This window comes from Balaenoptera physalus (assembly GCF_965194825.1).
Source record: "Balaenoptera physalus genome assembly, chromosome: 3".
NCBI classification, from domain to species: domain Eukaryota; kingdom Metazoa; phylum Chordata; class Mammalia; order Artiodactyla; family Balaenopteridae; genus Balaenoptera; species Balaenoptera physalus.
Window position 1 is genome coordinate 81,544,860 of NC_138890.1, and position 72,089 is coordinate 81,616,948.

The following is a 72,089-nucleotide window of genomic DNA, read 5'->3' on the forward strand; positions in this document are numbered from 1 at the left end:
AAGGGACAACAAACTTAGGAGCAGAGTCATCAAGAAAAGCTTCATCAATCAGCACACGGCAAGGCTTCAAGAATGGGAGCCAAGATGAAGGGGCCCCAGGGACCAAATCTTGGACACTGAGCAAAAATAATAATGATGATAATAATGGATTTTAACCCCTAGAACAAAATGGGAATCCATGAGTTCATGATAATATAAATAATGTTTAAAAACTGTGTAAGAGAGCAAGGACAAATTTTTTATGGCAGACTATTTTTATATTATTTTATTTTATTTATTTATTTTTGGCTGCATTGGATCTTCACTGCTGCACGGGAGCTTTCTCTAGTTGCAGCGAGCGAGGGCTACACTTTCGTTGCAGTGCGCGGGCTTCTCATTGCAGTGGCTTCTCTTGTTGGGGAGCATGGGCTCTAGCCGCGCGGGCTTCGGTAGCTATGGCATGTGGGCTCCAGTAGTTGTGGCGCACGGGCTCAGTAGTTATGGTGCACAGGTTTAGTTGCTCTGCGGCATGTGGGATCTTCCTGGACCAGGGAATGAAACCGTGTCCCCTGCATTGGCAGGCAGATTCTTAACCACTGTTCCACCTGGGAAGTCCTTTATGGCAGACTTCTAATTGACAAATGCAGGAGAAATGGTGGAAATTGAATCTCATCATTTTGCTGCCCCACAGTAGTAATAGTGGCAGGTGAGAATCATTTTTGGATCCTAAAATTAGTGGGCAAAAGTGTAAGGACAAACAAGACATTTGCATAATCTCAAAGTAACTCCCCCCAAAGTAACAAAGATACAAAAAGAAAAACAGTAACTCCATTGAACTGGATAGTATCCCTCCCCAAAATCTATGTCCTTCCTGACCTCAGAAGGCAGCCTTATTTAGGGTCAGCGTAGATCCAGTTAGTGAAATCACAGTGAGGTTACCCTAGAGTAGGGTGGGCCCTTAATCCAATTTGACTGGTATTTTAGAAGAAGAGAAAGACACAGAGACAGACACAAGGATGCCACATGTCCATGGAGGCAGAGATTGGACTTATACTGCCAAAAGCCAAAAAATGCCTGTGGCTACCAGAATCTAGAAGAGGCAAGGAAGGATCCTCCCCAAGAGGCTTCCATGGGGCATGTCCCTAAGCAAAACTTGGTTTCAGACATCTAGCCTCTAGAACTGTGAGAGAATAAATATTTGCTGTTTTAAGCCACCCAGCCTATGGTATTTTGTTATGGCAGCCCTAAGAAAACAATAGTAACTTTAGAGTAGAAAAATCTGGCAGACACCACCTTAAGTGACTGAAAGGAACATCACTAGTAAAAAGACATGTCAACAGCATGTACCTCCTGACACAATGTACTGAGAAGGGCACAATTGCACTTTTGCAGTACTCTTGACAAAAATATATAACATCAATCTAGTAAGAAGAAAATCAGACAAATTGAAGTTGAGAAACATTCTATGAAATAATTGGCCAGTACCTTTTGAAGTGTCAAGGTTGTCAAAGACAAAAAATGACTAAAATGAGGGAACTGTCCCAGATTTGAGGAGACTAAAAAGATGTGACAACTGAATAGAATGTGGTACCCTGGACTCTGAACTGGTGGGAAAAGACATCAGTAAGGACGATTTGCAAAATTTAAAGAATGTCTTTAGATTAGTTTATGCCCTGGTTTGGATGGTTGTACTATAGCTACATAAGATGTTATCATTAGGGGAAGCTGGGGAAGGGTATTCAGGGATTCAGCGTACTATTTTTCCAATTTTTCAAGTCTAAAAGTATTTCAAAATAAAATAATTGTGATTAAAGTTCAAGGGCAAAAATGGTCGGGTCAGACAAGATGGATAAGGAAAGGGTTTCCTTGCCACATAAAGGACAGGTGTGAACAAAGGCGAGATGGAGGGAGCAGAACCCAGCTGACAGGTCTGTGTTGCAAGTAGCAGGAGGGCACACAGGAGCGTGTATACGTGCTGCTGGAATAGGGAAGCCAGCCAGGAATCTCACACCGATACAGAACGGAACCTGCATAGGGTTTTGAGCTGAAGAGTGATGTTATGAAAGCACTGTTGAATGACCATTTGTCTGGCAGGAAAATGCAGGATTGAATCCACTTATATAGACTCTTCCTGTCAAATGAATCTAATCCCCTTTAGGACAGTAGCCGACTGAGGAATTTGAAGGCAGCCCTTGTCAATATTTCTGTTGCTACTTCTGGGATGCTTTCTCTCTGGGGTCCTCCTTCCTCCTTCCTTAGAGGCAGAGTGGAGGTTTGTAATGAGGGGTGATATAGACACCAGAAATATTGTCAGAAAAGCACTAACAGGAGAATACAAGTGACAAAACAGTACTTAGGAAACAAAAATAAAAAATCCAAATACAAAAATATTTAGGAAATATTGTAATATTTAGTGTTTAGGAAACAAAAATAAATAATCCAGATACAAAAATAATAGAAATTGTGTGGGTTAAACCAAAGGAAGAACTTAAGACAAGAGCAACCACACTGTAGGTAGCAATAATGATCTATATTCTTGGAGAATTAGTGGAATAAGAAGAAGAAACTCAAACCACCCTCTTCCTGTGTTTAGGATTGGTGTGATTTTTTCTAGATTACATTTCAAGATCTAGGCCACAGAGTAAAGACAGATACAAAGAACCAAAAAAGGATTGAAAGAGGCAAGTGACCAAGAATTTAGAGGTTTCAGAAATAACTGTAAGTAACAAAAGGTCCTAAAATAATGAAGTTTGAAAAGATTAGGGGGAAAAGGGATTAAAAATGGACTCTATCATCATAAAAGCTCATTAATTTCAGCTCAAGTAGTGGAATTGGCGATCATTTACCATAGATTAGGTTGAAGTTTACCTTTACACTATCTCAAAGAAATATTTTGTTAAGCAGATTCATATAAACTAAATAAAGAACTATTTAAAAAGCTTTTTTGGAGACCAAGTATGACCCGAAAGGGAAGGTAATAATGTTACAGAGTAAGACTCAAACTTTGCTGCTGACCTATGAAAAGCTAAGCTTTCATTTATTTTTAAAGGTGTTTAAATCTCACTGATGAAGTTTAAATCTCACTGTTTAAAATCTCAGTTTTTTCTTTTATTGTCCCTATTGCCAGTCCTTAGAGAGCTCAAAGTCACAAAGCAATAAAATCTTTGTGAACCAACTGGAACTTCTTTCTCTTGCCCAGCTGCCTCTAAGGAGTCTACCTGCCCCAGGTTAAGCGTAGGCAACTCAACATGCAAATATCCATGGGGATTTGTGGGATGGTGGGAGGGTAGCCAACAGTGTGGGGATCTGTATGAGGAAAAGGTGGGCCCCGTCCTTTCTAAATAATAGGAGAAAATGTTTCTCATACACAAGTAATAACCGAGGTCTGAGGGAAGTTTTCTAGAAATGAGAGAGGGACACTGAAAAAAGAAAACCTTGAACAGTAAAGACAAATGGCCTCCATCCAAGATTATACACCAAACTAGAAAAGAAGTATCCCACTGGAAAAAAAAATTCAAAGTTACCTAAGGGTTGTTTTGTCTTTTCTTTCTCCAGTTTCCTAATTTAGCAAAACCACTCCCTCCTCTCTCCAAAAATGAGCCCTTGCCCACAGCCAGCTCTTTTAGGCGCCCAGACTCCCCTGAGCCTTCCCACTTCATATACATCCTTTGGGGGAGACAGTAAGTCGTTCCAGCTGGGCCCAGCCTTATGTTCCTGTGGCCCAGTTCCCTGGCAGTCCCCTAACAAGGGCTTGCAACTGTGGAGCTTGCACTGATGCGTGAGAGCCCCCGCAAATCCCAACAGCCCACCCCCTACACTATGCTCCCAAGGTTTCAGAACCACAGGCAAGTACAACACACAGAATCAAGATGCCTTAAAATAATTCCACTGTAGCCTCTAAGCCCACAGTTTGTCTCATTTTCCCAGTGATCCCTTATAGGAAAAACTCTGGAGCTTGTTCAAAAATATGCTCACGCTCTGTGTGAGTTCTGACTCAGTTCCTTTCTTTCTGTTCCCTCAGGTATACACGTTTGGAGTTCTTGGTGATAATGAAGGCTCAAGAGAAGGCTTAGGTTATTCTTGGCTTTCGCTGTTACAGGGCAACAGACTTGCTGACAAAGGGTCTTTGTAATTGGGTGTCCCTAGGAATTCCCTAAGTACCTAGTTTTATGAAGCACATGCTTTCCCTGCCTGAGTATGAATCTGAGGGGTTCTGCCTGGAAGAACTAGATACTATCAAAAAAAATACACACACACGTAATCATTGGCCTTTAAATAGTGGTGAAGCTAACATCACATCCTACTCTTCTCAAATTCCTAATTCAACAATCTCTAAAGCTCTCAGGAAAACTAGTAACTGATATTTTTAAGAGGTCAAAGGCAGCTAGATCCACTTGTAACCAATGATTAATTTTATCGCCTAATGCCTAAGTTGTATGAGACATATGACTTAAATAGTCTTGGAAAATTAATATTAATGCATGTATTTCCCAGAAACTTTTTAGTTGCAAATGATAGAAGTTCAACCCAAACTGGATGAGTTGCAAGAGAAGAAGAGCCCTGTGGAGAGGAGTGGGCTGGAAATGGGGAGAAACGTATGACCTCATGTAAATGATAGACCCACACTTTTGCTGTTATTAGACATTGCCCTGTCATATCAAATGGTGTTATCTAGAATCTTCTCTATCTCTTAGGCCCACCATGTCCTTTGTTGACTTTATTCTCACACAGATTTCCTCAAATAATAGGAAAATGTCCTCTCAAATTTCCAGATTTACATCCTCTTACCTGAGCAACCATGAAAGCAAAAGAGCATCTCTTCTCACATAGTTCCAACAAAAATTCCCAAGTTTAAATCTCAGGGGTGAACACACATGTGCTTGCACACACACACACAAACACACACGGGTAAACCACAATACCACCACCACCAACAATAACAACAGTCACCGTCCACACTTAAGTCATACGCCTGTCACTGTGCCAAGGGTGGCATGCTCTAATTGGCTTATCTGGTTCATGTGCCAACATCTAGAACTTGAAGTAGAAGAGAGAGAAGGCCACTTGCACCACATGACCATAGAATGGGGGTGGAGTCACTTCCCAAAGGAAAATCAAGGTGCAATTACCTGAAGAAAGGAGAATGGATATTGGGGATGCAAAAACTAAGATTTCTTGCAACTCAGATTTCAAGCTTCTGATCATCACAGCATACTTCAGGGATGTTCCCCCCAATACCATTAAAAAATCCTATCTATAATGAAACACCTTACTCCATTTTTAAAAGTTTCTTCTGTGAGATGTTTGTATGAACCACTATGATAAAATAACACCAATTTTTACAACCAGAAGTTGTAATAACATATCTGTAGATGAATAAATGAATAGCCATTGGGGTCTAATAACCATTTACTGAGGACTCTTTTATGTCAATGTGGGTTTGCATGACTCTGAGGTTTTATAAAATTATAGAATTCCAGTTCCCCAAATGTAACAGAGAACATAAACTGAAAACTCATCTGCTAAAAACATCTTGATGTACTAGATTAAGAAGATGTATTGATGTGCTTCTGTAATGGCAGTGGGAGGAGATCTGCAGACCTATTCCTCAGAAACAATTGAAATAAAAATTATTAGTGTAAAAATTACTAAAAGTATAAAACCATCCAAAGTCTCTGGAAGCTGTCCTAAGACCATACAGCATGTGGTAGGCTGGATAATGGCTACCAAAAGAGATCAGGTCCTAAATCCTGGAACCTGTAACTGTTACCTTATAAGGAAAAAGTGTCCTTCCAGATGTGACTGTGTTAAAATGGGGAGTTTAACTGGATTATCCAGGTGGGCCCTAAATTCAATCACAAGTGTCCTTATAATAGTGACTCAGAAGGATATTTAATGACAAAGGCAGAGAAGATAATATGACCATTGGCACAGAGATTAAAGTGATGTGGCCACAAACCAAGGAAAGCTGGTAACCACCTGAAGCTGGAAAATCCAATGAATGGATTCTTCCCTAGAGAACTCAGAAAGACCAAAACTGCCGATGCCTCGATTTCAGTCCAATGACACTAGTTTAAGACTTTTGGCCTCCATAACCGTAACAAAATTAATTTCTGTTGCTTTAAGCCACCAGGTTTGTGGTAATTTGTTCCATTTGCAACGGGAAACAAATACACAGCAAATAAGAAAATTTACTTAATCTTAGAACAGGCAGCATCTGTGATACTTGAGCCAAGATCCAGTGTTATTTTGATATTCAAACCAGACAAAGTCAGCACGAGGAAAGAAAGTTTTAGAAAGGTTAATTTACTGTTTGAACTGACCGTTTTTTGTGAAGAAACTGAATTTTGTGGGAAGATGTGGGTCAGAGAGGGTGGTCATAAAAAAAAAAAAAAAAAAAAAAAAGAAGGTGCTGTGTAATAAAAGTAGATCAAAAAAGAACAATGATTTTTATCCAAGCAAGAAGGAAATGCATCCAGGAAAAAAGAAGAAGAAAGAAAGAGAAAGCAACAGCAGCAGCCTGGAGTAGGAGTTTTCTTAAAGCAATGCTAGGTGCAGTTCACAAATGACCAACACTTGCTTAGAGTCTGGCGTCTGCAAGAGAACAAAGTTTTCATCTGATATCACAAGGTTACACCTGGAAGACAGAGAGAAAAGGATAAGATTCCACAGATATGGAAGATAACACAGATGATGAATGTAGGGAACCAGACTGATACGTAAGATTTATCAAATCAGAGTCAATGGAAAATTTCTGAACTTCTACATTATCTACCTGGACATATTTCAACACCCATTCTTCCCACATTTAAAAACAGTGCTTTTGCTCCCTAACTCGGTAACTACGAGTGAAATGTGTCCAGGATCTGTGACAAAGAAGGCAAACACTCTTAGAAAGGGGAAAAGACTTCAATGTTATATCTAAATTCTGATTTAAAAATGAAAGAAGAGGAAAAATCTGCCATACCACTGCTATGAATTTCAAAATGCTTATATTTGTACATCACCCTGCAATATAAAAGTTTCATTAACAGGATGAGCCTCACAAAATCTCTTGAATAGAGAGGGCGAATACCCACAGATTTTTATCTGTTTGTTTGCTTTCAACAAAGGAAGAAGGCACATGAGTTGACTAATGACTGTGTTATTGAGGACTCCAGACTAGATTATCTGACACTAAATAAGGAAATCAAGTTCCTGATCACATGTGTCATGGCTACCGAAACATACTGGAGATAAACCCTTAACCCCTCCTGTTTGTTGCTCTTACCATCTTAATATTTATGACAGCTACTCTATTGAACATTGACAATCTGAAAATTACTATAACAAGACCTTCATTTAGCCTCACATAATTCAATGAGTCAACTATCAGTGTTCTCCCTTTACTTAAGAGAAAACTCACAGAGTGTCTTGTTCAAGTTCTCACTACTAATAAGCATCAAATCTAAAATTTGAGTCTAGGTAGCTTTGGTTTCAAAGCTGGTATCCTTAACTACTATGTTATACTGTGGTTAACCAGTTCATTTCACTTTCAACCCAATATGGCTCGTACCCTGTACTGTCATTCATGACAATATAGGTCATTGTACTTTACAACTGAAGAGGTTTTACTATCGTACTATGACTGTTAAAATTGTGATATTTTGATCAATCTCCAAGTTATACTCAACTAAGACCAAAAACAGCACAGTCATAAAGCCACAGCAGAACACAGAGTCAATCCAGAAAAAATACTGAGACAATGCTCCACCCACATCACCTGTGCATTCATCATTATTCATTATTTTCACTGCAATCACTTGGTACTCCTTGTGCCGAGTCAAAAGGCAGGCCAAAAGAACTCCCAGGGTGGTTCATGCCCCTCGGAGCAGCCCTTAGCAAATGAGACAGGACTTCGTGTCTAAATACCCAGCTTCCTCATCGCTGGTGCAAGAGAATTCTGGGGCATATTCTAAGCTGTGCCCCCAGGGTCCCAGTGGGAACAAGCTCCAGCTGCCCACAGCAGAACCTGCCCATCAGTGCTCCTTGAATTGGCTGCTTCCTCTTCTTCACTTCCTTACTGACATTTCTGGGGATCACCTTTCTCCCAAAAAATACTTAGGTTTAGCTGCTCCACAAGATGAAGTCATCTATTTGGGAATCAGACATAGTTTTACACATCAAGAAGAGGCAGCAACTGCATTTTCATATTCCACAAAAATATATTCTTTGCCTCTCCTCCCTTAGAGTACATATATCCCCCAAAGATAATGAAGTAAACTAGACTGTTACTTATTATTGTAAGCCAACATTATGGGCTGAATTGTGTCCCCCCTGCTTTCCTCCCAGCACCAAAATTCCTATGTTGAAGTCCTAAGCCCCAGTACCTCTGAATGTGACCATATTTGAAGACAGGATCTTTAAAGAGGTCATTAAGTTGAAATGAAGTCATTAAGGTGGGTCCTAACACTATATGACTGATGTCCTTCTAAGAAGAAAGTTGGATACAAACGTGTGGAGGCAAGGTCATATGAAGACAGAGGGAGAAGATGGCCATTCACAAGCCAAGGAGCAGAAGTCCTGAGCCAACACCTTGATCTCGAATTTCTAGCCTCCAGAATTGTGAGAAAGTAAGCGTCTGTTGAAAACACTAAGTCTGTGATACTTTGTCATGGCAGCCCTAAGCAAACTAATATAGTCAGAAACTGATTATATTCAGATATTATCATTGTATTAGAAGCACCAGTTAAATATACACAATAATAATAACAATAAAGAAACTATCATATATAAAGTAACTATTGTGTGTCAGCAGTGAGGCTGGGCAAGTTACATGTATTATTTATAGTCATGGTAGCAAATTTATATTTCAGAGAGGTGTGATTGTCCCCATTTTACTAATGAGAAAACAAGAACTTTAGGAGGACAGATAACTTGCCAGAGTCCCACTGCTTCTATAAAAGAGCAAGGCAATGAGATTGCAACTTAGACTGCAATCCTTATACTATTACTGATGTATAATCAAAGGTTAATAGCTTCATTTCTCCATGATGTAGTCTCTTCTTTTGTAAAAATAAAAAACTCATATCTATCAGGACAGGAATAAACCATAGGAATAAAAGAGGGTAAATTTCAGAACACATTTAAAAGACACTTGGATGAAACGGAAAAAAAAAAAAATTAGGTGAACTGAAAAGACTATTCAAGCCACTGTTATAATTTCACAGCAATGACAAAGCAGCCTTTCCATGTTCAGTTGTGTCAGTGTTCTCGGCATTACATTCTCCTCTTTCACTCTGAGCAATAAGTCATCTGCGTTCAATCTCTTCAAGCAAAGTCAGCCTAATCAGCCAACAACAGGGAGTTCACAAGTGTACAGGGGCTCATTATTCATCACTTCTGAGGAGCAGCTACTGTAGTCCTAGTTCGTGATTAAATATTTCGTGTCAGTAATATAGGCAGCAGAGAAAAGAAAATACTGCACTTCTTAAATGCCTTGGAAAGCATTTTGAAGGCAGCCAGTCAATCACATGAGTGACAGACTCTGACTACCTCATTAAAGGTGCTAAAACACAAAATACGCTCCAGATCCCTCCCACTTGCTCTCTCCCCATTAGGCACTATTTGGGACACTCTTGTTTGGATTTTATAACTAGTGTGAAGTGAAACTCACCACCAAGGACAAAGTAGAGGTATTATAAGTGATTTTCTTTGCCACCAACTCTAGGTGAACTTGATATATTGCCTGAGGTATCACAATGCTGGGGAAACTGAGAGCCGTCCCCCTTTCAGAGCAAAAGACAGCAGACTCAAGGCAAGACAAAGTAGAATAACCTGCCTCCACTCCACTGCCCTCCTCCCAAAATAACCTAACATATTAATGCGCTGGCCTCTAGCTGTTTCTAAACCAGACACATGCATAACTGCAACAAGATATAGGGGAAATATTTGCATCTTTATTCCTTGAAGCCAGTGCAGGCCATGTCAAGCTTGGGTATGAAATCATGGGTTCACATATCCAAATTAGACCTCTTCAGATTCCAGAAAGGGCAGAAATGATCCAGACACCCAGAAACTCAGGACATGTTGGATCTGTAGATTTTAAATCAGGCGCATGTGCTCAAGTTGGATTACTAGACATCGGTCAGGTCCTTCATATTTGGGGTTTAGGCCCCATTAGGTGGGCTTACTTTGTAGTTGTGAGGGTCCACTGATTGTGCCACAGGCTAGAACTCTCTTCTATGTGTACTCAGGCTATACAAGGAATTTAGCTTTAACTGCTGTGTCCATCTGCTACGCTGTCTCAAACCTTCGTATTTGAACTCTGGGCCATTTCCCTCTGCTTCACTAGGGAAGCAGTGGTCTGTGCTCCTCTCTTGGCTATCACAGTTATTCTTTGCCTTGTACTGCTTGTCCCTACAAGTCTCAGGCATCCTGGTCCAACAAGGAGACCCCACAGAAGAGCATGATCACATGAGCATGTGACTTGAGGTCAAGGACCCACCGCTGACTATTCCTGGAACACATTCCCCTTGAGCAGCCATGCTCAGTCGGGGCCCATTACCAGCACTGGCTTATACTCAACTATCCCATTTGCCACACCTTTCTGTTCACAGGGCTTAATGTTTCCTCCGGATTTCATTTATTATCTACTCCCGCCGAAGGGATTCTTTCTTTTTCCCTGACCTCAACAATCATTCCCCTATTTTTAGAGGCAAAGGAACAGCTTTAGGTCACCTAAGACGATGGTACTCTTAAAAATTAATGGATGCTCCTTCTACAACCTTTCCCAAGACTTTGAACCACTGTTCCATCATTTCCCTGAAGGTCACGTTGGGAGTGGTCCTGAGTTCACACACTGTCCTCTGGGTCTGAAGGTCTTTGTTCCTGCTACACAAAGTCCCAGTGGAGGAGGCAGCGATTTGAAATATGGTTCCACTAACTACGTAGTCACATGTTTTTATCACATATACAGTTCATTCTGAAACAAAAATTCTAGCCCTGCACATTGACCGTGATAAACAATCAGTATCAAGCAAACAATTTTATAATTTTTGTGTACATGAAAAGAACAGTTGAATGAATCAGTTTATGGCCACATCATTAAATGTGCTTTTGTTAAATACTGCCTAGAAATCCACCTTTTAAAAAAAAATGAAGACTACAGGGAAAGATGCTTTTTTACTGAAGGATCATTAACACATTTACATTTTAAAATTACATCCCTGAGGGAGCCTGGAGAAACTAGTTATTTTTTATTTTGAGTGTCATTTGGTATTCCCTTTATTGCTATCCCTTTGTAGGTCAGGACACCATAAAGAACTTGAGATGCAAACCACCTGATGACAAAGATATAAAAGTCAAAAAGTTCCAGGAAGGACAGAGATATTTAACTTGGGTGAGAAGTAAATTACCCACAAGCAATCTTCAGATTCTCTTTTCTGTGCTGTGAAACAAAGGTGTTTAAGTATAAATAATACACTATACTCAAAAGGAAAATCCCTCACCCCTTCAAGGAAGAAGTTTCTCTAATGGTTTTTTTTAATTGCGCTGAGTTGCTTTTGCAAATGGAGCCTGCTATGTCCCACTGAAACAGAAGCCCTGTTTCAGAAACAGACAGTAAAAAAAAAAAAAAAAAAAAGTATTTAATATGACCACAGCTTGGGTTGACTTGCTTTAGCCCCAGGGTCCAACTCTGGACTTGAATAGAGTCTGTGTGGCTGGTTTCCATGGTCTGCTGCATCATCATATAGCAAAACTTAATTGTTTTGACGAGAGTTGGTGAATAGGCTATGTTTGGACAGACTGGGTCTGTTTTTAGCCATTAAAAAGGGCTATTAAAACTGCTGAGCTGTCATTAGAGCACATTGTGAGGTGCCCAAGACAAAGCAGCAAGAAGTAAATTGGCTTCCTGCATCCAGAGGCCCTAAGTCTGGGAGGACATTGCACTGTCAGGCGACTTCTACTTAACGCAGAGCAGAAACCAACACTTACACCAGGTGTGAGTGAAAGGAGCTCAGCTTGAATTATCTCTGGAAAAGTGCTTTGGGTTAAAATAAAGAAAGAAAAAGAAAAAACACAGCTTAAAGTTTCAAGTCCTGGTCAGCAAATTGGGCAATGTTCTCTGGGTTCACTCTCTGCATTACAGCAAAACCTCATTCATTTGGAATAATTGGGAGAAGGAAAGTATTAGGCTCTCCAAGTTAAAATAAGGAATTATATAATATTTTTGGACCACTGCCATTGTATTATTTGATAGAGTCAGGCTAACAATTGTTACTAACCAAAGAGCCTATTTAATATCCATAGTCCAAAAGAGCAAGTTGTAATTAGCACATCACTGCTAGTATTCAAATAGAATGCTTTTCTTTTATCTTTTAAGACGTCTTCAGTGGGATAAACATCCCTCTCTAATTCTCTTTACACTATTGATTTCATTGGGAAAACCAATTAAAATATAATAATAAAACCTGTCAAAGATAAACTTTAGCTCTGTCCCTATTTGAATAATCCCAAATTCTGATGTAGTCTAATTATAAATTAGTAAATCCAAATAAGCAAAATCTTATTGCATATTGAAACAGATGAGACTTTTGACTCTGCTGAAAAATCAGAAAAGCAATATATCCCTCTTCCTGGGTCCTGAGCATATAGCATTGTTTTCCTGGCTTTTTCTTGTCCATATTTGAACATATTTTAGTCTTTCCGACCTTAATGTTTAAATCTCCGTAAACTCCATACCCATCTCAAGGCAGGCCCTTCTTTCTTCATCAAAGCCAGATTTCTTGAAAGAGTCATCTACATTCTTGACTTTCCACTCTGACACTCCACACCCTTAGGCCACTGAAATTTCACTTCCTTCCCCATCATTCTGCTGAAACCACCCCATCTCACAGGAATTCCTGACATTTACTCCTTATCTCATTTGACTTTTCTTCCTGTGCTAGAGAGGACCTATAAGACAATGTTGAATAGGAATTGGAAGAGCAGGCATTCTTAGAGTGTTTCCAACTGAAAAGAGAATACTTCTATTTTTTTTTTTTTTTTACCATTCAAATGATGTTAACTAGACATTGTTGGTAGATATCTTACCTCAGACTAAAGAAGTTCTATTCTGTTTTTAGTTAGTCAAGACTTTTTTTTGAATAATGGATAAAGAGGAGGAGATGAAGATGCTGAACTAGGAGGATGCTGGGCTCACCTCCCCTTGTGAACACATCAAACCACAGCTACATATAGAATAACTCTCACTCAAATTGACCGGGAACTAGCACAACAACTCCTCTACAACCAAGGCTGTAAAAATGATCCACATGGAGTCTGGTAGGAAGGGATGGAAAGCAATCTGGTTGGAACCCACATCTTTAGCAGGGGACACAGAAGAGAAGGGGGATAGCACAGGCTCAGAGATCCTCCCTGAGGAGTCAGGGGTTCAAGCTACATATTAGTTACCCCAGCCCTGGGGTCTGACACCAGGAAGATGAGCCCCTTTAGCTGGTTTGAAAACAAGTGGAGCTTACCTGAGGGCCATAAGAAACTGAGACTCTGCTTTCAAAGAGCAAGCACCCAGAATTGCTTACTCCTGGTCACAGCAGAGACATCAGATTTAAAAGTGCCTGAGGCTCTGGGCGACTTGCCAGGACCACCGTAGCACAGCCCCCAGCCCACACCATGTTTCTGCTCCAACCCCTCTTGCTCTGTCACTGCTCCCCACAAAGGCAGAGTCTGTCATTGCCAATAAGAGTGTGCACACATGGAGGGAGTGGAGCAGGCTCAGACCCCAGCCTCTGGCCAGTGTGTAGGCACACACTTAGAAGGGAGTGAGGCTAGATCCAGGGTGGAGATGACCACTGCCTGAGCATGCATCCTGGTGCACACTTGGGAGGGAATGAGGCCAGCTCAGTGGTATGTCACCAACACTTCAGCCCTGAAGCAACCTTTAATCAAGGTACACACATCGGGGGAAAAGTGAAATCACCACAGAAATGTAGCCCCAAGCCCTCAGGACCTGGCCACGTCCCAAACCAGTCTCCAAGGTGGAGACTGCCATCACACCCAGGAAAACCCAATTCCCTCAGGGCTTCTGCTGTAGCCCCTTGGCCCCCCACCACTTGCAGTTGGGCAGTGATGGACATTAAACATAGGAGAAACCCTATGCACCTAGTTCTGGTTCTAGCCCCTCCAACTCTAGTCCTACTTCCCACCAAGGCAGTTAATGCCAGCACTCCCTGGAGGAAGAAACAGCCCATGCTCACTTCAGATCCAGCTCTCCTACCAAAGGCACTGGGCACACACAGACTGCATAGGGATGCTCCCACACAAGGACATGCCTTCAAGACAAAGATAGGTAACTTTTTCACCTAATTTCATAGAGAGAAAGAAGGATAAAATAAGAAGACAGAGATATGTCGGGGGAATGGAATAAAAAATGTAGAGCTTTAAGACTGAGTCAGAAGTAAAATGAATACAGTTTAAAATAAGTAGATATAGTTATAAATCAACATGTATGAACTCAATGGTAACCAGAAATCAAAAACCTACAATAGATATACAAAAACTAGAGAGTAAGGAACACAAACATAACACCAAGGAAAATCATCAAACTACACAGGAAAAAACTAAAACATGAAGAACAGAGACAAACTACAAAACAACCAGAAAACCAACAATAAAATGGCAATACCTATCAATAATCACTTCAAATGTCAATGGAATAATGTTCCAATCAAAATTCATAGGTAGCTGATTGGATAAGAAAAGAAGACCCATCTGTATGCTGCCTGCAAGATATTCACTTCAGAGCTAAATATACAGACAGACTGAAAGTAAAGGGATAGCAAAAGATATTCCACACAAAAGGAAATGAAAAGAAAGCAGGGGTAGAAATACTCATATCAGACACAGTGGGCTTTAAAACAGAGTATATAATAAAAGACAAAGAAGGACATCATATAATGATAAAGGGATCAATAGAAGAAGAGGATATAACATTTGTAAACATATATGCACCTAATATATGATTGCCTAAATATATAAAGCAAATACTAACAGACATAAAGGGAACAATTGACAAAATTACAATAATAGTACAGGATAGTAGTACAATAATAATAGTACATCCCACTTACATCAACAGACAGATCATCTAGACAGAAAATCAGTATGGAAACAGTAATCTTAAATGACACATTAGATCAGTTCGACTTATTAGATATCTACAGGACTTTCCATCCCAAAAGAGTAGAATGAACAATCTTTTCAAGTGCACATGGAACATTCTCCAGTATAGATCACGTGCAAGGACACAAAACAAGTCTCAGCATATTCAAGAGGACAGGAATTATATCAAGAATCTTTTCTGACCAGGACAGTACAAAACTAGACATCAATTACAGGAAGAAAAATGAGAAAAACCCAAACAAGGGGAGATTAAACAACATGCTACTAAAAAACCAATGGGTCAACAAAGAAATCAAAGAAGAAATCAGAAAATAACTCAAGACAAATGAAAATAAAAACACACCTTTCCAAAATGTATGGGATGAAGCAAAAGCAGTTCTAAGAGGGACGTTAATAGCAATACAGGCCTACCTCAAGAAATAAGAAAAATCTCAAACAGCCTAACTTACATCTATAGGAAGCAGAAAAAGAAGAAAAAAAGGAGTCCAAAATTAGGAAAAGGAAGGCAATAATAAAGATCAGAGAGGAAAAAATAAAACAGAGTCAAAAAAAAAAAAAACAACTATAGAAAAGATCAACAAAACCAAGAGCTGGTTTTTTGAAAAGATACACAAAATTTCTAAGCCTTTAGCCAACCTCATCAAGAAAATAAGAGAGAGGACCCAAATAAACCAACTAAGAAATGAAAAAGGAAAATTACAATCAATATCACAAAAGTACAAACAATGATAAGAGAATACTATGAACAGTTATATGAAAACAAATTGAACAAGCTAGAAAAAAATGGATAAATTCCTAGAAAGATACCATCTTCCAAAATGGAATCAGGAAGAAATAAATTGAACAGACTGATTATTACTATTGAAATTGAATCAGTAATCAAGGAACTTCCAATAAACCAAAGTTCACTACCAGATGGCTTCATGGGGGAATTCTACCAAATATATAAAGAAGAGTTACTACCTATGCTTCTCAAACTATTCCAAAAAATTTAAGAGGAGGGAACATTGCCATATTCATGGTATGAGGTCACCATTAGTCTGATAACAAAACCAGACAAAGACACTACACAAAAAACCAAATCTAATGAATACAGACACAAAGTCCTGATAAAATATTATCAAACTGAATTCAATAATACATCTAAAGGATCAGACACCATGATAAAGTGGGATTTATTCCAGGGTGCAAAGATGGTTCAGTATATGCAAATCAATCAATGTGATATACCATATTAATAAAATGAAGGATAAAAATCACATGATCATTTCAATAGACACAAGAAAAAGCATTTGACAAAATTCAACACCCATTCATGTTAATAACTCTCAACAATGTGGTATAGCACAACATAACAAAGGCCATTTATGACAAACCAACAGCCAACATAATATTCAGTGGTGAAAAACTTAGTTTGTCCTCTAAAATCAAGAACAAGACAAGGAGGCACTCTCGTCATTTCTATTTAACATAGTATTCAAAGTCCTAGCCACAGCAATCTGACAAGAAATAGAAATAAAAGACATCCAAATTAGAAGGGAAGAAGTAAAACTGTCACTGTTTGCAGGTGATATATTCTATATAGTAAACCCCAAAGTCTCCATAAAAAAATTATTAGAATAACTTAATTCAGTAAAGTTGCAGTGAACAAGAATAATATATAGAAATCTGTTGCTTTTCTATATATTAATAATGAACTATCACAAAGGGAAAGAAAAAAATCCCATTTACAATCATATCAGAAAGTATAAAATATCTAGGAATAAGCTTAACCAAGGAAGTAAAAGACCTATACTCTGAAAACTATAGACATTGATGAAGGAAACTGAAAATAATACAAAGAAATGGAAAGATATCTCATGTTCATGAATTGGAAGAATTAAAACTGTTAAAATGGCCATACTTCCCAAAGCAATGTACAGATTTAATGGAAGCCCTATCAACTACCCATGACATTTTCCAGGAACTAGAACAAGTAATCCTAAAATCTGTATGAACCAAAAAAGATTCTGAATCGCCAAAGAAATACTAAGAAAAAAAGAAGAAAGCTGGAGGCATTATGCTCCCTGACATCAGACTATACTACAGTCATCAAAACACTAGTGTACTGGCACAAAAATAGACACATAGATCAACAGAACAGAATGGAGAACCCAGAAATAAACCTAGGCACAAATGGTCAAGTAATCTAAGATAACAGGGCAAAAAAATACAATGGGGAAAAGACAGTCTCCTCAATAAGTAGTGCTGAGAAAAGTGGACAGCTACATGTAAGGGAATAAAATTAGAACATTTTTTACACCATATTTTAAAAAAAGTCAAATTGGATTACAGACTTACATATAAGACCTGAAACCACAAAATTTCTAGATGAAAACATAAGCAGTACACTCTTTGACTTAAATCTTAGCAATATATTTTTTTTCTCTATCTCCTCAGGCAATGAAAACAAAAGGAAAAATAAACAAATGGGACTTAATTAAACTTAAAAGCTTTTACACAGCAAAGGAAAACACAGACAAAACGAAAAGTCAACCTACTGAATGGAAGAAGACATTTGAAAATGATAAAGCATTAATATCCAAAATATATACAGAGCTGATACAAGTCAATATAGGAAAAAAACCAACAACATGATTAAAAAATGGAGAAAAAATCTGAATAGACGTTTTTCCAAAGAAGACATACAGATGACCAACAGGCCTAAGAAAAATGCTATCCATCACTAATCATCAGGGAAATGCAAATCAAAACTGCAATGAGATAGCCATTCTGACAGGTGTAAGGTGCTATCATCAAAAGACAACAAATAATAAATGGTGGCCAGGATGTGGAGAAATGAAAATCCTAGTATACTGTTCTTATGAATATAAATTTTTATAGCCTACTATGGAAAACAATATGGAGGTTTCTCAAAAACGTTAAAATAAAACTACCATATGATCCAGCAAGTCTACCACTGGGTACATATCTAAAAAAAATGAAAACAGTAATTTGAAAAGATATATGCATTCCAATGTGCATAGCAGCATGATTTACAATAGTCAAGGTATGGAAGCAACCTAAGTCCCCATGAATAGATGAATGAATAAAGAAGCTGTGGTAAGATGGCAAAAGAGTAAGACGTGGAGATCACCTTCCTCTCCACAAATACATCAGAAATACATCTACATGTGGAACAACCCCTACAGAACACCTACTGAATGCTAGCAGAAGAACTCAGACCACCCAAAAGGCAAGAAACTCCCCACATACCTGAGTAGGGCAAAAGAAAATAGAAAAAACAGGGACAAAAGAATAGGGACAGGACCTGCACCACTGGGAGGGAGCTGTGAAGGAGGAAAGGTTTCCACACATTAGGAGCCCCTTCGCAGGCGGAGACTGTGGGTGGCGGAGGGGGGAAGCTTCAGAGCCACAGAGGAGAGCATAGCAACAGGGGTGCAGAGGGCAAAGCAGAGAGATTCCCACATGGAGGATCTGTGCCGAACAGCACTCACCAGCCCGAGAGGCTTGTCTGCTCACCCGCCAGGGCAGGTGGGGGCTTGGAGCTGAGGCTTGGGCTTCAGAGGTCAGAACCCAGGGAGAGGACTGGGGTTGGCTGCGTGAACACAGCCTGAAGGGGGCTAGTGCACCACAGCTAGCCGGGAGGGAGTCCGGGAAAAGGTCTGGGGCTGCCGAAGAGGGAACAGACTATTTCTTGCCTCTTTGTTTCACGGTACGTGAGGAGAGGGGATTTAGAGCGCTGCCTAAATAAGCTCCAGAGATGGGCATGAGCTGTGGCTATCAGTGTGGACCCCAGAGATGGGCATGAGATGCTAAGGCTGCTGCTGCCACCACCAAGAAGCCTGTGTGCAACCACAGGTCACTAGCCACACCTCCCCTCCTGGGAGCCTGTGCAGCCCACCACTGCCAGGGTCCCGTGATCCAGGGACAACTTCCCCAGGAGAACACAGCACACCTCAGGCTGGTGCAACGTCACACCAGCCTCTACAGGCTCACCCCTCATTCTGTACCCCTCCCTCTCCATGGCCTGAGTGAGCCAGAGCCCCTGAATCAGCTGCTACTTTAACCCCGTCCTGTCTGGGCGAAGAATAGATGCCCTCAGGCAACCTACATGCAGAGGTGGGGCCAAATCCAAAGCTGAACCCCAGGAGCTGTGCGAACAAAGAAGATAAAGGGAAATCTCTCCCAGAAGCCTCAAGAGCAGCAGATTAAATCTCCACAATCAACTTGATGTACACTGCATCTGTGGAATACCTGAATAGACAACGAATCATCCCAAACTGAGGCAGTGGACTTTGGGAGCAACAATATATATATATTTTTCTCCTTTTTCTCTTTTTGTGAGTGTGTATGTATATGCTTCTGTGTGTGATTTTGTCTGTATAGCTTTGCTTTTACCATTTGTCCTAGGGTCCTCTCCTTCCGGTTTTGTTTTGTTTTCTTTTGTTTTTAGTATACTTTTTGGTTCTTGTTATCATTGGTGGATTTGTTTTTTGGTTTGGTTGCTCTCTTCTTTCTTTCTTTCGCTGTTTTTTTAATACTTTTTAAATTTTTTAAATTTTAGTAGTTATTTTTTATTTTTTATTTTAATAACTTTATTCTATTTTATTTTTTTCTTTCTTTTTTTCTCCCTTTCATTCTGAGCCATGTGGATGAAAGGGTCTTGGTGCTCCACCCAGGTGTCAGGCCTGTACCTCTGAGGTGGGAGAGCCAAGTTCAGGACATTGGTCCACCAGAGACCTCCCAGGTCCACATAATATCAAATGGTGAAAATCTCCCAGAGATCTCCATCCCAATACCAAGACCCAGCTCCACTCAACTACCAGCAAGCTACAGTGCTGAACACCCTATGCCAAACAACTAGCAAGACAGGAACACAACCCCACCCATTAGTAAAGAGGCTGCCTAAAATCATAATAAGGTCACAGACACCCCAAAATACACCACCAGACGTGGACGTGCCCACCAGAAAGACAAGATCCAGCCTCATCCACCAGAGCTCAGGCACTAGTCCCCACCACCAGGAAGCCTACACAACCCACTGAGCCAACCTTAGCCACTGGGGGAAGTCACCAAAAACAATGGGAAGTACAAACCTGCAGCCTGTGAAAAGCAGACCCCAAACACAGTAAGTTAAGCAAAATAAGAGGACAGAGAAACACACAGCAGATGAAGGAGCAAAGTAAAAACCCACCAGACCAAAGAAATGAAGAGGAAACAGGAAGTCGACCTGAAAAAGAATTCAGAATAATGTTAGTAAAGATGATCCAAAACCTTGGCGACAGAATGGAGAAAACACAAGAAACGTCTAACAAGGACCTAGAAGAACTAAAGAGCAAACAAACAATGATGAACAACACAATAAATGAAATTAAAAATTCTCTACGAGGAATCAATAGCAGAATAACTGAGGCAGAAGAACGGATAAGTGACCCAGAAGATAAAAGAGTGGAAATAAATACCATAGAGCAGAATAAAGGAAAAAGAATTTAAAGAATTGAGGACAGTCTCAGAGACCTCTGGGACAACATTAAACACACCAACACTTGAAATATATGGGTCCCCGAAGAAGAAGAGAAAAAGAAAGGGACTGAGAAAATATTTGAAGAGATTATGGTTGAAAACTTCCCTAATATGGGAAAGGATATAGGTAATCAAGTCCAGGAAGTGCAGCGAGTCCCATACAGGATAAATCAAAGGAGAAACATGCCAAGACACATATTAATCAAAATATCAAAAATTAAATACAAACAAAATATATTAAAAGCAGCAAGAGAAAAACAACAAATAATATACAAGGGAATCCCCATAAGGTTAACAGCTGATCTTTCAGCAGAAACTCTGCAAGCCAGAAGGGAGGGACATGACATATTTAGTGAAGAAAGGGAAACACCTACAACCAAGATTACTTTACCCAGCAAGGATCTCATTCAGATTCGACAGAGAAATTAAAACTTTTACAGACAAGCAAAAGCTAAGAGAATTCAGCACCACCAAACCAGCTTTACAACAAATGCTAAAGGAATTTCTCTAGGCAGGAAACACAAGACCTACAATAGGTAGGAAAAGTAGGTCAGGAAAAGACCTACAATAACCAAAAACAATTAAGAAAATGGTCATAGGAACATACATATCAATAATTACCTTAAATGTAAATGGATTCAATGCTTCAACCAAAAGACATAGACTGGCTGAATGGATACAAAAACAAGAGCTGTATATATGCTGTCTAAAAGAGACCCACTTCAGACCTAGGGACACAAACAGACTGAAAGTGAGGGGATGGAAAAGATATTCCATGCAAATGGAAATCAAAAGAAAGCTGGAGTAGCAATTCTCATAACAGACAAAATAGACTTTAAAACAAAGACTATTACAAGAGACAAAGAAGGACACTACATAATGATCACGGGATCAATCCAAGAAAAAGATATAACAACTGTAAATATTTATGCACCCAACATAGGAGTACCTCACTACATAAGGCAAATATTAACAGCCATCAAAGGGGAAATCGACAGTAACACAATCATTGCAGGGGACTTTAACACCCCACTTTCACCAATGGACAGGTCATCCAGAATGAAAATAAATAAGGAAACAGAAGCTTTAAATGATACATTAAACCAGATGGATTTAATTGATATTTATAGGACGTGCCATCCAAAAACAACAGAATATACTTTCTTCTCAAGTGCTCATGGAACATTCTCCAGGATTGATCATATCTTGGGCCACAAATCAAGCCTTAGTAAATTTAAGAAAACTGAAATCATATCGAGCATCTCTTCTGACCACAATGCTATGAGACTAGGTATCAATTACAGGAAAAAATATGTAAAAAATACAAACACATGGAGGCTAAACAATACACTACTTAATAACCAAGAGATCACTGAAGAAATCAAAGAGGAAATGAAAAAATATCTAGAAACAAATGACAATGAAAACATGACACCCCAAAACCTATGGGATGCAGCAAAAGCAGTTCTAAGAGGGAAGTTTATAGCAATACAATCCTACCTCATGAAACAAGAAACATCTCAAATAAACAATGTAACCTTACACCTAAAGCAATTAGAGAAAGAAGAACAAAGAAACCCCAAAGTTAGCAAAAGAAATCATAAAGATCAGATCAGAAATAAATGAAAAAGAAACGAAGGAAATGATAGCAAAGATCAATAAAACTAAAAGCTGGTTCTTTGAGAAGAGAAACAAAATTGATAAACCATTAGCCAGACTCATCAAGAAAAAGAGAGAAGACTCAAATCAACAGAATTAGAAATGAAAAAGAAGTAACAACTGACACCGCAGAAATACAAAGGATCATGAGACATTATTACAAGCAACTCTACGCCAATAAAATGGATAACCTGGAAGAAATGGACAAATTAATAGAAAAGCACAACCTTCCAAGATTGAACCAGGAAGAAATAGAAAATATAAACAGAACAATCACAAGCACTGAAATTGACACTGATTAAAAATCTTCCAACAAACAAAAGCCCAGGACCAGATGGCTTCTCAGCCAAATTCTGTCAAACATTTAGAGAAGAGTTAACACGTATCCTTTTCAAACTCTTCCAAAATATAGCAGAGGGAGGAAGACTCCCAAATTCATTTTACGAGGCCACCATCACCCTGATACCAAAACCAGATGAAGATGTCACAAAGAAAGAAAACTACAGGCAATATCACTGATGAACATAGGCGCAAAAATCCTCAACAAAATACTAGCAAACAGAATCCAACAGCACATTAAAAGGATCATACACCACGATTAAGTGGGGTTTATCCCAAGAATGCAAGGATTCTTCAATATACACAAATCAATCAATGTGATACACCATAATAACAAACTGAAGCATAAAAACCATATGATCATCTCAACAGATGCAGAAAATCTTTCGACAAAATTCAACAACCATTTATGATAAATACCCTCCAGAAAGTAGGCATAGAGGGAACTTACCTCAACATAACAAAGGCCATATGACAAACCCACAGCCAGCATCACCCTCAATTGTGAAACACTGAAACCATTCCCACTAAGATCAGGAACAAGACAAGGTTGCCCATTCTCACGATTATTATTCAACATAGTTTTGGAAGTTTTAGCCACAGCAATCAGAGAAGAAAAAGAAATAAAAGGAATCCTAATTGGAAAAGAAGAAGTAAAGCTGTCACTGTTTGCAGATGACACGATACTATACATAGACAATCCTAAACATGCTACCAGAAAACTACGAGAGCTAATCAGTGGATTTGGTAAAGTAGCAAGATACAAAATTAATGCACAGAAATCTCTTGCATTCCTATACACTAATGATGAAAAATCTGAAAGAGAAATTAAGGAAACACTCCCATTTACCACAGCAACAAAAAGAATATAATACCTAAGAATAAACCTACCTAAGGAGACAAAAGACCTGCATGCAGAAAACTATAAGACACTGATGAAAGAAATTAAAGATGATATATATAGATGGAGAGATATACCATGTTCTTGGATTGGAAGAATCAACACTGAAAATGACTCTACTACCCAAAGCAATCTACAGATTCAATGCAATCCCTATCAAACTACCACAGGCATTTTTCACAGAACTAGAAAAAAAAAATTCACAATTTGTACGGAAACACAAAAGACCCCGAATAGCCAAAGCAATCTTGAGAAAGAAAAACGGAGCTGGAGGAATCAGGCTCCCTGACTTCAGACTATACTACAAAGCTACAGTAAACAAGAAAGTATGGTAGTGGCACAAAAACAGAAATATAGATCAATGGAACAGGAATCAAATCCCAGAGATAAACCCCCGCACATATGGTCACCTTATTTTTGATAAAGGAAGCAAGAATATACAGTGGAGAAAAGACAGCCTCTTCAGTAAGTGGTGCTGGGAAAACTGGACAGCTACATGGAAAAGAATGAAATTAGAACACTCCCTAACACCATACACAAAAATAAACCCAAAATGGATTAAAGACCTAAATGTAAGGCCAGACACTATCAAACTCTAAGAGGAAAACATAGGCAGAACCCTCTATGACATAAATCACAGCAAGCTCCTTTTTGACCCACCTCCTAGAGTAATGGAAATAAAAACAAAAATAAATAGGACCTAATGAAACTTAAAAGCTTTTGCACAGCAAAGGAAACCATAAAGAAGATGAAAAGACGACTCTCAGAATGGGAGAAAATATTTGCAAATGAAGCAGCTGACAAAGAATTAATCTCCAAAATTTACAAGCAGCTCATGCAGCTCAATATCAAAAAAACAAACCCAATCCAAAAATGGGCAGAAGACCTAAATAGACATTTTTCCAAAGAAGGTATACAGATTGCCAATAAACACAAGAAGGATGCTCAACATCATTAATCATTAGAGAAATGCAAATCAAAACTACAATGAAATATCCTCTCACACTAGTCAGAATGGCCATCATCAAAAACTCTACAAACAATAAATGCTGGAGAGCATGTGGAGAAAAGGGAACCCTCTTGCACTGTTGGTGGGAATGTAAATTGATACAGCCACTATGGAGAACAGTATGGAGGTTCCGTAAAAAACTAAAAATAGAACTACCATACGACCCGGCAATCCCACTACTGGTCATATACCCTGAGAAAATCGTAATTCAAAAAGAGCCATGTACCACAATGTTCACTGCAGCTGTATTTACAATAGCCAGGACATGGAAGCAACCTAAGTGTCCATTGATAGATGAATGGATAAAGAAGATGTGGCACATACATACAATGGAATATTACTCAGCCATAAAAAGAAATGAAATTGAGTTATTTGTAGTGAGGTGGATGGACCTAGAGTCTGTCATACAGAGTGAAGTAAGTCAGAAAGAGAAAAACAAATACCGTATGCTAACACATATATATGGAATTAAAAAAAAAAAAAAAGGTCATGAAGAACCTAGGGACAGAAAGGGAATAAAGACACAGACCTACTAGAGAATGGACTTGGACACAGGGAGGGGGAAGGGTAAGCTGGGACAAAGTGAGAGAGTGGCATGGACATATATACACTACCAAATGTAAAATAGATAGCTAGTGGGAAGCAGCCACATAGCACAGGGAGATCAGCTTGGTGCTTTGTGACCACCTAGAGTGGTGGGATAGGGAGGGTGGAAGAGAGGTAGATGCAAGAGGGAGGAGATATGGGGATATATGTATATGTACAGCTGATTCACTTTGTTATAAAGCAGAAACTAACACACCATTGTAAAGCTATTATAAAAAATTAAATTTTAAAAATAAAAAAATTTTAAAAAGCTGTGGTGTGTGTGTGTATGTATATGTATATACATACACACACACACACAATGAAATATTACCCAGTCACAAAAAGGAATAAAATTTTGTCACTTGCAACAACATGGATAGATTTGGAGGGTATTATGCTTAGTGAAATAAGTCAGACAGAGAAAGACATACCATATGCTTTCATTTATATGTGGAATCTAAGAAATAAAAGAAATGAATAAATAAATAGAAATAGTCTCATACATAGAACAAACTAGTGGTTACAGTGAGGAGAGGAGTGGGCGAAGGGGCAAGATAGGGCAAAGGGATTAAGAGGTACAAACTACAAGGTAGAAAATAAATAAGATACAAGGATAATATGTACAGCACAGGGAATATAACCAATATTTTATAATAACTTAAAATGGAGTACAACCTAAAAAAATATCAAATCACTATGTTGTACACCTGAAACTAATATAACATTGTAAATCAACTATACTTAAAATTTTTAATATAAAAGTAAATCAATAAATAATAAATGGAATTTAGTAGAAAAAAGAAAGGAAGGAAGGAAGGAAGGAAGGGAGGAGGGAGGGAGGGAAGAGAGATGAAATTTTATTAAATAATTTTTTTCCCACAGCTAAGATGGCAGGTTTAATGAATATCCAAATTCTGACAAGACAGGGCCTCAACTCTCCAGATTATTATTACCCAACTAGTACCTTAGATAAGATGTTAATAAGCCATTCTATTAGTCTGGCTGCTTACTGGAGATAGAGTACAGATAAGGCCAGTGTATCCCACAGTTATTCTCATACCTCCTCTGCTATAAAATGTGTTTATCAATCCAAGACAATATTGTGTGGGATACCTGCTGATAAATGAGGTATTCTGTACACACTCTTTGCAGGAAAATCCAACTAATATCCAGAACAGATACTGATTCCAGTAAAGCCATTCTTTGCTTTCCCTCTTGCTTGTAAATGGAAGGAATCTGGTTTAATTGATTAGCTTCTTGGTTAGGTTTGCCAGATAAAATAAGAGCCCAATTTAAATGGGAATATCAGATAAACATGAATAATTTTTGGTATGAGTATGTCCCAGAATGCTTATACTAAAAAATAACATTATTTATCTGAAATTCAAATTTAACTAGGCATCCTGTATTTTTATTTGCTATCTCTGGCAACCCTACTCCAGGTAGCTGTCTGGTCTACCCAAAGATTGGTGACAGATGAAGGATACAGTATATATCTGCTGTTGGCCACTAGGACATTTAGCAGTGGCAATAGCTACATCAACCTCGGTGAGAGGAAACCCTTATTGTTCAGTACATGAATAGCCTCCATTCCTACCATCATGGCCACTGTCTCTGTGCCCACTGTGGTACAGGAATGAATGAAGAGAGAAGATGTTTGACATCCATAGAATGAGCCACCCTGCACACTTGTTCTCTGAGAGTATCCTCTAAGATGAAACACAAAGATTCATATATTTCATGCCAATCCAATCAGCCCAACCTCAGGCTGCTTTTCTAGAATTCCTTAACCAGCTGGACAAACTATTTGCCATTTCCCAGGATTTCAGTATATGTTTACATCTCCAGTCAATTCTCTCTCCAAATAAAGTGACTGACCAAGTGTCTGTTCGCATCTCTGCCTAATACGAAGGTTTTCATTTACACTGTCCTACAGCACTGGCCTTAAGGGGGAACTGTGATGCAACAGTGGTTCATTCCAGGCTGGCACCAGTCCTGAGTTTTCCCCTTTATGAGTTGCTTATAGAAAAACCCTTATAAAGCCATACTGTGGGCTGATAAAGAGGGGTTGGTCTAATGCAAGTGGGAAACATACAGCTCTGGCTCAGCTATTTATGTGGTTTGTTAGTGTCTTCTGATTCTACCCAGGCTTGATCCCAAGTATGCCATTTTCATCATTCATTGGATTGCCATTGCCTTGCCTGATCTCATGACTGGGTGCATCTGATAATACACAGTTCCTGATGGGTAGTTCTGGTTGCATAGACAATGGGTAGCCTCTAGTCAGGCCCTCAGTCTCTACTAGGGTGAAGCATACCAGGAACAGTGTTTTTAACCCAGAGTACTTATTTTCTGCAGAAGGCACGAACTTGCTCCAGAATTTTCCTATGGACATTTTCCAGAGACGTGTCATGGCATTTTTATGCATAGCGCATACCTTGAACTTCAATGCCATTAGATCTGCTGGGTGATACAAACTGAGCAGCAGAGCAACAACTTGCACCTGCTGCAGAAACCTCTTGATCCAGCCCTACTCTAATCTGTTAGCCTTGAGAGTCACACAGGAATGGATTAGAGCAGCCATCTCAAGTACGGCATAGGCTGACGCCATCACCCAAAGAGGTCCAAAAGGTAGAAGATCTAACAACTAGTTGTTTACTTGAGAGGGGATGTCCCACTGTGCCCATATGGCTGGCATAAACACTATCAATGAGAGTGTATTAGTTTACCACTGTTGTGTAATACATTGTCACAAGTTTAGTGGCTTAAAACAGCCTATTTTTATTATCTTACAGTTTCTCTGGTTCAGGAGTCCAGGCATGGCTTTACTGGGTTCTCTGTTCCAGGTTCTGTCCAGGCTGCAATCCAGGTGTGACTGACTGAGGTCTCCTTAAAGGCTTGATGGGAAGATCTATCTACTCCCAAGCTCCCTCAGTTGGTGGCTAGAATTCCTCTCCATACAAGCATAGAGCTGAGTCCTCATTTCCTTACTAGCTTTCAGCTAGAGTCCACCCGGAGGTCCCAAGGCTGTTCATAGCTCCGCGACAAATGGAGAGAGCTCACAACTTAGCCATTTGCCTCTAGCAGGAAAACTTCTCGCTCTTCAGGAAGGGCACTGTTCCTCTTTTATGGGCTTTCACTTAATTAAGTCTAGCCCAACCAGGATAAACTCTTTTTTCATTAACTCAAAAGCAACTGATTTAGGGCCCAATTACAACTGCAAAAGCCCTTCACCTTTGTTATATAACATAACTTAATCACACGAGTGAAGTTCCAGGATACTCACTATGTTCTGTAATCATTAGTCAAGAGTATGTCTACTGTATTTGTTTTTCTCTTTCTCTAAGGAAAAAAAAAAAAAAGGTCATGAAGAACCTAGGGGCAAGACGGGAATAAAGACACAGACCTACTAGAGAATGGACTTGAGGACATGGGGAGGGGGAAGGGTATGATGTGACAAAGTGAGAGAGTGGCATGGACATATATACACTACCAAACGTAAAACAGATAGCCAGTGGGAAGCAGCCGCATAGCACAGGGAGATCACCTCGGTGCTTTGTGACCACCTAGAGGGGTGGGATAGGGAGGGTGGGAGGGAGGGAGATGCAAGAGGGAAGAGATATGGGGACATATGTATATGTATAACTGATTCACTTTGTTATAAAGCAGAAACTAACACACCATTGTAAAGCAATTATACTCCAATAAAGATGTTAAAAAAAAAAAAAAGAGTATGTCTATGTGTTGTTTATAAAATGTCTGAAGCACTGAAGGGAATGTGACATATTTCATTTGTGAATTTTTTTTAAGGTTTGGAATATTTGATTGAAACGGATGTTTGCGCGCCTAAGAATTTTTCAAATGTCCCCATTTCAATCATTAGCAGAGTTTAAATATTTAGGTTTCTGTGCTTGATCGATTTAAAATCTTCATATTTTGAACATTAAACAACAAAAAAGTAGTAGTAAATACCCCCACTCTACACAGGAAAACCACTGGAACATTAAAATCTTGGCAACTTTTAATTATCCACTAATTTTTAAAATTTTAATGCCCCTTTTTTAGTTTCTGGGAGTTCTTTACATATCTTTCACAAACCTGTTTTCCCCCCAACAGTCTATAGTTCTTTCATTGTGGTTTGTATTCCTACTTTTATCTCTTTAATCAATGTAACTTATTCTGAAGTGTTAGATTGCTTTACTCAAGCTCTTGGGATGTTTTGTCTTCTGAATCTTCTTCATGGCATGCATTCCTCACATGGTTTGTATGTACCTTTTGTTCCCATTGTGAGGTCATCGTCACTGTTATGTGCTCCTGGACTCACGCTCCCCCCAGAAAATTCCTGTGTGCCCTGTGTTGTAAAAGTGTCCTTCCAGAGCGGTTCTGTGTTTGCTTTCACCATGTTCCACATTTCATCAATGTGGGACCAGATTTGACACTGGTCATATCGAGTAAAAAATATATGTTTGAATTCCATGTCTATGTGTAACAAAAAGCTTGAATTTTGACTTCCCATGGGAGACTTTTTTCTCCATCTTTTTTTCCTGCAGCCTTCTTGTTCCTTCCCTTAGCCTGTTGGAGACCTTCTTCTTATACTAAATGGGCAGCTCTTCTAGGATTCCATCTTTAGAAAAGGGTCTCAGTCAAGCTTTCTGCCTCCTGCCAATCCAAAACCACATCTGCTATCCCTCTAAGGATAAGTCCTCAGTCTCTTGCTCTTAGAACTCATATTTAGAGTTAATATACTCTGAACTTCCCCAGGATCAAGTCACATGCTTGATACTCAGGCCATGAAACCCTTTGTTTCTTTCAAATCTGGTTATTTTTCAATGTAATTTTGTGCTTTTTTAGTGAGATGATGTTCAACAATACCTCAATCTGCCATGTTGCCCAAACTGGAAAGACAGATAATGTATTTGGAAATAAACAGTAATGGCATGTAGACTTTTAAAAATCATGACGATTATACAAAGCTGACTAAAGTCTGAGAAACATCTCCTGTTTCATGGTTTTACCTGTTGCCATGACCTATACCTCTGGCCACTAAGAAGCCAGGAACCCCACCACTGTGCATAGGTTGGAATTCTCTGAACAAATGGGCAGGGGTACTTACATGTGAATGAGTTCAACTACAGAAAGAGAACCATAATCACCATTTAGCAAAAGGGAAGGTGTCCTTACTCTATATCAGAGTATTTTAGTTTCTCCCCATAGGCAGATAAGTGACTTGACACATTAGATTACAGAAACTTAGCAAAAAGTTGTATGTATCATGTGATTGCCAGTTTTCTGTGTCAGCTTGGTGAGACTATAGTGTCCAGTTATTCAATCAAACACTAATCTAGGTGCTGCTGTGAAGGTATTTTGTAAATGTGATTCAAATTTATAATCAGTTGACTGCAGGTAAGGAAGATTACTTTAGATCATCTGGCTGGACCTGATCCAATCAGTGAAAAGCTTTAAGAGTAGAACTGAGGCTTCCTTGTAGAAGAAATTCCACCTGTGAACTGTAGTCTCAGCTCATGCCTAAGAGTTTTCAAACTGCCCTTCCAGACATCCTGACCTATAGATTCCAGACTTGCCGAGGCAGCCATCACAATCACGTAAGCCAACTGCTTGCCAAAAATGTCCTTAGATGTATCTCCTACTAGTTCTGTTTCTCTAGTTGACCCTTGACTAATATATATGACATTTTGTACTAGGTTTTATCTTATATATGTACAAGTAAAGGACATACAAACATTGAAACTTGTGTTTACTTCTTATTCAAAATAGGCTGAGAGAGATTTTAAGGTCCTAAAGAATCTTAGTGGAAAAGTAGTCAATAAAATAGATGTCTTTATGTACAAAGAGTCAACTGCATGCTTTCTAGGAATGTGGACAGTCAATGTGGTACTCAATGTGGGTAGTACTTTGTGTAGCTAGGCTACACAAAGACAGAGCTCTATCTGCTCAATTACTGCTTCATTTCCCACCATGCCTCAGTTCCCTGAGGAAAAGTCCTTCCAAGGACTACATCGGCACAGTTTCAATTACACACAACATTCTCTTCACTTTTCCCACTCCCCAGTTAGGGAGGAAACAGGGAACTGGTATAAAAATACAAAAAGGACTGAAAACATGTAACAAGGACTTGGAGTATGAAGCAGGAGAGGGGACTGCAGCTCAATCTTTACATGGCCTAGAAAAGAGGAGACCCAGCAGGCAACATGACTGCACGCTGTCCACAAAGGTTTTCAAGTAACCATATACATGAAACAGGGACTTCCTTACCATGGGACAAAATGCTAAGGCAAGGCAAAATTGTCTGAAGTTTTGGAATGAACAGTTCAAAACAACAACAAAAAACATTTTTGCAGGTAAGAAATTAGAGAATGTGAGTCACATGCCGCTTAAGACATTCATAGAAATGGTGAGATGAGCTGTCAGCTGATTTGGTGTATAACAAGTATAAATACTACAAACACATCTTGATTGAAGTTATGCATTATTACAATACACATGCAAACAAAACAAAACAAAAATTCTTGAGAGGACTTCATGTTCAACCATTTACTTAAAAGAGATGGTAAATTTCCACATGTAACGTGAGAGAGCGTGCCTCAAAAGTTATTAGCCTGCCCTAGAAAGTTATGACACTCTGTCATTCCTGGCGTGGTCCTTCCAGTGGCAGCAATAGAAATACCCAGAGGCTTATTACAAATGAAGCCTCTCAAAAGGGAACCCTCCTATACGTTGGTGAGAATGTAAATTGGTACAACCACTATGGAGAACAGTATGGAGGTTCATCAAAAAACTAAAAAAGAGCTAATATATGATCCAGCAATCCCACTCCTGAGCATATATCCAGAGAAAACCATACTACGAAAAGACACATGTATCCCAATGTTCATTGTATCATGATTTACGACAGCCAAGGCATGGAAGCAACCTAAATGTCTACCGACAGAGGAATGGATAAAGAAGATGCAGTACATATATACAATGGAATATTAGTCAGCCATAAAAAAGAATGAAATAATGCCATTTGCGGCAACATGGATGGACCTAGAGATTATCATGCTGAGTGAAGTAAGTCAGACAGAGAAAGACAAATATCATATGATATCACTTACATGTGGAATCTAAAAAAAAAAAATGGTACAAATGAACGTATTTACAAAACAGAAATAGAATCACAGACTTTGAAAACGAACTTATGGTTACCAAAGGGGAAAGCTGGGGGGTGGCGAGAAATAAATTATGAGCTTGGGATTAACTTATACACACTACTATATGTAAAATAGATAAACAAGGACCTACTGTATAGCACAAGGAACTCTACTCAATATTCTGTAATAACCTATATGGGAAAAAATCTGAAAAAGAATAGATATATGTATATATATATATATATAAAAAACTGAATCACTTTGCTGTACACCTGAAACTAACACAATATTGTAAATCAACTATACTCCAATATAAAATAAAAATTAAATCTAAAAAAATGTTTTAAATTAAAATTTAAAAAAGAACGAAATGTAGCCTCTCAGGTCCCACCTCAGATCTACTCATCAGATTCTGTATTTCAACAAGATCCCTTGTTGATATACATGCACATTAAGGTTTGAAAACAGCTAGAAGAAAATGGTAATGCTAATATGCCTTTGCAAACTTGAAGAAACTTAAAAGATATAAAGTAAGAAATTTCTCTAGTAGAAGATCTTACGATTTAATTACCTTTTTGCCAAAATGATATATTGACTTAACTATGAAATGGCTCCCTAATCAATGATGATATTAATATCAGTGTTTATATTAGTGTAATTTCAACATCATATATTCTGTGAAATATTAGTAAAATTAGGGTCTGTCATTGACTGACTTTGCTTTTTATTAATAATCTAACTTTTAATTTTATACTCTGCCAGTGGACACATATGGTAATAGTTGTGAAAAATAGTAATCTGGCTAGGAGAAATACTCATGTTTCATAAGTCAGGGTCTCTGGAGCTATGTCACTGCATGGTTTTCCTTTGCAATACCTAGTAGGGATTTGGCAGAAGAGAACTGAACCACGTAAGTATGGCCATGCAGGAAGAGGTTGGTTGCTTTGATGGAAAGCCCCTTGGCTTTCCAAGTCATTACTTACCAGCCATATCAACTTACTTCATCACTTCATTTTTGTGAGCTTCAGTTTACTTATTTGTAGTAAAGAAAAAATGTTTACCCTTGTAGATGAGAAACTAATAAAATGATGCATACGGAAGGATTTTATGAACTATTAAGGCCATGCATGGGTAGGTGGTTAACTGGCATCTCAGTGGAAGATTGGCAATCTACAGTCACCTGTAATCTGCCAAGTTCAGGTTCAGACAATTGGTTCCATCACAGAGTTCTGTGATCCCCAATTTCTCAGAGATTAGAAAGATTTCATGTTAAATTCTATTATATTTTAGGAATCTAATGTAGCTTTACTTCAAGTAGGATGTGAATCTTTGGCACCAGCGTCTGGCTTTCCCTTTGCCAAAGGAAAGCGTGGTCTTTGCCCTTCAGATAATCATTGAGGTCCAGGTACTTGGTTCCATCAAATATATGTTCCCAGAAAACAAAGAGCCAAGACCACTAAGGTTATAAATATATCTGAATTCTTAAACCAAGTTTGCAACCTTGCATTTCAAATATGTATTTTATTTGTGCCACAACAGTGTGTTTTTAAAAATTATGGCCAACATCTAATAACAGAGAGTCACATAAAAATCGGAACTTCTTACATCCTGAAAAATCAGACCTAGCAACCCTAAATCTAGTTGCCAATATGGTGGACAATACTCTACTATAAATGAACATTGCTATCTGGGTCCCAGGTACCACAATACTCATTCTCAGGCTCCACTCACTCATTTGCTATAGCTAGAGCCATTTGACTTACCAAGCCCTGACCCTTCTGTGACTTCTGAGTTCGCCTTAAGTTGCTCCAAAGTGATGGGAACTATCTGTAGCAATGTCAGGCCGTTCAACTCTCAGGCTTCCCTGTCTGGCTCGTTGAAATCCATGTGCTCCAGGATGGGAAGCCAGGAGACTGAACCCCTGAGCATCAAAGTATGAAGGGCCCCTGAGCTGTACTTGGACTTTAACTCATCTCACAGGGCATAATATTCTATCATCTGGATGTGTGCATATATCTTCAGGAATATCTGAAGCACTAAAAATACTTCTCTTACTTGTACCTTTACTCCTTTCCCTGAGCCCTTCTCTGCCCAGGTGGACTAACAGTTCTCTGATGCACATTGCTCCTCCTGGCTCAGAACTAAAGCCATTTAGGAACAAACTCAAAGAAGGTATATCCAGGAAGATGGAGGCGACTTAGCTAAGGGAATAGGACCTGTGAGTCATGCTGTCCTGCTAAGAAGGTGATTTTCATGGCATCGCATCTCTGATAGAACAGATATAACCATATTCACCCATATTACTTATCAGCAATAATCATCAGAAGGGTTTAAACCCAGCATCAAATACAAAATGACCTCTACTTTGACTCTTCACATGCTTTTACTTCTTCAGTTCTACCCCACAAAACAAAATCAGACAGCCATCTTTTAGTTGGCCAACAACAATTCTGATGTCAAAAATAAAATTTACCACAAAGAGAGAACTAATTAGTATGAAATTAATCACACAAATCCAGTGGGAGAAAATGTGCCTAAGATGGGGTATTTACACACTTTCCCCCAAATTTAATAAATGCCATGGGAATCAAGATAATTATATGGGGATTTATTCCTAATGTAATTAATTAAAATCTAGGAGCTGTTACCAGAGTTGACAATAACATCTCAGATTTGTTCCAGTTGCTAAAATGCTGGTGGGAGCACATGATGGCTATATTTGACTCTTTGGGCTCACACCGAAGGGCTTATGAGGAATGAATTCTGAATTAGCCACCAGCTCTGTGGATGTGTGAAGGAGTTGATGGAATGTGACGGGGGAAGTGTGATCTGTGCCAACTACTATAACATTGATTGTCTTATGACTGCTAGCAAGAATCTAAATAAATAGACGTTCCACGCTCCAAATGAAAGGAATAGTACCTACAGATGGCAGTGCTTCAAGTACATCCCAGTCAACACAGTTTTGCTATGCCTACCCCTATGCCAGGCACCGAGGACACACGAACCTTGTCTTCTAAAACGAGGCAATACAGTTAGAGGAGGCAGAGAGATTCAACACTCTCTTGCCCCTAGATCCCTTACCATTAGCATCTATGATCCATGAAAGCAGGAACTGTTGCACCTCCAATGTATACATAGTGCCTGACACATAGCAACCGCTCCATAACTACGCATTGGTTGACTGAAGGAGTGAATGGAGGGATGGATGTGTGAATGAATACATGAATGACTGTGAAACTACATGCTACCAAAATACAGACGAGGAAGCTTTTTACTTATGAGTAAAGACTGAAACCCAAGGGGATTAATCATGCAATTGGCAGGCCCTGTGACACCCTTTACTCCAAGGCTCAAACAGGTTGTCCTGGACCACACTCCCACTTAGGGCCCTGTGTAAAATCATCCATCCTCTTTTCTTTTGTTCATTGACTTGGATTGTCGCCACCAGAATACCTAATCCCCTGATGGTATTATGAATTCAAAGAAAGAAAAATTACGTTCTGTTCTGAAAAAAAATGAGATTCTTAGAGTTAGACTCACAGTGAGTCTAATATTCAAAACTTCTAAAAATCTGCAAAGGAGACAATATTAATTCGTTTATTTTTCACTGCAGTATGCCAGAAGTTTCCTCCATGCTGTTTTAAATTTCATACTCACCTAGGTGCAGTACTAAAGAGAAAAATCTCAAAAATGAATTCTGATATATGTAAATAGATTAGCCATCCCTGATCTGCCCTCCTCCTTTGGAAGAAGGTATCCTATCTTTCTTTATTGGTATCTGGAAATGGCCAAACTCTGATACAACTGAGTTATACCAGATTATTTCTCAAACATGGTTTTGCACCAAAATATTATCTTGATGAAGCAATCCAGGTGAGTGACATACGGGCATTAGGATCCTGGCTCTGGCCATCAGAGCCAAGCACCCACCCAGATGAACTGATTCAGCCTCTCCCAAATGACTGGTCTAACAGTTCCAACAAAGCAAACATGAACCACAATGGTTCAGGATGTTTGTGCTCCTGACGCTACATGGTTAACCCAAACCCCTTAACTGCCTTTCTCTAACATGGTTTAGGAATCAGCTGTTTGGAATATAGTTGTTTCCTCATCTTATTTTCTTTTTAATACTGTAAACTAAATTCAAAAAACATTTTCAACTTTCAAAAATAACTTTGACAGAAAAAGCTTTGCATCTCTTTTTCAAAGTAAACATCTGCTAATTACTCTGGTGCTGGAGGTGAAAAAATTCAGATTGTGTGAAGATTGTTCCCGTTTAATAAAACAGGACTGAAAAGCAGCCAACATGGTGGCACCATTAGACTGATTGTTTTCTGTAGATACACGGAATATATGAATAATAATGCTTCCCTTCTTAACTTGCTGACTTGAAGGCACAATCGAATAGTATATTTCTGATTAATCCAGGGCCCAGTCCACATAGGCACATGTGCAGAGTTCTGATAAGGTGAAGAAAGATGTGTTTCCATGTCAACAATTTAAAGGTTGGAACTATTTTGACTTGTTAATATAAACTTTGATATTAGCTCATTGACTCTGACGGTTTTGCAAAGAATAAATTCTAACACATTTACAATGACTGCTGAAATGTATTAAATCTCTAGAGAAGGTAGAAAAATGTGTACGCATGACAGGTTTGTCAATCATCTTTTGCTCTGGTTATGTGACATTAGCATGTGATTTCTGTTAACTACAAAAATGACAGTATAATATTTCATAATGGCCCCACACTAAAACATTCTATGACTCTTTATATATTCTTCCTGTGTCTTTTTGTAATGACCAAAAAAAAAAAAAAGCCCAGTGGCTACATCTTGAAGCATCATACCATCTCATCAGCTTATTAATACTCAGAACTTAAAACATCATTATCATAACTACAGGCAAGAATATTTTTGGCAATAATTAAAGAGTCATGATGATTCTTGTCCCTGGATATTATCCCCATCAGCTCTCTCCTGTTTTCTTTTCCTGGGACTCCCTTACTCAGAGACAAAAGGATGATTATCTCATGTCAGGAATCTTACAATATCAGTAGAAAGAACCAAAAAAACAAAAACAGAAGAGATAGTTTGTCAATGATTATGAAAAACCTAATGTTATTCTAAGGGATTTATAGAGCTCACGGCATTTAAGTGGGAAGAGAGGCCAGAAGAAAAGAGATTCAGGGCATGACTAAGAGCAGACTAAGGGTCAAGTCAGTAAAGATTTAACTGGGAGGGAAATGTGGGGTAGATACGGGAAAGAAGGCATAAAGGATGCTGGAAAAATTTAACTTATAGACTAATTATTCCCAAAATTCTCATTTCAATCTTCCAAGATTAATGAGTAACACATTACACTGATTAATGTCTGATATTCACAAGTGGTGGCTATAAGAAGGTGCCTCTCTGATCTCTGAGTGGGAGGCCCCAGGGGCTGCCCTCTGAAAATCTCACCTTCCCAGGTGCTAAGGCTCTGCTTCCCACATTACTCCCAGGCAACAATCAAGCTTGGCAGGGAGACTCAGGCAGACCAGCTCCTAGGAGACATGGGACTCCTCAAATGGGCAACCTTGGCTCCACAGCTCTTGATAGCCCTGACAAACTTTCCTCAGAACTGCAAGATGGTCTAAAACTCTTCCATCCAGCCTTCCTTCCTTTCTTCCTTCTCTCCTTCTTTGAGGTCAGACCTCCATCATGGTCTGATGGTTCCACCAGCCTGTCCCCACTCCATCTTCTCTGAGAAGCATTTTCCTTAAGAAGTCTCTTATGTATTTATTCCATCGTGGCATCTACTTCTTGAAAGACCCCCATTCACTCACCCACCAAGCGTATTCTGTATTCCCAATGAAGATTTTAGGACAAGCAGTTAACATTTGCTGAATATCAACTATATGCCAACAAATTTACAAATATTATCTAATTTAAATTAATTCCCACATCAACTCTGCTAGAGAGTATTATCCTACATTTAATACCTGAAAAAGCTATACTCGAAGAGTTTAGGAATTAGATTGAACCATATGAAATTGCCAGTCTTGTAAGTCAAAAAAGCTCAAATGTTGGCAGTTTCATGATGTTTAACCTATATAATTTTGCCAAGGTTGCACAGCCACTAAGTGAACAAAGTAAAATTTGAACAATTTCTGTCTGCTTCCAAAACTCAAGTCTTTTCACTCTACCATAATGCTTCACAGTACTCAATGAAGACGGACTCTATGTGTAAATCTCCCCCATGAGATTATTCAACGTCATATTTGACATAATATATATTGAAGATATCTGAGAACATCAAACATACTAGGTACACTGATAATTTAAGAATTTTCTAGTTCTAAGTCTTTCCTCAATGTTCCTAATAATATGAGTTACAAAACAATGTGAATAATATATATGTGTAAATATGCATAGAAAAAGCCTAGAAGCCACCGGTGGTAGGAATTGGATAATTTTTGTTACTGTTTTCATTCATCTATAGTTTATCTTTTCCACAGTGAGCACATATTCTTGTATAATAAACAGTTATTAAAATAAAACATAAAGGTGTATTGCTGGCAAATCTTTCTCAAAATGCATCCATGATCCTAGTGCTATTAGTCATAGACTCTAGGCAGCAAGTAGACTAGTCAACAGGGAAGAAAACATCCTCAGGACTGCTCTGCCTCCAATATCTTCTGGCCATGGACCTTTCTGGCTGCACCACTCTGTGCTCGGTGTGAGGACCTTGTCCTCCCCCTGGCAGAGACAGTGTGCCTCAGTGTGAACAGGTCGGGAGAAAGCAGGGCACCAAGTCACACAGAGCTCTGATTCACACAGCTCCCTTTGGGGCAGAGGAAACCTGAGCTTTACAAAGATTCCTGTATGAACTCCCAACTTTGTGCTACAAGTAATGGAGTCTACTTACTACCCTTCAACGAATTCCAAAGAGAGAATTCAAGTTTCTCTAACAGCTGTTTGTTAACGTGAGGTTAAAAAAACAGACATTTTTGTGATGACAGCCATGAAACAGAGTTGCACTGGGTAAATATTGACCCAAGTAAAGCCTAAACCAATATTTTACCTTAGGTAATAAATCTTGATATTGAGAAAACCTAGATTTTGTTTCCTGCTGTAAACATTATTATAATTTTAGAGAGTGATAATAATCTCTTTATCCTGACCTTGAAATTTAATTGGAGTAAAGTTTAGATTTAGGATCAATTATTCTGAAAGAAGGAAAAGGCATTTTAGCAATAAAATCATTTGTCATTTTCTTCTATTTCCATACTGCTTTGTACATTCCTGCAGGGCAGCACAACAGACTACAAAACTGTGTCCTTGTCTGTAATCTGTCACTAGAATTGGTGTTGCATGATGGCAAAACCCATGACTAGACCATTAAATAACCATTCCAGTCCTTAACTGAATACGTGATACCTCATCCATACTTGATAGACATATACTAAATGGGCAAACAAATGGGTGAACGTGTAATAACTCATTACACCTTATGAAGAACTCTTCCAATAGCTTATCTCATTTAATTACAATGGGAAATGATGGAGAAAGGTGGAAGTAGCAAAACGTCTTCTAAATTCAGTTACACCTTTCAACATGGTAATAGCAAATAATTTATTGCCCTATTACTTAAGGAAAGAACTTGATTTCTCTAACATTCAAAGCTTAAGGAAAGCACTTATTCAAAGAACAAAAATGACATCAATATGCAGATAGGCTTCTAAAAGTCCCTTACAGGGACTTCCTGGGTGGTGCAGTGGTTAAGAATCTGCCTGCCAGAGGGCAAACAGCATAAGCAAAAAGAACTACAATCCTGCAGCCTATGGAACAAAAACCACATTCACAGAAAGATAGGCAAAATGAAAAGGCAGAGGACTATGTACCAGATGAAGGAACAAGATAAAACTCCAGAAAAACAACTAAATAAAGTGGAGATAGGCAACCTTCCAGAAAAAGAATTCAGAATAATGATAGTGAAGAGGATCCAGGACCTCGGAAAAAGAATGGAGGCAAAGATTGAAAAGATGCAAGAAATGTTTAACAAAGACCTAGAAGAATTAAAGAACAAACAGAGATGAACAAAACAATAACTGAAATGAAAAATACACCAGAAGGAATCAATAGTAGAATAACTGAGACAGAACAATGAACAAATGAGCTGAAAGAATGGTGGGAATAGCTGCCAAGGAGCAGAATGAAGAACAAAGGATGAAAAGAATTGAAGACAATCTCAGAGACCACTGGGACAACACGAAAAGCACCAACATTCAAATTATAGGGGTCCCAAAAGAAGAAGAGAAAAAGAAAGGGTCTGAGAAAATATTTGAAGAGATTACAGTGGAAAACTTCCCTAACATGGGAAAGGAAATAATCACCCAAGTCCAGGAAGCACAGGGGGTCCCATACAGGATAAACCATAGGAGAAACATGCCAAGATACATATTAATCAAACTAACAAAAATTAAATTCAAAGGAAATATACTAAAAGCAGCAAGGGAAAAGCAAAACATAACATACAAAGGAATCCCCATAAGGTTATCAGATGACCCTTCAGTAGAAACTCTGCAGGCCAGAGGGAGTGGCAGGATATACTTAAAGTGATGAAAGAGAAAAAGCTACAACCAAGATTACCCAGCAAGGATCTCATTCAGATTCCACGGAGATATTAAACCCTTTACAGACAAGCAAAAGCTAAGAGAATACAGCACCACCAAACCAGCTCTACAACAAATGCTAAAGGAACATCTCTAAGTGGAAAACACAAGAGAAGAAAACGACCTACAAAAACAAACCCAAAACAATTAAGAAAATGGTCATAGGAACATACATATCAATAATTACCTTAAATGTGAATGGATTAAATGCTCCAACCAAAAGACACAGGCTCACTGAATGGATACAAAAACATGACCCATACATATGTGTCTACAAGAGACCCACTTCAGACCACGGGACACAAACAGACTGAAAATGAGGGAATGGAAAAAGATATTCCATGTAAATGGAAATCAAAAGAAACCTGGAGTAGCAATACTCTTATCAGATAAAATAGACTTTAAAATAAAGAATGTTACAAGAGACAAGGAAGGACACTACATAATGATCAAGGGATCAATCCAAGAAGAAGATATATCAATTATAAATATATATGCACCCAACTTAGGGGCACCTCAATACATAAGGCAAACGCTAACAGCTATAAAAGAGGAAATCAACAGGAATACAATAATAGTGGGGGAATTTAACACCTCACTTACACCAATGGACAGATCATCCAGACAGAAAATTAATAAGGAAACACAAGCCTTAAATGACACAATAGACCAGATAGAGTTAATTGATATTTATAGGACATTCCACATGAAAACAGTAGATGACACTTTCTTCTCAAGTGCACATGGAACATTCTTCAGGATAGATCACATATTGGGTCATAAATCAAGCCTGGGTAAATTTAAGAACATTGAAATCATATCAAGCCTCTTCAACCACAGGCTGTGAGATTAGAAATCAATTACAGGGGAAAAAACGTAAAAACATAAACACATGGAGGCTAAACAATACACTACTAAATAACCAAGAGATCACTGAAGAAATCAAAGAGGAAATCAAAAAATACCTAGAGACAAATGACAATGAAAACACAATGATCCAAAACCTATGGGATGCAGCAAAAGCAGTTATAAGAAGCAAGTTATAGCAATACAATCCTACCTCAAGAAATAAGAAAAACCTCAAATAAACAATCTAAACTTACACCTAAAGGAACTAGAGAAAGAAGAACAAACAAAACCCAAAGTTAGTAGAAGGAAAAAAATCATAAAGATCAGAGCAGAAACAAATGAAATAGAAACAAAGCCAACAATAGCAAAGATCAATAAAACTAAAAGCTGGTTCTTGAGAGGATAAACAAAATTGATAAACCTTTAGCCAGACTCATCAAGACAAAGAGGGAGAGTACTCAAATCAATAAAATTAGAAATGAAAAAGAAGCTACAATGGACACCTCAGGAACACAAAGCATCTTAAGAGACTACTACAAGCAACTCTATGCCAATAAAATGGATAACCTGGAATTAATGGACAAACTGTTGGACAGGTATAACCTTCCAAGACTGAACCAGGAAGAAATAGAAAATATGAACAGACCAATCACAAGTAATGAAATTGAAATTGTGATTAAAAATCTTCCAACAAACAAAAGCCCAGGACCAGATGGCTTCACAGGTGAATTTTATCAAACATTTAGAGAAGAGCTGACAACCATTCTTCTCGAACTCTTCCAAAAAACTGCAGAAAAAGGAACACTCACAAGCTCATTATACGAAGCCAGCATCAGCCTGATACCAAAACCAGACAAAGATACTTCAAAAAAAGAAAATTACAGACCAACATCACTGATGAATATAGATGCAAAAATCCTCAACAAAATACTAGCAAACAGAATCCAACAACACATTAAAAGGATCATACACCATGATGAAGTGGGATTTATCCCAGGGATGCAAGGATTCTTCAATATACACAAATCAATCAATGTGATACACCATATTAACAAATTGAAGAAGAAAAACCATATGATCATCTCAGTAGATGCAGAAAAAAAGCTTTTGACAAAATTCAACACCCATTTATGATAAAAACTCTCCAGAAAGTGGGCATGGAGGGAACCTACCTCAACATAATAAAGGCCATATACGACAAACCCACAGCAAACATCATTCTCAATGGTGAAAAACTGAAAGCATTTCCTCTAAGATCAGGAAAAAGACAAGGATGTCCACTCTCGCCACTATTATTCAACATAGTTTTGGAAGTCCTAGCCACAGCAATCAGAGAAGAAAAAGAAATAAAAGGAATACAAATTGGAAAAGAAGTAAAACTGTCACTGCCTGCAGATGACATGATATTATACATAGAGAATCCTTAAGATGCCACCGGAATACTACTAGAGCTAATCAATGAACTTGGTAAAATTACAGGACACAAAATTACTACACAGAAATCTCTTGCATTCCTATACACTAATGATGAAAAATCTGAAAGAAAATTAAGGAAACACTCCCATTTACCATTGCAACAAAAAGAATAAAATACCTAGGAATAAACCTACCTAAGGACGTAAAAGACCTGTACTCAAAAAACTATAAGACACTGATGAAAGAAATCAAAGATGACACATACAGATGTAGAGATATACCATGTTCTTGGATTGGAAGAATCAGTATTGTGAAAATGACTATACTATCCAAAGTCATCTACAGATTCAATGCAATCCCTATCAAATTATCAATGGCATTTTTTACAGAACTAGGACAAAAAAAAATCTTAAAATTTGTATGGAGACACAAAAGACCCCAAATAGCCAAAGCAATCTTGAGGGGAAAAAACGGAGCTGGAGGAATCAGACTCCCTGACTTCAGACTGTACGACAAAGCTACAGTAATATGGTACTGCACAAAAACAGAAATATAGATCACTGGAACAGGATAGAAAGCCCAGAGATAAACCCACACACCTATGGTCAACTAATATATGACAAAGGAGGCAAGGGTATACAATGGAGAAAAGACAGTCTCTTCAATAAGTGGTGCTGGGAAAACTGGGCAGCCACATGTAAAAGAATGAAATTAGAACACTCCCTAACACCATACACAAAAATAAACTAAAAATGGATTAAGGACCTTAATGTAAGACTGGACACCGTAAAACTTTAGAGGAAAACATAGGAAGAACACTCTTTGATATAAATCACAGCAAGGTCTTTTTGACCCACCTCCTAGAGAAATGGAAATAAAAACAAAAATAAACAAATGGGACCTAATGAAACTTAAAAGCTTTTGCACAGCAAAGAAACTGTAAACAAGACGAAAAGACAACCTTCAGAATTGGAGAAAATATTTGCAAATGAATCAATGGACAAAGGATTAATCTCCAAAATATATAAATAGCTCATGAAGCTCAATAGTAAAAAAACAAACAACCCAATCCAAAATTGGGCAGAAGACCTAAATAGATATTTCTCCAAAGAAGGCAGAAATGGCCTCATGGCCAAGAGGCATATGAAAAGCTGCTCAACATCATTAATTATTAGAGAAATGCAAATCAAAAGTACCATGAGGTATCACCTCACACCAGTTAGAATGGGCATCATCAGAAAATCTGCAAACAACAAATGCTGGAGAGGGTGTGGAGAAAAGGGAACCCTCTTGCACTGTTGGTGGGAATGTAAATTGATACAGCCACTATGGAGAACAGTATGGAGGTTCCTTAAAAATCTAAAAATAGAATTAGCACATGACCCAGCAATCCCACTACTGGGCATATACCCAGAGAAAACCACAATTCAAAAAGACACATGCACCCCAATGTTCATTGAAGCACTATTTACAATAGCCAGGTCATGGAAGCAACCTAAATGCCCATCGACAGAGGAATGGATAAAGAAGCTGTGGTACATATATACAATGGAATATTTCTCAGCCATAAAAAGGAACGAAATTGGGTCATTTGTAGAGACGTGGATGGACCTAGAGATAATCATACAGAGTAAAGCCAGAAAGAGAAAAACAAATATCGTATATTAACGCATATATGTGGAATCTGGAAAAATGGTACAGATGAACCAGTTTGTAAGGCAGAAATAGACACAGATGTAAAGAACAAGTTTATGGACACCAAGCATGGAAAGCGGGGTGGGAGGTGGTAGTGGGATGAATTGGGAGACTGGGATTGACATATATACAGTAATATGTATAAAATAGATAACTAAAGGAAAAAAAAAAAAAAGAGAATCCTCCTGCCAATGCAGGGAACATGGGTCTGATCCCTGGTCTGGGAAGATCCCACATGTCATGGAGCAACTAAGCCCGTGAGCCACAACTACTGAGCCTGCCCTCTAGAGCCCGCGAGCCACAACTACTGAAGCCTGCACACCCTAGAGCCTGAATGTTCTAGGGCCCATGTCCCACAAATACTGAGCCCTCGTGCTGCAACTACTGAAGCCCGCGTGCCTAGAGCCTGTGCTCTAAAACAAGAGAAGTCATCACAATGAGAAGCCCATGTGCCGCAACAGGAGTAACCCCCACTCACTACAACTAGAGAAAGCCTGTGCGCAGCAGCAAAAACCCAACACAGCCAAAAAGATAAATAAATTTTTTTTTTAATGTGAAAAGCAATTTAAAAATAAATATATAAAAGCCTTATATAGCTTCTCTAACAATTCTAGTTTTGGTTTTGGTTTGTTTGTTTTAGTATTGGATAACTTTACATACCTCATTAATTCAACAGTACATTCTCTTCCACCACAAAAGAGTATCTATTGAGTATGTTTCTGTGTTGGGTAATTTATAGATATTACTTTATATCATCCTCCTAATAATTCTATAAAATATGGACCATCAATGTCTCATTTTACAGATAAGGAAACTGAGGACATAGAACAGATATGTGATATCCCCAAGGTCACAGAGCTAGTGTTATCATCAGGATTTAGCCCCAGACCATCTGGTTCCAGAGCTCTTAAGTTTATGTGCTTAGCCATTAGGCTCTACTAAAATTTTCTTTAGCTCCGCCTTGCTTCTCATTCTGTCTAGGGCAGATATACAAATAGATGGCAATAACAACCATGCCAATGAAATGCAAATACATACCATAATACTCGTGAAAATTTCCCCTAAACCTTGGTTCTTATAGGAGAAGAAAGAGCACACAGTGAGGTTCAATTATTAACCTAATTATTTAGGAGCTCACATGCAATTTACTCTTTATCCTGACGCTGTTACATTTCTTAATATCTTTCTTGAAGTGTTTATCTTTTCTTGAAGTACTTACCTCTAAAAGCTTGTCTAAAAATAAGGTGTGGTTCACATGGGCCAATTTCTATTCAGGCATAAGGAGGGAAAAAAACAGCAGCCCACATCATACAGGAAAATTATTGAAAACAAAATCTGGGACTTAGTTCTATGTCATTAAGGTAAAGCTAATTACTCTAACAAAGAAACTCTACCTTAACACAGAAGAAATACCTATCTAGCTCAGAAAGATCAGTTATTGGAAAAGAAAGGACAGGGTAGAGAGAGTGAAAGGCTTGCTTCACACAGTCATCCAGAAATCCAAAGATAGCACCGCCATCTTCAAATATGGCTTCCAAAGCTATCTGTGGCATTGAAACCCAGTCAGCACACAAGGGAAGGAAGATAGGCACACTTGCTTCTTAACCTCTTGTCTCTCCAATGACTGACATCATTTCCACTCACATTTCATTGGTGAGATCTGGCCAAATGGCCCCATCTTGCTAACAGAGTGGACAAACATCTCTTGCTGTGCACTCACTTTCTGGCAATCACACTCCTTGTGTAAGGGAAGCTGGTATCTTTGATTTACAACCAGCCTTCTCTACTGTGCCTTGTAACTGAAGTCTCTAGGCCACCTCGCCTTATTTTTCCTTTTGTAAACTGTGGATGTTGAACTAGATGATCTCTATAGTCTCTCCCACGTCATAGAAAGTTTTATGGCTCAAAGTTTTCAGGTCATATACATTTTTATTTTAGGATTTAATTTGAATCCCTGAGTATATTTTAAGATTTCTTGTGTACTACTATTTTACAACATATTCTTTGGATCATTAATGTCTCTCTTTATTGTCACTGACATTAAGTGACTGAGTGCTAATTGTTCATAGCCTTCAATTCTGCTTTGATTTCATCGTTTACCCATTGATTTTTTAATAGCATGTTTAGAACTCAAAGACTTCACCGCCAGATGGAGAGCACTGTTCTTAGGGTACATCCATGTAGAGGGCTCCATCCTAAGAAAAATACGCCTTCAATGGCATATCACAGTGTAATTCTAAGAAAAATGAGGGGCTGCTAGCTGAAATATCAAAGTGAGATTGGATCTCACTCTATAAAAACGAAGATCTATCTGGTACCTTATATTTAACATATTTAATCTTCACTAACCAGCTGGTGAGGTAACAGTGCCAGTCCCCATTTTAGGGATGAGGAAAAGGAGACTCTAGGGGGAAAAATGGTCTGTAAGAATCACAGCTGGTACATAAACCCAGGACTCCTGGCTCTCGATGCCATTTTCTAATAAATCAAGATTCCTCTTACTGTGCTGAACTTCCATGTTTCATAAGCTTCTTTCCCATTTTATCTCCTCTGACTTGGTGAGCTGTTCCCTGATGCCTGCTTGCTGCATGCTTTGCAGCTGCCTCCCAATACATGGTTAATTTCCCAGCATTTTCTGTGAGCACATGTTCCTGAGGAGCAGAGCTGCTTTCCCATCCCTGGCACTATCTCCCGCAGATTACTGGATTGAACACGGTAGCCGCTGGCCATCCTTTTGATCTGAAAAGAAAAGATTTCCCCACTGGGATATTCCTCATGATGATGTAATTAGTTTTCTAGACATACCTAACAAATTTCTTTCTAATCACAAGGGATGAGGGGAGAGGAGAAAGAACCATTCATCTTGGATCGTGTGCAATTGCTGCCATTAACATGCATGCCCCTCATGCAATGTCTTCTTTGGTGACTGTTCAAAGGTTCGGGGGCAATAGGCTGCTCTTCAAAAGCAGTGGGGAACTTCACATTCATAAAGGGGCTCGGGCACTATTAAATTGCTTTTTCAAACCTGGCAAAGACATTAGAGCTGCAAGTCCTTTCAACTCCCCACTGTCCCCAGCATTAAGAACAGGTGAAGCTCTTAATAACTTCTGGAGATTTTGTTTGATTCAAAGACACAACATGGAACGTTCGGTACAAACAAACCCAACTGTTCAAAATTTCCAGTCCTGGGCTTAGCAGTAGTATATTTTTGCCCACAATTATGTCTTGAGGTATTGTCAGGGATATTGTCTTTTTAAAATCATGTACCACACATGAAAAAAAAAAAAAAACCTTTCACTAACATACATACTACATCATTTTAATAATGAATCACATGAATAATCTGAGGTCTGCCTTTTACCATTAAATGTTTAAGCAAAGAATGGAGATCAGGAATGGCTGTGACAGTTGGTTCTGTGGATTACCAGAGAAGAATACTGCAGAGTAGAAGAGGGGAAAAGTTGGTTAAAGCCAGTCTAGCTGTTAACCAATCAACCCTTCATTTGAGACCTAAATAGCATGCACCACCAACTCCTTTTAAAGGCATGCTTAAAACAAACGTTTCACAGGAAGAGAAGCAAAACGCTATCAGTTACTCCTGTTATAAATGAAGGCAATGAGAAAGAACATGGCCTGTAGCCAATTTCCACATCTCTTTGAATATAACACTTAGCCTTTTATCAGAAATAAGAACTCACTGTGTGCAGAGGGCAGTTCAAGAGGGGTGAAGAGGTTGGAGAGAGGATTAAGAAGAGTCAACTGAGGGAGAAACACCGGAAGACATTTAAAATCGCTATGTCAACAAATAATACTTACATTCTGGGTTTTGTTCTTGAAGTTTTGGATTAGTCTTCTGGTTGAGATAAATTTTAAAAAATGAAAAGTGTGATCAGTTATATGGACAGTGAAGCACCCATGGGACAACAGGATCAGGAAAAATAATTCATAAAACCAAATGCTGGGGCTTCCCTGGTGGCGCAGTGGTTGAGAATCTGCCTGCCAATGCAGGGGACGCGGGTTCGAGCCCTGGTCTGGGAAGATCCCACATGCCACAGAGCAGCTGGGCCCGTGAGCCACAACTACTGAGCCTGCGCATCTGGAGCCTGGGCTCCGCAACAAGAGAGGCCGCGACAGTGAGAGGCCCGCGCACCGCGATGAAGAGTGGCCCCCGCTTGCCGCAACTAGAGAAAGCCCTCGCACAGAAACGAAGACCCAACACAGCCATAAATTAATTAATTAATTAATTTAAAAAAAGAGCTCCCTCTTGATTATCTATAATGAATCAAAGGTGTCCCTGATTTATTGCCTGCAGTTTAAATTCCATTTAAAAAAAAAATCAAAAACCAAATGCTAAATTTTCCAGGCTACAGAAAGTTTGTCATGCTCCTCCCCCGTCCTAGAGACACTTAATCTAGGAGGCAGGGACTAATTTATGTGTCTATTTTTCTCCTCCTAAATGACCACCACGAGTTTTTAAGACTTGCAATAACCATGCCTGCTACTGCCCCCAAAAATCACATTGCATTTCTTCTCACAGTACTTTTTAGAGTCTCCAAATAGGCGTCCTTTGGTTCTTTGTTTGATAATGGAGTTATAGATAAAATTAAATGAGATAACATACATAAGATCACTCAGTAGTTTTGACATATAATACAAGCTCCATATATAGAATATATAGATGTAACATAGACAGATATAATAGAAGCTTTCTTTCTTTTTTCTTTGTCATTATACACATTCATATACACCCTAAATAGTCAAGGCCAGTTGTCAAGCTAATATGGCAAGATACCAATAAGAATCAAAACTGGAAATGGTCTCCAAGGCAGTGCTGAAGATTTCCTGAAAAGGAAATGACTGTTACATCCTCTTTGGCTGTAAGTCCCCAATTTGTCTTTCCCCTCTTTCTTATTGCTGTTCTTTAACTCAAAGAAGCCCCTATATCGCATGTGTTTTGGGCCCTTCAAGGATCTCTCTGCCTTCTATGGTGCTTTGTTATTATTTTATTTACTACTATAGTATTATTGAATTTATAACCCATTTTTAGCATAGTTTAATAATTACTTCTAGATGAAAATTTTCCTTTGGTGTGATGAACCATACATTAATTTGATTAACAAAACCTGTCAGTGTGAGGGGAGGCCCTGGGACTCAGTTGTCTAGTCAGGAGACACCATTCTCCTGCCAGTCAGAGGACACAGAGGACAGTCTGGAGATGTTCACAAGGACTCCGGGACAGGGATATGGAGGTCAACGTGTTTGATTCTGTTTAATTCATAATCTTGTTTCCAAAATAACAAGTTTAGCCACTGAAATATCACTGCTGTGATTGCTCAGTCAGTTTTCTTCCGGACATTCAAAGAATAAATTGAATGAAAATGTATGAGATTGTGTCCACAGAGTTTTCTCTGGAAAACAGACATTTTCAAATTGGATTGTTATAAAATTGTCTAGAAAAATTGGCATGTTTCCAACTTTGTGGATGTGTGTGGATGAAAAAAAGGAAGAAATGGTAATAAAGGAATGGAAACAAATTAAAATCGAGTTAATATCTGCCTTCCAGACATTTCTCTGAATTGCATTTGTAACCAAATGCAAGGTTTTTCCTCTTCCGGAGAAATTAGTGATTTAAAAATAAGTTCTCTGTGCAAATATACTAGTCTATACCTACACAAAATAAAATGAATTTTCAAGCAATATCTGAATAATTTGATCCAATAATCTCCTACTTCCCTTTGAAATTTAGAGTAGGTCCAAAATGCTGGAGTGTTATACTATAAATCTGGGCAGAACCCACAATGTGAAGTCAATGGATGGGTTTGGGGACATCAAAACCTTAGACTATGAAGCAAAATTCATTCAATCATAAGAGCATTTCAGCTTTCTGTAGACAAGAAGAGGTTATCCTTTCAAACAGTAATTATTTTAACACAAAGGTAAGTCCTGTCTTATCTTGTCACTATCTGCATTTGTATGAGATGATTTTCACGTCGGCGTGGAGCATGCTGAAAGTCCCCTGAGTCTTTGGTGACTTAGAAGAAATCCCTAGTATCTCTACCTCAAATTCTGGAATACACTTCTCTACAATAAATTACCTCTACAATGAATTCCTTATTAAGTAAATCCCATTTGAACTGAGGCCGGGGAGCTAAGACACATACTATCAATCTAACATTCATTATAGAAGATAAATATAGTTTTCATTCTAAATACTGTGCCCAGATGCCTGCTGTGACCATGTACCTGTGACTTTCCACTGTGAAGAGAAAATCAGATCATCTCAAGGAAAATGAAATAAAAATTGAAAAGATTCTCCAAAGTCTGTGTGTCCTTGGCATGACTGTGGTGAACAGCTAAGTAGTAATAGCATGACATAACATCCCAAACCCAGCTAAAGACACATTCAGGACAATTTGGACCCAACTGTCCATTGTTATGGGTTACCTCGATTTCCCCATAAGTTACTACTAACTTCATAAGCAATTTCATTCTATTCAGTTTCTACTCTTAATTAAATGCAAAGTGATCAGAAGCATAACTGAGAAGTGCCTTTTGAGTAATGTTTATCACAGCACTACTGTTTAAGAGTCATTCCTGTACTATCCTAGTTCAGAACCTCCTTACTCCCTACCATATTCACCACCTGAAGGAGCTATGGAATATTCGCCTAACATCCAGTCTTTCTCTTCAATCTAACCCATTTTAGACCACTGAAAGAGTCTAAAGGATCTAACCCACACAATCCCTCTGTGATTTATTTTCTGGGTTGGGAGCAAGGAAGTAAGGTCCAGAAGCTATGGTAGCTGGTAGACAGGCACACAAAGTAAATGACCAGTGAAGGAAGTAAGACACCCAAAGCTGGAGAGGGGATTCCTTCCCAGTGTTCCCACAGAAGGCAGAGCACTGCCTAAGTGACCTCCAGAGAAGGGCATGAGCGACAGCTATCAGCTCAGACCCCAGAGACGGGCATGAAACACTATGGCTGCTGCCGCTGCCACCAAGAATCCTGTGTGCAAGCGCAGGTCACTATCCACACCCCCCCAGGAGCCTGTGCACCACACCACTGCCAGAGTCCCAAGATCGAGGGACAAGTTCCCCAAGAGAACACACGGTGCGCCTAAGGCTGCTGCAACGTCACGCCGGCCTCTGCTGCCTCAGGCTCGCCCCACATTCCAATTTGACTACCGTATCCCTCACTCTCCCCAGCCTGAGTGAGCAAGAGCCCCCTAATAAGACGCTGCTTTAACCCCCTCCTGTCTGGGCGGGGAACAGATGCCTGAGGGCGACCTACACGCAGAGGCAGGGCCAAAACCTAAGCTGAAACACAAGAGCTCTGTGAACAAAGAGGAGAAAGAAAAGTTTCTCCATGCAGCCTCCGGAGCAGCAGATTAAATGCCCACAATCAACTTGATAAACCCTGCATCTGAAGAATACCTGAATAGACAACGACTCTCCCCAAAATTGAGGCAGTGGACTTGGGGAGCAAATGTAGACTTAGGGTTTGCCTTCTGTGTCTAATTTGTTTCTGGTTTTATGTTTATCTTAGTATAGTATTTACTGCTTATTATCACTGATTGATTTGTTTACTGGTTTGGTTGCTCTCTTCCTTTTTCTTCATTTTTATATACATATATATTTTTTTTCCTTTTTCTCCTTTTGTGAATGTGTATGCATATGCTTCTTTGTGTGACTTTGTCTGTATAGGTGTGCTTTTACCATTTGTCCTAGGGTTCAGTCTGTTAGTTTTTTTGGTTTCTTGGTTGTTTTTGTTGGTGGTGGTGTTGTTGTTTTCTCTCTTCCTTTTCTTCTGAGCCGTGTGGCTGACAGGGTTTTGGTGCACCAGTTAGGTGTCAGGCCTGAGCCTTCGAGGTGGGAAGGCTGAGTCCAGGACATTGGACAACAAGAAACCTCCCAGCCCAACACAATATCAATCAACAAGAGCTCTCCCAGAGATCTTCACCTCAACACTACGACCCAGCTCCACCCAACAGCCAGCAAGCTCCAGTGCTGGACGCTCCATGCCAAACAACTAGCAAGACAGGAACACAACCCCATCCATTAGCAGAGAGGCTGCCTACAGTCACACTAAGTTCAGAGACACTCCAAAACACACCACCGGATGCGGCCCTGCCCAGCAGAAGGACAAGATATAGCCCACCCACCAGAACACAGGCATCAGTCCCCTCCACCAGGAAACCTACACAAGCTATTGAACCAACCTCACCTACAGGTGGCAGACACCAAGAATAACGGGAACTACGAACCTGCAGCCTGCGAAAAGGAGACACCAAACAGAGTAACTTAAACAAAATGAGAAAACAGAGGAATACGCAGGAGATGAAGGGGCAAGGTAAAAACCCACCACACCAAACAAATGAAGAGGAAATAGGCAGTCTACCTGAAAAAGAATTCAGAGTAATAATAGTAAAGCTGAGCCAAAATCTCAGAAATAGAATGGACAAAATACAAGAAACATTTAACAAGGACCTAGAAGAACTAAAGAGCAAACAAACAATGATGAGCAACATACTAAATGAAGTTAAAAATTCTCTAGAAGGAATCAATAGCAGAATAATTGAGGCAGAAGAATGGATAAGTGACCTGGAAGATAAAATAGTGGAAATAACTATCACAGAGCAGAATAAACAAAAAAGAATTGAGGACAGTCTCAGAGACCTCTGGGACAACATTAAATGCACCAACATTCGAATTATAGGGGTATGGGAAAGGAAACAGTCAATCAAGTCCAGGAACCGTAGAGAGACCCATACAGGATAAATTCAAGGAGAAACATGCCAAGACACATATTAAACAAACTACCAAAAATTAAATAAAAGAAAAAATATTAAAAGAAGCGAGGGAAAAACAGCAAATTACATACAAGGGAATCCCCAGAAGGTTAACAGCTGAACTTTCAGCAGAAACTCTGCAAGCCAGAAGGGAGTGGCAGGACATATTTAAAGTGATGAAAGGCAAAAACCTACAACCAAGATACCTCTACCCAGCAAGGATCTCATTCAGATTCGATGGAGAAAATAAACCATTTACAGACAAGCAAAAGTTAAGAAAATTCAGCACCACTAAACCAGCTTTACAACAAATGCTAAAGGAACTTCTCTAGGCAGGAAACACAAGAGAAGGAAAAGACCTACAATAACAAACCCAAAACAATTAAGAAAATGGTAATAGGAAAATACATATAATTACCTTAAACATAAATGGATTAAATGCTCTAACCAAAAGACACAGGCTCGCTGAATGGATTCAAAAACAAGACCCGTATATATGCTGTCTAAAAGAGACCCACTTCAGACCTAGGGACACATACAGACCGAAAGTGAGGGGATGGAAAAAGATATTCCATGCAAATGGAAATCAAAAGAAAGCTGGAGTAGCAATACTAATATCAGATAAAATAGACTTTAAACTAAAGAATGTTACAAGAGACAAGGAAGGACACTACATAATGATCAAGGGATCAATCCAAGAAGAAGATATAACAATTATAAATATATATTCACCCAACTTAGAGGCACCTCAATACATAAGGCAAATACTAACAGCTATAAAAGAGGAAATCAACAGTAACACAATAATAGTAGGGAAATTTAACACCTCACTTACACCAATGGACAGATCATCCAGACAGAAAATTAATAAGGACACAGAAGCCTTAAATGACACAATAGACCAGATAGAGTTAATGGATATTTATAGGACATTCCATCTGAAAACAGCAGATGACACATTCTTCTCAAGTGCACAGGGAACATTCGTCAAGATAGATCACATCTTGGGTCATAAATCAAGCCTGTGTAAATTTAAGAAAACTGAAATCACATCAAGCCTCTTTTCCAACCACAGGCTGTGAGATTAGAAATCACTTACAGGGAAAAAAACGTAAAAACACAAACACATGGAGGCTAAACAATACACTACTAAATAACCAAGAGATCATTGAAGAAATCAAAGAGGAAATCAAAAAATACCTAGAGACAAATGACAATGAAAACACAATGATCCAAAACCTATGGGATGCAGCAAAAGCAGTTCTAAGAAGCAAGTTTATAGCAATACAATTCTACCTCAAGACACAAGAAAAACCTCAAATAAACAATCTAACCTTACACCTAAAGGAACTAGAGAAACAAGAACAAAGAAAACCAAAAGTTAGTAGAAGGAAAGAAATCATAATGATCAGAGAAGAAATAAATGAAATAGAAACAAAGCAAACAATAGCAAAGATCAATAAAACTAAAAGCTGGCTCTTGAGAAGATAAATAAAAATGATAAACCTTTAGCCAGACTCATCAAGAAAAAAATGGAGAAGACTCAAATCTACAGAATTAGAAATGAAAAAGGAGAAGTAACAACAGACACTGCAGAAATACAAAGAAGCATGAGAGATTACTACAAGCAACTCTATGCCAATAAAATGGACAGCCTGGAAGAAATGGACAAATTCTTAGAAAAGCACAACCTTCTAAGACTGAACCAGGAAGAAACAGAAAATATAAACAGGCCAATCACAAGCAATGAAACGGAAACTATGAATAAAAATCTTCCAACAAACAAAAGCCCAGGACCAGATGGCTTCACAGGCGAATTCTATCAAACATTTAGAGAAGAGATAACACCTATCCTTCACAAACTCTTCCAAACTATAACAGAGGGAGGAACACTCCCAAACTCATTCTATGAGGCCACCATCACCCTGATACCAAAACCAGACAAAGATGTCACAAAAAAAGAAAACTACAGGCCAATATCACTGATGAACATAGATGCAAAAATCCTCAACAAAATACTAGCAAACAGAATCCAACAGCACATTAAAAGGATCACACCCCATGACCAAGTGGGGTTTATCCCAGGAATGCAAGGATCCTTCAGTATATACAAATCAATCAATGTGATACACTGTATTTAACAAACTGAAGGATAAAAACCATACATTAATCTCAATAGATTCAGAAAAAGCTTTAGACAAAATTCAACACCCATTTATGATAAAAACTCTTCAGAAAGTAGGCATAGGGGAAACTTACCTCAACATAATAAAGGTCATATATGAAAAACCCACAGCCAACATCATTCTCAATGGTGAAAAACTGAAACCATTTCCCCTAAAATCAGGAACAAGACAAGGATGCCCACTCTTGCCACTATTATTCAACACAGTTTTGGAAGTTCTAGCCACAGCAATCAGAGAAGAAAAAGAAATAAAAGGAATCCAAATCGGAAAAGAAGTAGTAAAGCTGTCACTGTTTGCACATGATACTATACATAGAGCATCCTGATGATGCTACCAGAAAACTGCTAGAGCTAATCAATGAATTTGGTAAAGTAACAAGATACAAAATTAATGCACAGAAATCTCTTGCATTCCTATACACTAATGATGAAAAACCTGAAAGAATAATTAAGGAAACACTCCCATTTACCACTGCAAGAAAAAGAATAAAATACCTAGGAATAACTCTACCTAAGGAGGCAAAAGACCTGTATGCAGAAAACTATAAGACACTGATGAAAGAAATTAAAGATGATACAAAAAGATGGAGAGACATACCATGTTCCTGGATTGGAAGAATCAACATTGTGAAAACCACTATACTACCCAAAGCAATCTACAGATTCAATGCAATCCCTATCAAACTACCACTGGCATTTTTCACAGAACTAGAACAAAAAATTTCACAATTTGTATGGAAACACAAAAGACCCCAAATAGCCAAAGCAATCTTGAGAAAGAAAAACGGAGCTGGAGGAATCAGGCTCCCTGACTACAGACTATACTACAAAGCTACAGTAATCAAGACAGTACAGTAGTGGCACAAAAACAGAAATATAGATCAACGGAACAAGATAGAAAGCCCAGAGATAAACCCACACACATATGGTCACCTTACTTTTGATAAAGGAGGGAAGAATATACAATGGAGAAAAGACAGCCTCTTCAATAAGTGGTGTTGGGAAAACTGGAGAGCTACATGTAAAAGAATGAAATTAGAACACTTCCTAACACCATACACAAAAATAAACTCAAAACGGATTAAAGACCTAAATATAAGGCCAGACACTATCAAACTCTTAGATGAAAACATAGGCAGAGCACTCTATGACATAAATCACAGCAAGATCGTTTTTGACCCACCTCCTAGAGAAAGGGAAATAAAAACAAAAATAAACAAATTGGACCTAATGAAACTTAAAAGCTTTTGCACAGCAAAGGAAATCATAAACAAGACGAAAAGACAACCCTCAGTATGGAAGAAAATATTTGCAAATGAAGCAAGTGACGAAGGATTAATCTTCAAAATATACAAGCAGCTCATGCAGCTCAATATCAAATAAACAAACAACTCAATCCAAAAATGGGCAGAAGACCTAAATAGACATTTCTCCAAAGAAGATATACAGATTGCCAACAAACACATTAAAGGATGCTCGACATCACTAATCATTAGAGAAATGCAAAGCAAAACTACAATGAGGTATCACCTCACACTGGTCAGAATGGCCATCATCAAAAAATCTACAAACAGTAAATGCTGGAGAGGACGTGGAGAAAAGGGAATCCTGTTGCACTGTTGGTGGGAACGTAAGTTGATACAGCCACTATGGAGAACAGTATGGAGGTTCCTTAAAAAACTAAAAATAGAACTACCATATGACCCAGCAATCCCACTACTGGGCATATACCGTGAGAAAACCATAATTCAAAAAGAGTCATGTACCACAATGTTCATCGCAGCACTATTTACAATAGCCAGGACATGGAACCAACCTGTGTCCATCGACAGATGAATGGATAAAGAAGATATGGCATGCATATACAATGGAATATTACTTGGCCATAAAGAGAAATGAAATTGAGTTATTTGTAGTGAGTGAATACAGAGTGAAGTAAGAGTGAAGTCATACAGAGTGAAGTAAGTCAGAAAGAGAAAAACAAATACCGTACGCTAACACATACATATCGAGTCTTAAAAAAAAAAAAAAGGTTCTGAGAACCTGGGGCCAGGACAGGAATAAAGATGTAGAAGGTAGAGAATGGAATTCAGGACAGGGGAGTGGGAAGGGTAAGCTGGGATGATGTAAAAGAGTAGCATTGACATGTATACACTACCCAATGTAAAATAGATAGTTAGTGTAAAGCAGCTGCATAGCACAGGGAGATCAGCTCAGTGCTTTGTGACCACCTAGAGGGGTGGGATAGGAGGGTGGGATGGAGGCACAGGAGGGAGGGGATAAGGGGATATATGTATACATATAGTTGATTTGCTTTGTTGTACAGCAGAGGCTAACACAACATTGTAAGGTGATTATACTCTAATAAAAATGTTAAAAAATAATAATAATAAAAAACTTATTCTGTACTGAAACAGAAAATTATCAAGTATTAAATTTATTCATGTAATAAAGTTGACTTTACATGTCAACACTTAGATAGGAAAAAAACTAGTCATTTTGTCCTCCCTATGACTTTCTCAGTTCTTTTAAAATCATCTCACTGTGCTCCTGACATCATACTGTTTCACAGATGAATCTGGGAAACTTATCTCATGGTTCGACAGCCTCCACAGATGAGCAACATGATCTAATAAATCTCAAAACCTGTGGATTACATCAGACATAGAATTATTAGTCAGTCATAAAGTAAGCAGGGTGGGCTTCTTCATTCTCAGAGACATTTTACTACATGGATTTTACCCAGCTGGATTAATCAGAAAGGGAAAAAGAGAACCTCAGAAATGCTACCATTATATAAAATCAAGTTCAGTAACAAAACCTTAGAAAAATGAAGCAGGAAAGTAACTTGCATAGCCATATCCAGATACCTGTTGTTTGTTTAGTTTTTGTTTTGTTTTCAGATGAGCAAATTAAGGTTCAGAGAGGTGGAATAAATTACGTGAAGTCACATAGCTAACTATCAAAAGTGGATTCCATAGGAGTTTTAGGAAGCAATTCCCTGTGCTCAAACTTACAAACCCTCAGTTGGTCTTTACTAGCTTTCTTTTTTCTGTTTTGGTAGAGATCCATATTGCTATGTTTAAGCAGCTCCCCTGCACATTTTTATTACCAACTTTCTTCAAACAAACAAAAATGCTCTATACGCTTTTGTGCAGTTTATTATAGTTGGCACATGGGGAAATGTAATTGGTCATAGGAGAACGTACTAGTAAATGAGTGAATATGAGGTTTACTTAAAGATTAAAAATAAATATTCTGACTCTGGAATTTGCCCTAAATCCTGGGAACTGCCTGAAAAATTGGAACCAGGGACACTGGAGTCTGTGCAGCTGTGTAACTACAGGGTATGTTTCTAGGTAGGGGAAGTTGGCTCTTATTTTCCTAGGAGTTCTTCTTTCCCTGGTTGCGAGTACCACCTCGTATTCTATGTATTACCTCAGAAGTGAGGTTAGCTGACCTTGTACCTCCTGAAAAAGCAGAGCCAGTGACAAAGCCTTTGTAAGCAGAAGCTCCACTTCAGCTGGCCTGTGGCACCTGCTGTTCCTGCCTACAGGTTATGACCGCTGACCTCTCCTGCAAAGACTTCCTGGCCAATGCGGTGCTTACCAATTAGCCTTGCCTAGAATCTCTGTCTGACCTTTTTCCAGGCAAACCTCCACTCTTTTCCTGGACAGTGTACTGGGAAATATTATACAATACTTGATATCAGTCATTTGCATTTAATTATAAACATATCCCTGCATGTTCTTAGAGCTGAATTTAAAGCAGAGATCACAGGGATGTAAGGAGGTCTTCAGTGACCCAGCAAGGTATCACTCTCAGAAGGGAAAAAAATATTAAGGCCAGAGGGCACAATAGGTATAGAGTGAAATTAAATTAAATTAAAAACAGAATACACAGACATGAGTTGTTCTATGAAACTAATGTCTCAGTTATACACAATGAATCCCAGGGATTCTTTACCTGTGTATATAATATATATTTCTTTTTGTGGGACACAATTTAAAATTTTACAATGTCTAAGAGAAATATATAAATTCAATGTTTTCTTTTTTACTTTTTTATTCTTTAAGAGTTGACCACTCTTACCTTAGTGATATTCTAGATTAAATTATCAAAATTTCCTGACAGTTGTAGTCAGGTATTAAAATTGTTAGAAGCCCTGCAGATTAACTAAGTGTTCTTAAATCAGTTATGGACTAGGGGAATTAGGGTTAAGGTTTACACTGATGTGATTCAGGCATTTGGTATCATTGATATTCTTAAAGACAGATGCATCTGTACACTGTATTAGATTTTATATATATGTTCTAAATAGCTTAACCTCAGAAACTTACCCCTATTTAAGAATTACCATTTCAACTTCTTTTAGCACTGAGTTGAAATAGCATCCTGTTTAATTCAGTTGACTGCAATGGCTTCCCAGTTAACTCGAAGTAAAAGCCGAAATCTTTCCTGTGGCTTAAAAATCCTGCATAAACTGGTTCCTGTTACCTTTCTTACATCCTTTCTCACTACTGCCCTGTATCACTCTGGTCTAGGCACACTGGCCATCTTGTTGTCCCTTGAATACACCAAGTATGCTCCCACCCTAGAGCCTTTATTCTAACCGTACCTCCTTCAGGGACTCTATTCCTACAAATGCCCTCTTGAACCAAAACCAAACGAGGATACTTCAAGAAAATTACAGGCCAATAGCCCTAATGAATATAGATGCAAAAATCCTCAACAACAACATTAGATTTTCATAGACAAAAGAAAGACAGAATCAATTTTTTGCATTATTTATGGTATTGCCTGACTTTTTATAATGAATGTATATTTTTGTAATTTTTCCTGAAGTCAATAAAAAGTACATAGTAAAAGGGAAGAGGCATAGACAAGGTAAGCATATCTGTGTACACGTGTAGGGGCAGTAGATAATGGTTCACTGAAACCTTTAAACCATTTTAATAACCTTTAACACCTTAGTTTGGTTTTATAGCACTGAATTCATTGTGTTAAAATGAGAGTCTGATAACATTTGGATGATTTCCCATTTTTCACTTGAATAAATACTTGGAACAAACTTCCTACTTTCAGGGAATTTTCATACTAGTGAAGGGAAGCAGACAATAAACAGGAAAAATATTAAGAAATGATGCATATTATAAAGAAAATAAACAGTTAAGAGGTAAAGAGAATGATAGGCAGAGGTAGAGAGAGTGATGGATGGGAAGGTGCGATTTTATACAGGATGGTTAGGATACAGATGGTCAAAGAGGACCTCTTTTAAAGTGACATCAAAGCAGAGACCTGAAGGGAGTGATGAATCAAGACATGCAGATAGCTGTGGGAAGAGCATTCCAGGCAAATGGAAAAGAAAATCCTAATGCATCAGGATTGCATCGGGTGCCTATTTCTTCACAAGTCTGCTAACACTGAGTTTTTTCATTTTGACCAGTTTATTAGCTATATCTAAGTTTTAATATGGTCTTATTTTGCCTTTCTTTTTCATTTTCAATTAAAGCGTTGAGCCAAAACCTAGAAAAATTTCTAGCTTTTTTTCTTTAGTGGATAAGGTAATGAATTCACTAAACGATCAAACATGCACACAACAAAATAGAAAAAGGTTATGAACAACTTTCCTAGATACGTTCTGTTCAACTCTTTAAAAAGTAGTCATATGTATTTGCAGTGCTAAGAAACATTTGTGTGGTACATTTTGTCCTGAGCAGAAGCTGAAAATAATACTTACTGATTACTTATCACATGCCAAGGATTGTTCTAAACCTGTGCAGTCAGGTAAGGTAGCCACTAGCTATACGTGACTATTTAAATATAACTTAAATTAACTTAATTTAAATTATAAATTCAGTTACACAGATAGATTAGCCACACTTTAAGTGCTCAATAGCTACATGTAGCGAGTGGCTAAATTATAGAGCAATTTCATCGTCACAGAAATGTCTAGAGTAAGCATTTTAATTCTTTCAACAACTGTAAAGCATAGTTATTAGTATTACTTATAGATGAGAAAAGTGAGACAGAGAGATTAAGCAACTCGCCTAATATCTATTATACACCCAGTGGAATTTAAACAATTAATCTACCTATATTTTTCCAGAAATAAAATAAGCCAATACTCAAATATTCTAACTTACTTAATTTTACATGGATATAGGAATTTTACCATTATGAAAGACAGTAGTTAAGAGTTTCTCAGACATGATACAAAATCACCTTCTAACATTGCTTCATGCTGTTTCAACTCCAGAATAAATGTCTGCCTTGAAAAGTGCAAATACTCAGTGGAATGTTGTCCTAATAAATGAAAGAGGTGAGGATGCTTTATTAGTTTATTATACTGTGGCATTAACTGGAGGTAACAATGTATTTTATAGGATATATGTTTTCTTATCTACATACTTGTGGATTTTTGAGTTATCAACTGGTAATGTCTTCTCTTTGGATATTCTGGTGACATGAGATTTACAGCCAGAAACAGACTTTCCATGTTCATAACGGCTGTGAAGGAGTTAGGGTTACTGGAGTACTGCTAAATTCTCTCTTCATAGGAGATATCAGATCCTTTGTTATTAGACATAGCGATGAGCCCATAATCTTTGCAATTAAATTAATGACTTTCCTTGCTAGAAATTCATGCCAATTTTTAATTCTCAACCAGCCAAACTCTAGAACTCTCTTTCATGATAATGTTTAGCTTCTTTCAAACCAATCTCTCACAAACTCAAATTCACTCTTTAAAGATTGACTTAACATGCTTTTTGTCTTCCAAGTGCAAATGTACTATTACCCTATAGAGAAAAATGGGTTGTAATATATGAAATCTAAATCCAGACAAGATATGGTAATTCAAGGCACTTCCAACGTATCACCATAGACTATTTAATTTTTTCCTAGATTATATTTACTGAGAGAATCTGATCCTCCCCCCAACCTTTTTTTTGGTTGCGGGAAACCTATTTCTATAGACCATTCTGCTTATGAAGTTAGATGCAGTTCTTCTGTGGTAGGATTATAGAAAAGGAAGCTGGAAAAAACGGAAACACTACCAGGAGGCTGCCCAAATTGAAAACCCTATGGTTTAACTCCCAGAAGAAAACATAGGTGGAATGCTCAAAAACAGAAATTTTTTTTTTTTGGATCTGTCTCCCAAGGCAAAAGAAACAAAAGCAAAAATAAACAAATGGGACCTAATTAAACTTAAAAGCTTTTGCACACCAACAGAAACCATCTACAAAAAATAAAGACAACCTACTGAATGGGAGAAAATGTCTACAAATAATAGAACTGATAAGGGGTTAATATCCAAAATATATAAACAGCTCATATAGCTCAAAACCCAAAAATCAAGCAACCCCATTAAAAAATGGGCAGAAGACATGAAGAGACATTTTTTCAAAGAGGACGTGTAGATGGCCAACAAGCACATGAAAAGATGCTCAACATCATGAATCATTAGAAAAATGCAAATTAAAACCACAATGAGATATCACCTCACACCTGTCAGAATGGCTATCATCAAAAAGTCTATAAATAACACATGTTGGTGTGGATGTGAAGAAAAGGAATCCTTGTACACTGTTGGTTGGGATGTAAATTGGTGCAGCCACTGTGAAAAACGGTATGGATATTCCTCAAAAAACTAAAAAAAAGCAAAAAACAAAAACAAAAAACAAACAAAACCATATTCCACTCCTGGGTATTTATCCAAAAAACAAGACTGATACGAAAAGATACATGCACCCTAATGTTCATAGCATTATTTACAATTGCCAAGATACTGAAGCAACCTAAATGTCCATCAACAGATGAATGGATAAAGAAGATATGGTATAAATATACAATGGAATACTACTCAAGTCATAAAAAAGAATCAAATTTTGCCATTTGCAACAACATGGATGGACTCAGGGTATTATGCTAATTGAAGTAAGTCAGAAAGAGAAAGACAAATACTATGTGATATCATTTATATGTGGAATCTAAAAAAGAAAATAAGCTAGTGAATTTAAGAAAAAAGAAAAAGACTTGAGATATAGAGAACAAACCAGTGGTTACCAGTGAGGAGAGGGATGGGGGAGGGACAAGATAGAGGTAGGGGATTAAGAGATACAACCTACTAGGTATAAAATAAATAAGCTACAAGAATATGCAGTACAACACAGGGAACATAGCCAATATTTTATAATAACTGTAAATGGAATATAACCTTTAATATTGTGAATCACTATGTTGTACACCTAAAACTTAAATAATATTATACATCAACTATACCTCAATAAAAATAAATTAAATCAAAATAAGAGAAACCAACTTTGGGGGCAAATCATCATCATCTGTCAGCTCAAAAAAGCTATCAATAACACTGATAACTGAAAGAAATGCTACTGTGCTTCAATCAGTTGAAACCAAACTGTCAAACCAAACTATCTACCAGGTATTGTTAACTTTCATAGCAAAATTGCCTTACAGCCAATTAGTTATGCAATGAAAATGTTTGTGGCGAAGATGTCTATGGCAAAGAAGCTTAGAGTGAAGGTACCTAGAAATGGTAACTTTATTCACAGTAACGTGAATTATGATCACATATTCTAATGTTCTATCATTCTGATAATGATATATTGCAGGATGGGTCATTTTATTACTTCTCCCAGAAATATTTGCATGTTTTTCCATTTAACGCAAAAAAAAAATATCAACTGTAGACTTGTAGGCTTAATAAGTAGTGGAAGGAAGGAATCTGGGGATGAGCAAGGATCCAGCTGCCATATTCCCCAAAATAACACCAAGGAGTCCATCTCCTATCCTGCCTTCACATTCTACACTACTCACTTTATTGCCTTCTCTGAATGGCAAAGACCTAACTGACTGTTTTTACGAAAGAACTACCATACAGAAGACTGATTTAAGGAGGATGGACATTTTCACTCTGCCCTAAGGATTGTTCACATGAGAAAGAGGGAAATGAAGTGATTAACCCACTACCATGTAATTATCCTTTTTGTTAACAGAACCTTTCTCAGGAGCTTCTTCCTTCCCACCTCTACTTCTCTTGTGGGCCCCAAGGATCAGAAAGTCATTACAGGGAGCCAAGCTAGTGCGAGGCCAGAATCTGGGCAAGTGGCCTAAGATGAGCAGGGGGCACCAGCAGACCATAAAGAAAGAGTTGGGTTTCATAAAAAGCCAACAGTCTGTTAAGCCAGAGGCTCCCTATGGACCTCTTAAGTCATGGAACATTCAACACTTATGAAGTCCTTACAGACTGGGGAATGGGGACTCAAAAATAAGAAGATAAAATATTTTCCTGTTTCTCAAAGCTTAGTGGAATAGCTCATCAGCCCAAGGCCAAAACCATAGAGAAGAATGGTTGGGCCCTGATAATAGATGAAGAGGAGTACTGATTGGTACTACAAGGGCATGGGGGAAAATAGCGCCTAAAAGCTTTTGCTTTTTATTGTACCTTACTCTCAGTGACATGGTCTTTGATACCGCTTATGATTTGTTTATCCAGTTTTACTTACAACCTCCCAGGTATATTCAGGAAATTCCGTGGGGGTATTTAAAGCTGAGAATGGTACTCTCTCTAGTATTCTTTGGAATAGCCATCTCTGCCACTGATTTTTTTTTTTTTTTAAGTCAAATGTGTTCTACTTTTTAAAGGATAATATATTTTCCTCCTTTTATCCTGCAGCCTCCAACTCATTTCACAAAATGTGAAGCTTTCTTCATTATGTTGCATACCGGCTGCAAGAAATGTCATCAGAATTGCAAAGTTATCCAGTGTCTTGTGACTGTTTTGCAGTATTTACCCAAGTCTCCTTGCAGATCTATCCATGAATAAATTTTGCATGCTCTATAAAGCTAACTGCATTCTCAGATACTGCCATTCACAGTTTTATGAGATATTGTAAGAAATGGATGTTTTCCCTGTCATATATATGCCCTTGTTGATTCTGGAGTATTTTACCGCAGAAAACAGCTAAATGGGAATAAAAACAGCACGTAGACCAAGCAGTTGCCAGCAGGGAATGACAGGCTTAATTACTGCTGGCTGTGGTCCTTTCAACAAAAGAGATAACCTTTGTATCATTAAGAACACACCTACACATATATTCTTTCCAACACCAATCACGTCTAAAATGCAAAACAGTTAACCATCCTTCCCAGTTCTATCAAATCTACGATCCTTTTACTTCCAGTCTCGCTCTGGGAGACAGCTCAGGTTTTATGTTTAAGCTCAGCGCTAATGCCTCTCATCAGCACTCTTGACTCATAGAAATGACCAGGAGCTGTTGCTATGTTAGTACAGGGCCCATCAGTGCGCCGAAACTGGCTTGCTTCCCAGATGCTCCTGCCATCTGTTGGAAACATCACCCAGTAGAAACAGAAGGTAGTCTAAAACATGCACTTTTCCTCATATCTTTGAAAAAGTATGCTTATCATGCTTTAATAATTAGCCATGTAAACAGGTTTTAAATCATGGCCTCAGATACTAAAATAAACATTGCTTGTTGTTCTGTTTGTTTCTTCCCTGCTGTAGGGAAGCTCTGCCTCATGATGTATTTAAAGAACGCTTCAATCTCTGTCTCCCAGCTCCATAAAATACGACATTATCCATTAAAAGAATAAGTCATAGGAAGGAAAATGCAAAATGAGAGAATATTTTTTGCAGAAGGAAGAGGTCAATTAAGAGAGAAGGAATGAAAGGAAAAGCCGTTTGTGAGCAAGACAGGAACTATTTTATTTCTCTTACCCCATGGTACAGAGCTCTTGGAAAAAGTCACTTTCAGAATTTAGATGTGTATCATAAGTAATAGTCGATTCAGTATCATGCAGATACACTTAATAAACAGTTTTTTCAGCACTCATATTCTGAACCATAGCAGATATAAATTGTATTAGGCTTCACCCCTGCCCCAAATATGCTAAAAGTATGCAAATAATCAGAGCCCTAGACCAGTTGTTCTCAAATTTTAGTGTGTATCAGAATCAGCAGAGATTGCTGGGTCCACTGCAGAGTTTTTTCATTCAGTAGGGGTCCCAAGAGTTTAGATTTCTGACAAGTTCCCAGGTGAAGCCAAAGTTGCTCTTCTATACTATAAAGCATGAAAAGAAACATAGTGAAAATTCAGAGATGAGAAAGACATAAGCAGGCAGAAAGAGAAAGCCTCCGAGGATTAGTGTCTTAGAGCTGAATGGGATGTTAGTGTTAGTTGTCTCTAAATGCAACTCCCCCTAATTAACAAGTTATAAAACTGAAGCCCTTGGGATCCCCTGACTTGCTTAGAGTCACTTAGTGGGTCAGTCCAAAACAGGGGCAGGTAAAAACCTTGGCTGCTTTTACCATGACTCTGAGAAACAAAAACATACCAAAATGTATATGCTAGTTGCACTATCTCTGGATGTTTTTCCCATTAGAAAAATTTAGGACAATGCACAAAGCATGGGGGGGGGGACGGGGAAAGAGCCTGACCCCTGACCCCTGGAAGGTCATGTCCCTTTAGACAAGGGAAGAATAAGTGTCCTAAGTAGGTCCATTCACCTGGTGAGGAGAGTGACGCAGAGGGGGATTTGGCAGAGGGAGATGCTAATGGACTGGATTCATCCACCATTTTCAGTGTCTCTCTCAGTTTGGTCTGCCTTTTCACAGCAAACTGCACAAAGGGCAAAACCCTGTTTCTGCTGTAAATGGCACAGGGCCTGGTGCTCTGACTGTCCCAAAGAGCTGCAATAATCTTCCCAACGGCCATCAATTCCCATCTCAGTGGAAGATGCTGATGCTGAATGAGATGGCCAGCAAGCACCCATGTCATCCTGCAGAAGTGCCCAGGGCGCCTCTATAAACGGCGTTTCCCTAAAACACAGAATACCAAGATGTTGCTGCTTTTAACAGGAAAATGCTTGCTGCCTATAAACCCTGCAGGTGTGGTATGTGGATTAGTAAAACCTTGCTGAATGCCTCTAGCACTGCAAAGTCAGTAATTCCCTCCTGTTACTAACACAAGGATTCATTTACATGGGAGGAATACCTTAACAGTCAAGGCTCATTTTTCCACTAATCAACCATTACTTAAATTTGGGTTCTACACGCCCCTCGTGTAACTTTGAACAGCAAAGGCTGAGTAAATGCAGTCATAAAATTTCACCTCACTGCGCAGCTCTCAGGCGGGCCGAGCAAACCCAGTGACAAGAAACGGGCAGAAGACTGTGGCAGAGGCTACCGTAGTTCAGCCAGATCCTAAGTCGTTTCCATTTGAAAACACTTAAACGTTGGAGACATAATGAGCCCTCGTTGCTGCCTGCTATTTCTGGGTAGTTCTGAGAGGCCCAGGCTCTCCAAGGGCACATCGTGGTCACACTAATGGCTCTCAAAGGCAGGGTATTGCCCTGTCTGGCAGGGCCTGTGGAGAAAACGGCAGGGCACCTCTTGCCCCCCAGGGTGCCCAGATCATCACAAAACCGTCTGTGGTCCTGGCCATTTGCCTATGCAGTTAGAAGGGCACTGGAGCAGAGGCCAGGTGCTGGGGGTCAGCTCAAGGCATGGGTTTAATGAAAGGCAGCTGGAAGCCACATCAAACAGCAGCTTGAGCCCACAAAGCCGCTCAGCAAGGTAACTTGGAGGGCATCTGTCTCAATCCTTTCCCCTGGTGCCTAGCCCTCGATACGCCCAGAGAAAACTCCTTGCAGCATTTTAAAATATTTACTGTCTACCTCTCACGTTGCCTCCAAACAACTCTGAAACTGTAACACAGGGCTCATCTCTCTCCTCTCCTGGGTGTCCACATGGCAGGTGTCCAAGCCACCCCACACACTGGGGAAGGCAGAGCATGCCTTCCGAAGCTCTGGTTGAGCGGAGACGAAACTGTTCACACGTCACCCCTGTGCTGAAGTCAAGCTCTGGAGCCAAATGGTGCACTCGCCTGCGGCTGCTTTTCAGTCACTCTACAGCCTGAACTGCTCAGGAGGTGGAGCATTTAAACATGGGTCTTACACACACTGCCGAATTCCCAAATACAAGAGTCTGTGTCACATTTCATGGACGAATTGCAAGCCATTATGTACTTTTAAAAATACATTAAATTCATTGTTTCCTCTATCTGCCCAATTCTATAAATTAAGTCTTTTAAAGGGAAACATTTTTTAAGTGATTTTTAGACCACTGAGTAAAGCATATTTTATGCACGGGCACATTTCCAGTTTGCCACCAAGGGAAGGAAGCAAAATAAAATATACTCAAAAACAATATACAAGGCACTCTCAAGACCAAAATTATAGTAACTCAGATGTAGCCAGATATTGCTTCTCATATGTGGAATGGGTTAGATGTTAAAGTAGTATCAAGATGAACTAAAACCAGACTTTCAGGCTTAAACAGCTCTCCCCTACCATATTGTTCCCAAGGAGAAGAGAACACTTAACTTACGCCAAGGATTCATCAGCCCCATATCCAAGCTACCCAGGCCCTGAAGAAGATTCATTCAGTGTACCGAGAAACTCCTTCTCATGTATCAAGCAGAATTTATTCGCAGCTTATTTGACTGATTTGCATTCTTGTTTATATGTTCTCAGTGTGCCTCTACGTGATTCATCTATTCCTGAAGTGAACATTAGTTAAGCACCCCTAATGTGCAGATGACTGGACTACAGGCCGTGAGAGATGCAAAGAGTCATCACATTATTATTAGTTCCAAGAGTAGGAATGTGCCTTATCACATAGCTAGATGAGGATATATGTGCCCACCATCTCCTGGCCAGGTCCTGCTGGCTGGGGTCATCCTGCACCTCCCATCTCCCTGCCTCCAGTGGTCCTGTGATGTCCTCCCCCTCTGCCTCTTCTTCTCAGAGTACTGTTTCTGGGGTTTTCCCTTCTCTCCCTCCAAGTTCCTTAGCCCCTGCTGTTTTGAGAAACCAGATGTTATCAAGTAAATAAAGGATATACTAAGGCCAGGGACTCGGTGTCAGCTCACTAAATATTTGGTGGATGAATGAATGAATAGGCTAATGAGGGAAACAGAGGCTCTATTATGAGTGAGTTCATGGTCTAAATGAGATACGTAATATCAATGCATATATTTAAGAAGACTAGAAAAAAGTGATGCATCATAAGGAATTATTAAGCACAAGCGAACTAGGGAGAAAACCGTAAGATCGAATTCAATTTAATACTGCAGTCTGGAATTACTGCAGGCAGCACTCATTTTGAGACGTGACACACTCTGTCACCATCTAGCACTTCAAACCATCAAGACATGATTTAGATCAAGAACAGCAGAGAAGTTTAGGCACTCAAGCTCTCAAGTTGGAATGGCTGGATTCATACTGCCTTCGATGCTTACTGGCTGTAGGAACTTGGGCAAAGTAGTAACTCCAGTTTTCTGTTCTTCAGGTTCACAGTTGTAAATAGTGGCACCTACTCCATAAAGACAAGGTGAGGATGAAGTAAGATGACCCATGCCAAGCACTTAGATCAACAATTTCTCAATAAATATTAGCCATTATTGTCACTGCAAAATCCTCTACGTGGGTAATATCTCACACAGGGAAACAAAGAGACTCTTCCAGTGCCTTGTTAAACGTGTACATTCATCTTCCTTGGTTTCCTGCAGTTTTATGCTTCTCTCCAAGTCCTTCCCGAGCAAAGGCTGTCTGGTTAATGAACACAAATTTACAGAACTATGTACTAAACCTGACGCAGGTACAGTGAACCAGCCAGCAACACAAAGATCCTGAAGGAAGTGTTTTTGGACAGAGGAAGAGAATTTGGGGAACATATTACACAGTGGAATATGGAAGAAAACCCCCAGAGATCCTGTGTGAATAGGAAACAATTAGATTTAGCACTTACTGAAATTGCTTTCAATCACCCAGATAAGCCGCCATCGCAAAGTTTAAAGTGAGAAAGTTAAAAATGTGAGATTTATGTGTTAACCTTTGAGCTAAGGTCTCATACTCTGGAGGGAAACCTCACCTCTCTTTTTGGGAGAAGAAATTAATGTATGTTTGTTAAGCACTGTGATAATGTAAATTACAATCATGCCTCTCAACCAAAAGAGTATTCATTCCAAGTGGTGATGGTGAGTAAAATCTCTGTAGAGGGCTGTCATTTTCAACTCAATGGGTTTCACTAAGGCTAAAAGCTTTGCATTAAAGTAAGCCAAAGGCAAATTCAGAAAATGATTTTAAAGAATTTATTTTAAAATGGATGAAATAACAATAGATGAAGTAATAATAATTTCATAAATCTGTCTTGATAGAAAACTAGCTAACTTATCACTTTTCAAATGGGAAAAATATTGGAAACTGTCCAGCGCACATATAGCATTTTTTGCTTCTAAAAATTAAAAATGGGTGAAGCTACTTTTCATAAAAGCAGAAGAAAAAGAATTTCAGACTGAGATCAAAGCCTTCAAGCTTGAATCTAGAAGGAATTTTAATCCCAAAACAATTGAGAATGATTTTAAAATATTTTAATCATGCCTACTTTCAACAATGGGAACCTGCTCCAATGCCAAAAGGAAAAAAGTAGCTAATATGGTTTTGTTCCTGTCTCCAAAGTGATAATTTTTCAAGCACTCTAGAAGAGTTAAATGAGGGCTGTTACAGAATCTCACACAGGATGATCAACAATATAAACGCAGAAAAGAATCTCATAATTACTGAAGGAAACTTCCAGCTGTGGGCAATTAAAGATTTTTTTTTTACATATTAACAATGCAACTCTTCCAAACGTGGGAAAAAAACAAGCAATTCACAGAACTTACAACTTCAGTGAAAACAATAATGTAATCAAACTTCTGACCCAGAGACTTCATGAAGTAGTTCTGTTGAATTATCAGATGCCCTTGACTCTGGATCAAATGCCACATAAACTCAAACATCCTTCTGAGTACGAGAATGGTTAAGTTTTCATAAGCACAGAACATTTAAAAATGTTGACTCCTTACAGGAGCCCAAAAGTAGTGGTGGGAGATTTTCCACTCTCCTCCCCCCAATTCACAAGTAGGTGAGGAAACAGAATTCCCTAGGTAAACTATTCTTGCCCTATGTGCCTCCGGCTAAAAATTTCATTTCCCTTCTTTTCTTTATGGCAGTACTCCCCATTTAAGTGACTAATAAAGCAAGCACTTTTTCTGAGTTCTTTTATTTTTTTTACCCAGTTACTCTTGAACACTGTAA

At 38.6% G+C, this 72,089-nt stretch overlaps 1 long non-coding RNA gene across 1 annotated transcript; it reads right to left on the reverse strand.

The window, feature by feature from the left end:
• Nucleotides 1-36,004: 36,004 nt before the first annotated feature.
• Nucleotides 36,005-49,178, reverse strand: LOC309657885. The gene is made up of 2 exons (XR_014261951.1): nucleotides 40,093-49,178; nucleotides 36,005-36,505 (listed from the first exon to the last, which is right to left on the reverse strand). It is a non-coding gene; the product is annotated as an uncharacterized lncRNA (long non-coding RNA).
• Nucleotides 49,179-72,089: the final 22,911 nt, after the last annotated feature.